The sequence below is a fragment of the Tiliqua scincoides genome, chromosome 3 (assembly GCF_035046505.1).
Source record: "Tiliqua scincoides isolate rTilSci1 chromosome 3, rTilSci1.hap2, whole genome shotgun sequence".
In the NCBI taxonomy this organism is placed as follows: Eukaryota; Metazoa; Chordata; class Lepidosauria; order Squamata; family Scincidae; genus Tiliqua; species Tiliqua scincoides.
Window position 1 is genome coordinate 121,500,755 of NC_089823.1, and position 72,089 is coordinate 121,572,843.

Sequence of the window (72,089 nt, forward strand, 5' to 3'; positions counted from 1 at the left end):
GAGCCACTATAGTAAAAAGGATTAAAACAGAGGCTTGAGCGGCAGGTGAAATGAAACTTTTTTTTTCCGTCTCATGAAGGGTTCTGACAGAGTGTTGTTTTAAAAACTGCATCCTTGTGCTAAATCATTTTGGAACCACTAGTATATGGAACAGATCTCATTCCTGTGTAGTCCAAGGAAGGTAAATTTGTGCTGGGAAGTGCTTGGGGTGGGAGAGGTTGAAGGGAGGGTGTTCCGGGCGTTTGGATAGGGTGTTTCTGGGCAGGGGGAAGGCTGAATGGGGTAGGATCTGGCCTGGGATGAAGGTGGGATCGGCGGTGGCAGCACATGCTGTATCTTAATCCTTTCTCCCGGCCCGGCAGCCTTACATGAGCTGCTTGGATTTGTACCAGCTACATAGCATGCGCAGCTCTGAGTAGCCGCCCTGGGTCGCTTTGGGGAGAAGGGCGGGATAAAAATAAAGTTTATTATTATTATTTAGCCCCATAGGGCAGGCTGGGGCTCAACAAGGGTGAGGGAAAAATATCTCCTTATCCTAAGGAAATCTCCTGCTGCCTGCCTCTCAACTTGCTCTGGATACAGCGCAGGCCATGTGGCCTGGTTGTACTGGAGTAGGTTAAGATTGGGCTGTTTAAGTTTAAAACAATATTTAAAATGTAATTTGTATTGGTGTTTATTTTGTATGCCACCTTGAATGCAGGAGGTCTGGTCTAGAGGGTAGAGCCTCCGTCTGTCTGAAGTTAACATCCACAAGGTCGCCAGTTCGAGGCCACCGGCACCGTGCGACCTTGAAGCAGCTGACAAGCTGAAGCCGAGCTATTCCATCTGCTCGGAGCGTGGGAGGATGGAGGCCAGAATGTGAAGCCAGATCGGAACGAAACACCTTGAATGTAGTGGTTCTTGAAAGAAAGAACCTTCTTTCAAATTGTAAAAATCCCTATTTAATGTAAGGGATTTAAATAAAAGCCTGCCTATGTAAACCCGCCTTGAATAAAGTCTTGAATAAAGACCAAGAAAGGCGGTATATAAATACCTATTATTATTATTATTATTATTATTATTATTATTATATAATACGGGAGAAAGACAGGGTATAAATTCTTCAAGTAAATAAATAAATGCAGATGAAAATAATCAACTGTCACTTTAGGTAATATAAATAATATAAATGTATGTAACTATACATTTTTTTCAGATTTAACCTGTGTATCACTAAAAATCCCTACATGATAGAGAAAAACAAATTTGAATTCAGCATAAAAAGACTGTTAGGATCAGACAGTTTTCTTGTGAGCCAAAAATTGTTTTATTTTGTAGACCAGTGTTGTTAGTGTTATCCAGTGTTATCCCTGAGGCATGCTTGATGTAGCCAAAGAGAGGGAAGAACGTTCCCTCCCTTCCTCCCTCTGCATTTCATATACTTGAAATGAAAGTGCACAGTGAAATTATATTGCTTACGCACACATGCCATTAAAAATACCCACAAACGTGTCATGAGTGAACATTTATGACCACTCATTTTTTTCTCTCTCAATTTTTATCCTAAAATAGATCTTGCCCAGGCTAAAATGTCTGTTAGGTAATTTAAATGAATAACATTTTTAGAATATACCTTAATGGATTAAAAATGGAAATTTCACTTCTTGAACTTCTATGGCAGCCAATTAAATCCCTAATTATTAAACTGTTAGTTCTCAAGGCTTGACAAAAGAATGAGGAAAAAAGATTACAAATTATGCCCAGCTCTGAATTGATTTGCAGATACTGTATGTTCTGTAAAGAGCTGGGAAGAGGGTCTGGGTCAGTGGGGTTCCAATTTATTTGCACAATGGAACAAGTGAAGTTGTATAAAGTAAGTTTAACAAGTTGAAATACTATTGTACTGAAGTCAGGATTACATACCGTGTTTTATTATTGAATTTAACTTCCATGGAATGCTGTTACCTTCCCACCGAGATGGGACCTATTTACCTACTCGCATTTACATGCTTTGGAACTGCTAGGCTGGCCATGTTAGAATAACCTTGATGGGGAGGCTGCATCAACATAAGCTGGTCCAGCTGAGGCATTTCAAGTTCCTATTTGGTATTCAATGTACATTAATCGTCATACCATTGATGCGGCTGTGCGTTTGAGGTGTTTCTCAATCTCACATCCTAATTATCTCTCTCAGTATTTAACAGTTTCTTCACAGATGCCATACAGTGCATTAGGAGCTGCTTATTTATGGACAGCCAATAATGCACAAATACACTCTCTGGAGTGAAATATCATCGTAATTAACAGCTCGCAAGCTGAGCAGGTGAACTATGCACAGTTATAAGTATATGCTTAATATTATTAGCAATGATGAAGAACAGTAGATGAACTGGCAGGAAGGTGAATTATGTTTGTTAGGAGGCAGGCGCCCATTACTTAGCCCCATGGCACTACAAACACTTTAGGGCTGCTGTTCTACATCCTGTGTGTGTGAATAGCAGAATGCAGTTATTTCTCATAGGACTCTAGTATACAATGGACCCTCAGTATCCATACAGGATCATTTCCAAGACTCCCCGTGGATAGCGAAATCTGTGGATATTGAAATTGGGGGGGGAGTGCAGTGCAACAATTACTCACCTGGCGGATGCACCTTCCCCTTTGGAGGTTGCGCTAGCCTCCCAACCTCCCCAGCTCAAGCCTCTGTTTTATTTTTTTATGGGGGGGGGGCTGCCTTCTGGAGCATTTGTTGAGCTCCATGTTCATCAGATCAGGACCATTCTGGTGGCCTCGCATTTCCCTTTGCCTGACCTGACCATCAAGGCACGTTTACTTACTCGCAAGTAAATGTGAGAGTGCGGCATAGTTTCACTTTCCATAAGGCTCAATACATTCGTCAGATTGGAAGGAGGGACTTCCTTTTCGGGTGTTTTTTTTGGGGGGTGGGGGTAGCGTTCATCAAATCTATTTTGAACTTTTTTCAATGTCCAGAAAGTGAAATTATATTAAAGCATGAAATGCAAACTCACAGAAACATAGAAAATACTTCCAGACACACAGCAAATATACTGTTCAATATGTTTCATTCATATCCATTATTATTATTGGGCATGAATGAATCTTAATACAGTCAGTGCTGCTACTTTATCCTGCTACTTTATCCTGTTTCTGAAGCTTTTCCAAAGTAATAAATTTCCATAGTCTTCATAGAAAATTTTGTTTCCCCTAAAAATGCTGTTCAAAAAGCATCTGTTGCACTAACAGACACATTAATTGTTTTACAGCTGTATGACATTTTTAAAGATCTACAAGTCCAATAAACAGCTATAGGCATATAAAGAAAAATAAAGCGTGTTTAAGTAAGAAATTCCAAAAACAAGTGGTAAAGTGGACACAAACTTAATCACAGCTTTACAATCAACACAGTTTTGTCCTTTCTTCCTTATTATTACTGAGACCATTAGAATAAAATTATTCAAAAGCAAATCCTTTTACAAAGAAAACAAATTAACTGGAATTGCTTTTTATTGCATTAATGAAGTGTGCATAAAAGCTATTGTTTTAATTGCTGTATTTAAAAGAAACAGAAGATGTGATCAAATTGAACCTTGAAACAATAATATATTTATGTTTGCCTTCAGGCACAGAACTCTATGCAGAGTTGAAAGCCAGAGTTTATAATCTATAGGTAAAACCTAATTATCTATGGATTTTTCACCTGTGGTTTTATCTCAGTGCAATAAGAAGGGCCCTTTAAATTAAAGGAAAAAAGTTAACAATAGCCTAGTTAATGTGAAAGGGGCAGCTGGCTGACAATCCATCAATCATTCTCTCTCCAGGCACTTAGAACAGCTTCACTTCAAGGCAAGCGACCCTTCCCTTCCCCCTGAGCATGTGAAAGAATGATAATCACTTTGCATTCTTTCCCAGCACTGTGCTCTAGGTGAAGGGAGGGGTACAGAGGGGTCACTGGCTGGGAGTGAAGCCTTTCTAAATGCCTGGAGGGAGACTGATTGATGGATTGTCTGCCCAATGACTCTGTCTTGCATCACAAAGGCTGCATACATAAGAACATAAGAACAGCCCCACTGGGTCATGCCATAGGCCCATCTAATCCAGCTTCCTGTATCTCACAGCGGCCCACCAAATGCCCCAGGGAGCACACCAGATAACAAGAGACCTCATCCTGGTACCCTCCCCTGCATCTAGCATTCTGACATAGCCCATTTCTAAAATCAGGAGGTTGCACATACACATCATGGCTTGTAACCCATAATGGATTTTTCCTCCATAAACTTGTCCAATCCCCTTTTAAAGGGATCCAGGTCAGATGCCATCACCACATCCTGTGGCAAGGAGTTCCACAGACCGACCACACGCTGAGTAAAGAAATATTTTCTTTTGTCTGTTCTAACTCTCCCAACACTCAATTTGAGTGGATGTCCCCTGGTTCTGGTGTTATGCGAGAGTGTAAAGAGCATCTCTCTATCCACTCTGTCCATCCCCTGCATAATTTTGGATGCCTCAATCATGTCACCCCTCAGGCGTCTCTTTTCTAGGCTGAAGAGGCCTAAATGCCGCAGCCTTTCCTCATAAGGAAGGTGCCCCAGCCCAGTAATCATCTTAGTTGCTTTCTTTTGCACCTTTTCCATTTCCACTATGTCTTTTTTGAGATGCGGCGACCAGAACTGGACACAATACTCCAGGTGTGGCCTTACCATTGATTTGTACAATGGCATTATAATATTAGCCGTTTTGTTCTCAATACCTTTTCTAATGATCCCAAGCATAGAATTGGCCTTCTTTACTGCTGCCGCACATTGGGTCAATACTTTCATCGACCTGTCCACCACCACCCCAAGATCTCTCTCCTGATCTGTCAGAACCCATCAGCCTATATGTGAAGTTTTGATTTTTTGCCCCAATGTGCATGACTTTACACTTACTTACATTGAAACGCATCTGCCATTTTGCTACCCATTCTGCCAGTCTGGAGAGATCCTTCTGGAGCTCCTCACAATCACTTCTGGTCTTCACCACTCGGAAAAGTTTAGCAAAGGTGTAGCAAAATACAAAGTTTTGCAAAATACAAAGGTTAGCAAGACTGTTTTTAAATCGCCTAGCAGAGGGACATTGTTTTTTTAAATGGAATTGCTTTAATGAGATTTTTGCCATTCACATGTGTTCTGGGAATGGAACCCTTGCAAATAACAAGACAACCTGTATTTCTAAAGAGCAGTTACATTATTACTGCTGGTATATTTTTAATTTAATTTAATTTAATGTTTTAAAAACATAAATTTTATTTTCAAAATTTATATTTCAGTGATGCGAGCAAGGTCAGAACCCTCATCCATGATTAAATCCCATATCAGGTAGGTTTTATTATTAACCAATCTGGCATTTAATAGCAGCAATTTTTGGCCACAGGGGTTACTACCACCAGGCACACCACAGGCTCCGTTTGGGGAAAGACCCAGAAAGAGGGATGGTCTTTCTATGGCCAACCCTCCTTCTCCTGAAGTGGCCAGCCTAGCCCACACCACCATATCAGCCTTGGCCTGTCATTCTTTTTATAGTAGTAAAGTATATTTTCTCAGCAAGGCCTCCCCCCACAACACAACACAAACACTGACACTGCCTCCTGTGTCTCTAGCAGTTTAGGGGGCAGACAAAAAGCAAAGAATCCAGCCAGATAAGAGGTGCGCTCATCAATTTCCAATCCAGAAGGAGTCCCACTGCACCCTATACTTCCCACCATTCCCCACCCCACTCTCACCAGGGTTACAGAGACAAGAACAGTCAATTTGTGTTCTGGTCACGAAAAGGAGACCAGATTTCTTGACATGCTAAATGACTGTGCCTTAGAGCAGCTAGCCATGGAGCCCACCAGAGGACAGGTGACTCTGGATTTAATATTGTGCGGTACTCAGGACCTGGTTAGAGATGTCAATGTTACTGAGCCATTGGGGAACAATGAATTACTTACATTGAAACCCATCTGATATTTTGTTGCCCATTCTGCCAGTTTCGAGATATCCTTCTGGAGCTCCTCACAGGTCTGCAGTTCTCACCCGCTCTTTCTTTACTTTTCTGTAACTTTGTTAATAAAGTGGTTCATTCTCCCATATCTGTTGTCTCAAGTGTTCATTGGACAGTGCACAAAGAAAGTCAGTCACTCTCTTTTGGATTGAAAGAGCTCCCAAGGCAGTGAAGTTGCAAATAATTTTACAGTTACACTTCCCACAAATCCTGAAACACTGAGTTCATAACAATGTAAGTCATGCACATTGGGGCAAAAAATCATAACTTCACATATAGGCTAGTGGGTTCTGAGCTGTCTGTGACAGATCAGGAGAGAGATCTTGGGGTGGTGGTGGACCGGTCGATGAAAGTGTTGACCCAATGTGCAGCAGCAGTGAAGAAGGCCAATTCTATGCTTGGGATCATTAGAAGAGGTACTGAGAACAAAACAGCTAATATTATAATGCCATTGTACAAATCAATAGTAAGGCCACACCTGGAGTATTGTGTTCAGTTCTGGTCATCACATCTCAAAAAGGACAATAGAAATGGAAAAGGTGCAAAAGAGAGCGACTAAGATGATTACTGGGCTGGGACACCTTCCTTATGAGGAAAGGCTATGGCGTTTGGGCCTCTTCAGCCTAGAAAAGAGATGCCTGAGGGGGGACATGATTGAGACATAGAAAATTATGCAGGGGGAGGATAAAGTGGATAGAGAGATGCTCTTTACACTCTCACATAACACCAGAACCAGGGGACATCCACTAAATCTGAGTGTTGGGAGAGTTAGGACAGACAAAAGAAAATATTTATTTACTCAGCGTGTGGTTGGTCTGTGGAACTCCTTGCCACAGGATGTGGTGATGGCATCTAACCTAGATGCCTTTAAAAGGAGATTAGACAAATTTTTGGAGGAAAAATCCATTATGGGTTACAAGCCATGATGTGTATGTGCAACCTCCTGATTTTAGAAATGGGCTATGTCAGATGCAAGGGAGGGCACCAGGATGCAGGTTTCTTGTTACCTGGTGTGCTCCCTGGGGCATTTGGTGGGCCACTGTGAGATACAGAAAGCTGGACTAGATGGGCCTATGGCCTGATGCATTGTGGCTGTTCTTATGTTCTTAACAGGGCCTTCCCTTGTTACTCATAGGGCAATCCCTTCTGGTTCTGCAGATGTAAAATACTTCAGAGTGTTGACCTCTAAACCCAGAGCATCCAAGTAAGGAGGAAAGTCTCTTCCTTGGGACATAAAGGTGTCTCATGCTGCTGCCAATCCACATCTGCAGGTCTATCGTTGCAAGCACAAGTATACGGCTGAATAATGATTGTGCGTATATGGTATCATCAGCCCAACTTGTTGGTGTCTTTCTGGGATAAGATCCACAAACTAAAAAGCCAAGGGCAAAGAGCCCTTTGGCTCCTACCTTTTGTCTAGTGCCAAAGGCTCCCACCTTTGAGGAGTTGCTAGCTAAACAGAGAGGAGAGACTAATCTAACTGGCTCTTCCAGCTCATTCCAGGCCTCTTGTTTTCCTTCTCTTCCTAGGCGAATTCACTCAACACACTCAGCACACTGCCAGTCTGCACCCCCTCCAACAAAGGAAATTTACACAATTCCCTTTATAACCATCTACTGTGAAATCTCCTCCTCAAATAAGAACACAAAGTTTAAAATGAATATTCAAAATTGGGAAAATGTGATGAATACAGAACCCAAACAACAAAAATTACTAGCAGGGACAAGCCAATCCAATCCTTCTGTCTTTACTCCTGAACAATGTTAGGCATCTTTTTGTTTAAATTAGCAAATTCAGTTCAGTGGGAGGCAGGAATTTAATTGATATACAGCACATTCTTCATTTTCAAATGAGGTCAATAAATCTCCTTCTTCCTGCCTGATGTCTTGGTGTGAAAAGCAGGAAAAAAGCTACCAAACACATTCATGAGATACTGTGAACAGTTTCAGGGAAGACCTGTGGAAGTAAAAATATAGATCAGTAGCTTTCACATGCAAATATGAGAATTGTGGATATTCACAGAATTCACATAAACTGGATGCCACTTATCAGAGTTACAGACTTCTCGTATGAGTGAAGAACACCATATAAGGTCAAGGGAAAAGGGAGATATTTGTGGCAGGGAACTCAGTGTTTCAGGATTTATGGGAAGTGTAACTGTAAAATTATTTGCAACTTCACTGCCTTGGGAGCTCTTTCAGTCCAAAAGAGAGTGACTGACTTTCTTTGCGCACCGTCCAATGAACACTTGAGACAACAGATATGGGAGAATGAGCCACTTTATTAACAAAGTAACAGAAAAGTAAAGGAAGAGCGGGTGAGACCTGCAGCTCACATGACAGTGGAGCACCTGTACTGCAGAGGCTGGATCATCGAGAGGCACCAGAATTGCATCTGCCCCCCCCCCCGAGCCAGGTGTGCACCTGACTCAAGACGTGACCCTATTCAGAGAGAGAAACTAGAGAAATTGACCTCCCAACCAGAAAACCTGCAAAAAAGAATGGAAAGAGGTAATACACCTGCCTGGTGAAGAAGCATGCCCTGCCTGTACAAGTCCTGTATTAGCATTCAAAGTCATTTTCCAGCTTGTAGGGAGGTAACAAGGGAGGAGATACATAATCATCCAAATTATTTAACAGAAGGATAACATGTTGTTCATGTCCAGAGGCAGTTATTGCAATAATAATGCTCCTCCATAATTGCCTCAGTGCTTGAGTCAGAGACAATTATGTTCACTTATCTCCTTTCCCCTGATGTTTGCATGTAATTTTTCAACTATTTCTGTGTCTCCTTAATAACTACTGTTCCTGAATATTTTTGTCCAAATATTTTATTTGTTTCGTTTTCTCAACCTTCTTGGTCTCTCTGCTGGGGTTCTACAACTCGATGCCGTTTGTTAAATTGGCTTTGTTAGGAAGTGTGATGGTTTACATGTGTAAATTCCCTCAGCCTCTCTCAGACAACTAAACGTGTGCAGATTTGCCTAAATAAGCTATCAAATCAGCTTTGAAAAAGGTTATTATAAAATGTGTTTGCCATGAAATAAAAATCAAATAAAACTTGCAGTCAGCAAGCATGGACACACGTTTGGAGCTGCTGCTGAAAATCCCTCTTGGGATGATTTAGGACGTCACAGAGGAATGGAATGCTCACAACCCCACATCGCTTCTCGTGCGTTTTGCTGACTCTGCGCTGAAGGACTCTCCAACACTTTGAGACAAATTTCACATCCCAAATTTTAACTCCTAACTGTAAAACTGTCCAATATTCAGATTTTTCTCGTAATTTCTGGTATTACACACATACTATAGCTACACTTTGGGGCCCAATCCTATCCAATTTTCCAGGGCCAAAGCAGCCACAATTCAGCTCCAAGGTACAAGAACAAACATTCCCTTATATTGAGGATGCCTTTGTGACTGCCCCCCCTCTCCACAAATGCAGGATGAAGTGCATGCCCTGTTGGCACGGCTGTGTGAATGCTAGAAGTTTGGATAGGATTGGGCCTTTGGAGTTTTAACTCAGGGGAAGCGCCTTGATAATCTAACAGAACAATCCTATGCTTCCCAGGACCCCAGGCTACTGCAGTGCCAAAATGGTCACTGCTGTATCCTTCTGGGCCAGGGCAGTCACTGGAGGTCTCCTCAGGTGAAAGAGACATTTTCCACTTACCCCGAGTAAAGGTCCAGCTTCTACAATGGGGCTTCTCAAGCCTGCACCAGCTAATCACTGGCATGGTCTCGAGAAAACCCTGTGTCTTGAGACTTGAAAAGCTTCCAGTGGTCCCACCCCCTCTTGGGCTGGTTCTTCCTCCCATTCCACTTTCCCCCCAACATTTCTCCACCCCAGAACACCTCCCCACACCATCTGGTGCTCACCCTTTTCCAGCTGGCGGCTAGGGCTTCTTCATCAGCACTGACAGAGAGGCGCAGGCCTCCCCGCCGGTGCTGATCGCTCCGAGGGTGCCATGCCACATACATGCATTACGGCATGCTTGTAACACCCAGGTCTGGCTATGAGCATGCCACTGGTGCTGAAGTCCTTAGCACTGGGCTCTTAATGTTCTTATAAATCATCAGAATAAAATGTATGCATCACCAGAATGATACAAAGTGTGGCTTAAATGATAAATACCATTTGTTTATGTGATAAATATCACTCATTCAGTTTTTAAGCTGCTTTGTGCTTCCTTTTCTGGGAGTGGAAATGCAAAGTATTGCATCTTTAAAATAAACAAACCATTACAAGTTTGGATATAAATCAAGGGAAGGGGCAAAAAAGCTGATGCATGTATAATAGAAGAAATTCATACTGTGCATAATAAGGAACAGTTGTTGATTCAAACTACTTAACATCTCTGATTATTCCCATATTTACTGATGTGTAGCAAAGTTAAGTATCACACAGTTATCCTATGTGCAAGTGAAGAACTTATCCTTTAGCTAGCAATGAATATCCTGCACAATTTGAATGAAAAAATAAGAACATCAAATCCGAATATCAAATCAGGACAACATGCACTAGGTAGATGTCCTGTGCAAAACTGCACAAAATGAATGGCCTATGTGCGGAAGAACTTCCTGTCGGACATTTTCCTAAATTTATAGTAGACAGACATAAAACAAAACAACTCCACAGGCCCTCAAAGTTAGTGCCATATGATACACCTTTCCAATAATGGTTGAAAAATTCTGAATTTTAAAAGAAATATGCCAATGGCATTTAAAAGTTATTTACTAGCTACCTCTATACTACCTACTGCATCACCAGACTGAATCAAGTTTAAAAGTAGCAATCGTAGTACACCAGCATAATTCCCAAAACAATGTTCAAGAGTTCAGTGGTGCGTTGAAGGCATTCTGAATGGTACATATGGGAATAATTATGCAGAGTTTGCTGTGCAGAGACAAGCACAGGGACAAAACTGGGGGGGAAAAGGATCAACTTCTTTGCACAGGCAATCAAATTTATCACTGTTTTGTTAAAACTGTTAGCTAGGAATATTGCAGAGCCATTACATGACCGTTTTATGTAATCAAACACCTGCATTCATACATGCCAACAGAATCATTCACTCCACTCCATTTAATTGTATGGTTTGGTCCTCAAAACAGACCAAAGGTTCATCTAAGTTCTGTTTTCATGACATATCCAGTGCGAATACATGTCGAGGGAAATCAATTCATGTTAGGCTGCATGTCTGCATGAAGTCTGTTTGCATACTCAGACCTTGGTGATTGGGACCCTTGCTTTTCCATTATTCTTGATTGCACAGGAAGAACTTGCATATAGTTATACACATGTAGCCTCCAGTGTAGCTAAATACATGTAGACTGACATTGGGCTACTACTCTAACTCCCTGCTCCACATGCACGCATTCACTCAGGTTATGCTATGAAAACAGAGCTATAGCCTAGCATTCTGTTTACAAAAGTGTCCATGTCACCCCAGCACTGTCTTTTCTAGTGGCTGTCTGCTGGTGTTCTTTTGCATCTTTTTAGAATGTGAGTCCTTTTGGGACAGGAAGCCATTAGTTTGATTTTCTCTGTAAACCGCTTTGTGAACTTTCCATTGAAAAGCAGTATATAAATAATAATAATAATAATAATAATAATAATAACTGATGGTAATTGAAATGATGTCCAATGGTACACACAGGACTCCCAGACTCCCACAGCTTAGCACCAAGACCAGCAATGCAATGTGACAAGCAGCAGTAGGAAGCTTGGGTTGACAGCCAGAGCTCCGGCATGCCCTTTTTGTGTGCCTGAAAAAGGCTTCCCATCCACCCTGAACCTCTTACTGCTGTTTGTTGCATTGAGTCTGGCCTCCCAATCCAGACGTAACTGGTGATGACATCATCACCAGTTACTTCCAGTGGTACTTCCAATAGGTAGATCTTGTGAAATGGTACGGGGACGACGACATTGAGAAACACTGATGTAGATGCATCTGGGAAGTCTAAAACCAGAGCATAAAGCAACAGAAACCAATGTAGTCAAAATAACGTGCTAAAATGACCATATATGTAAAATAAATGGCATCTTTGTGCCAGAATCTGTTGAAATCATAATAAACCAAGATAATTTATTTAGGACATTTGTATCTTGCCCTTTGTTAAGTAGTCAGGTGTATTCAGGCTTATGCCATTATATTGTCACAACAGCCCTGAGGCTAAAACACAATGAAAGATGCTTGAAATAACCCACCAAGTTTCATGACTGAACCCCGGCATCCTAGGCGGTGATGACATAATATACTTGGGGAGAAGACAAGGGGAGGAACTGCATTTGACGGCAATTTGAAGACATTAGCCTTTGCAAACAGAAACATTTCTATCTTTCACATTAATGCTCTAAGCCAGGGGTCTCCAAACCCCGACCCGGGGGCCAGATGCAGCCAGCCTTTGATCCCCTGAGAGCCTCTGGCCCAGTTGACCAAACACAATTGAAGTTGTGCTTGTGGGGTGGGAAAATGGGGGTCCATTTACATGTGTGCTTTGAGCTGCATTTGGAGAAATCTTGGACAGTTGAGCCCATTCATTCAATCACCTAAATTCCATCTCTAATGTATTTATTTAAATTTCATATTTAATTTTTTTTCCCGGCCCTTGACACTGTGCCAGATATTTGATGTGGCCCTTCAACTCCAAAATGTTTAGAGACCCCTGCTCTAAGCCAAAAGAATTAACAGCTACACAGCTGGCATAGATCTGAGAAACCAATGTAGGACTGTGTGGCTGGGGATGGGGGTTAGGATGAGGCATGCATCGCCGCCACCAATCTTGCTGCCCTCTTGGGCCTGATCTGCCTCTTAGATCTGCCTCTGCCACTCTGCCCCATCCTGTTCCACCCTCCCGATATCCTCTCCCAGCCCCTGCACTGCCTGGTGCACACTTCTGTGCTGGCCAGTGCAGGAATCAGATCCAGCACTGCCAAGCCAGCATGGGCCTCCACCCCAGACCAGCCAACTCCAGAGTAGGCACATGTTCGTGACATTGGGGGCCAGTGCAGGGATGGCTTTGCCAGCTCACATTGAAGTTTGGATTGTGCTACTGGTAATATAGGTTGCTTATGAGGAAATATTCACTGCATTTATTTTCTGGCCATTATTATTATTCATTGAATGTCATGACTATTACTATCTCTCAGTCTCACCTACTTCACAGGGTTGTTGCAAGGACAAAATAAAGGGAGGAACCATGCACGCTACCCTGAGCTCCTTAGAGGAAGGATGGTATAAAAATGTGAAAAATTAATTAATTATGTTGTATGGGGATGACAAAAATTTATGCGCCCCAGGTGTCTAATGACTTAGCTACGCCACTGAGTGGCTACTCTCAGACAGCAAACCCTCTCCTCCAATTCTCAGTGAAATCAAGACACTCTCTGACCTGTTGTTGCAAACTCGTCCATGCTCCTCTTCTGTTTTGCTCAGACATGTGATAGAAAGTTTATGAGAAAGTGGTTTGGCCCAACAGTGGTGTGTTGGTAAATGCTGAAACGCAGGAAATCTTCCAGATGTCCTCCATAGCCACACTCTGCTAACACTAGACCCCCAAAAAATCAACTTTAAAATGTTTCATCTTCCTCAGGATTAGGGTATGGCTCAGACGGAGTCTCAAATGGGTTTCCAGAGTTGTTAAATGGTGATTGTTTCCTAAGCATGCTTCAAAGTGTTTTTCTTACAGCAATTACTTACCACAATACAGAAAACCTCAGAGATGCTCAGGCTGTCTGCTTATTCAATGGGGAGCAGAAATCTGTGAGGCAGCCTCATTAAAGGTAGATGCAAACAAGCAGGAGGCAGCCTGTTCTATCATTGAAGCATTGAAGAATAAAATTAGAGCTGAAATTCTATGCATACTTAGTTCCACACTTTTCTCTAAACTCAAAAGGAACATCTGAGTTACAGGTGAATTCTATGCATTATAATACAAAAGAGAGGTTGCAAGAGAGATGAGAAACAGAAGGTTAAGAATGGGGGGAAATAATCGTTGTGAAAGCAACTGGAAAGAAGAGAAGAAAGGTGGGTTTACAAAAACAGTAAACAGAGGAAAAGAACAGAGCAGAGAACTCTGAGCCCAGAACCTTCGCTCCCTGCTGCTTTCATTATTCTCCTCTATGGGCACCTCATAGTATGAAAACATAAGATGCACAAAGATGCTGTCACCACCGCCTCAGTCTCTCTCTTTCTTTTCCTTCCTCCACACAGGTGCAAGGAGCTCAGTCTAGCTTTGGGACAATCTGTCAGCACTCCTACCTGTACCAAAGTCCCAGAGCAGTGCTCTTTCCTCCACCCTTCACTCCAGGCAACTACAGCACTGCTGACACACCTTGTATATTCAGCCCGAAACCTGGCAGAGCCTGAAGGCAGCCATTTCAACTGGATGGAACAGAGATGTCTGTTACCATATATAATATAGTCTTTCAGAAGATGAGTCATTTATAGCACATTTATAGCACACAGTTCCCAAGTTTCAGCCAGCAGTCAAGTAAAGGAACTCGGTCAGGTGGGGCAGAGTGTCATCATGGTGGCTATGTGTCCAGCTTTGCTCTCCTGTACTACTGCCTTCTTCTTCATTAAATCCAAAACACTGCCTTCTACATATCACTCATTCTCATGGGGTTTAAAGATTTCAGAAGAAACCTTGCATATAATTAAGTGGTGTTTGTACAAGTAACATCTGAGATAAAGTTAAATACATAACTACTGATTTCAGATCTCCAGACACAGAAATGATTGTGGCTATAGTGAACTGGATTTCTTGTACAATGATTTGCCAATTTTCCCATTCACTCCTGAACATTATAAAGATGTTTCTGAACTTTCCCAGCACCCTATCAAGATTGGAGCATTAGTAGTTCATATTTTGCAAGTTTGGCACTAACTGTAGCAAGTTACGCTTCATTTTACCAACTTAATTATAACTGCAGATACAATAATTTAATAATTTTTTTAAGAAGTAATATCCAAGTCAGTTTCTATGCAATGGTGAATAATCATTTGCTATGCAATGGCATTGTTACTACAGACATGAAAAATAATGCTACAATGTTCTTAGCCTTGTAAATTAGCCATGATCTGTGTCAACTGATGATCTGCACTTTTTCAATTATAATTTTTTTTAAATTTTGTTTTACAATGAAATGATTAATGCACAATATTTTACATCATTGTTTCACTGGAAGCTTTGACATAATTGGGATAATTTCTATTTCCTTTTACCAATTAAATGAGGTATAATTAATTTTCTAACTGTCACTAAAGCATATTTGATCAGAGAGAAAAGAACTATTAATCATTTTTAAAGGCAAGCAAAAAGCATTTTTCATCTGAGGAAGCTTCATAATGACATTTCACAAACCAAAAAATAAGCCTCTAACATTTAACTACATTTCCTATCTCTTTGAATGATAGTGGAAAACAGCAATCAACACGTTCCTTCAGGGTTCAAAATATTAAGCAAAACTCAGGACCCAGAGAAGGAAAAGATAAAGACCCAAATATCCAAGTTCTCATAGGTGCATTTCAGTTCTCCTTTCATTCCCTACCACTATCTTCAAATTCAAACTGCCACATTTATAAAAACTGTTATTTCATGTATTGCAAAATTGACTCCTGGCATTGGAAAAGATCCTGTAGCTTTGCCCTATTAAGGCATGGCTTAAATCAAGGAATGGATTGAGAGGGCCAGAGGCTGTAGAGCCTAGGTCACAATCACATGTAGAAAACAAACAAACAAACAAACAAACAAACAAACAAACCCTTTTCCTGCTTTCTTCAGCATTCTGGGTGGTCAATCACTAGGCTCCAATGAAACTGGCAACTGAACACCTGTATTTCTGCACTCCTGCCTATGAAGCAGACATGACTGTTGGAGTTCCACGCTGTAGCAATACCACTTTATTTATTTTCCCCATTATATTTATTTCTTAATATATGAAAAACAGAAAGGACTAGAACATAACAGATTAAATAGAGAATATAAAGAAAAACAAAAGCTAAGCAAGAAAGAAAAAAAATAAGCCGACCACAAAGAAGCAATTAAAATCTAAATCAATTTATCCCTATTCATCAAATCATTACATTGTAGCAATACCACTTTAGACCAAATGAAAGCAATTTCACTGAGATGAACATATGTCTACATGTCACATAATTCTGACAGGAAATAACATGGAATTGCTTTATTCCATGATTAATGAGAAAATACACAGGAAATCTGCAGGGCTGCATACAAGAGACCACAGTTGCTTGTAAGGAACCATGAAATCCAGATTTTATTTCAATAAAGTTTCTGGCTCTTGAGGTAGTGGGAATACCTGAATATGTCTCAACAAAATCTAGGAGTCAGAGAAGACCTAATTAGAGTTCCTTAATAACAACAACAATAAAGCATTTTGCGTGGAGGTGATTTTAAACAGAAAAATAGGATAAGGTCAGGGACGGGCAAGTCAGGCATGGCTTGCCCTGAATTGAGTCATGAGTCTCCACCTGCCTGCAACTTGACTCTAAAGCGAGACATAATGGGGGTACTTTCTGAGTCACCAAGAGCATTTTTGTAACTCAAAAAAACTTGAGTCACAAAAAAAACTTGAGTTTCAAAAGCAAGCTACAATTCCATGGAAAAAAAGGAGCTGCTGCTGGGGTGTGTGTGTGTGTGTCAGAGTTCTCTTTAACTACTCCTCTGTGAACAAGGTGAGAGGGGGTGGGACAGACCAAATGGGAGCGGGAAAGAAGCGGCAAGAGGGAGGAAGATCACATGCAGCAGCTGGGAAGCTTACCAGAACAACCCAATCCTTTGCAACTATTCTCAGAAGTAATCCCACTACAGCCAGTCACTCAATAGGGTTACCTCCTCCCAAGTAACAAAGGAGCTCACAGCAACCATGTGGTTGGAAAGCATGACTGCTACAAACCTCTCCCCCGCTTCCCTGCTTCCTTTTTCCCTGGGCTTCTCCAACCAATTCCGGGGCAAGAACACCCCTGGGCTCCTCCTCCTGCCTTCTCACATCCAAAGAAAGAAACCAGACTGCCCATTCTTTGTCCAATGATCATCAAATGCTTCAGAGGTGGGCAAGAGAGCCTGCTCTCACCTCCCCCCCCCCAACTCCTGCTCAGATGCAAAAGATATTCATTTAGAAGTGACCCACAGCCAACTCAGAGCCCAATCCTGAGCTCAACACACCAGCTTACCGCCAGCGCACACTGTCACAAACATGCTATAAGGCACATTTGCAAGCTCTGATGCTGGGCGAGCGCTCATGCTAGCCCGGTACTGGTTGGCGCTGGGTTAGCACCAGACGGGCACCCAGCCTCTGCCACTCGGCGGTTGCACGGACCGCCAAGCAGCGGAGAGAAAAGGGGGGGAGGCGGAGAGGAGGTGATCCGGGAAGGGGGGATGTGGGCGGAGGGTGGGGAGAGAGCAGGGGAGGTGTGTTCCAAAACAGGGATCACATGGATGTTCCTGAGAGTCATGGGAAGCAGGGATTCCTGTAAGCTGAAATTGAAGCCCAACCCAACTTCCCTCTTGATGATCCAAAACTCAGTATTGCCAATGATGTTATTGCTGAGCTCTCCAGTGCATTCTGATATTAATAATAACAGCAGCAACATTTTCAACAACAAGTATCTAGTCCATGTGTTGCCACACTGAGAAAAAACACCGTGTTCTGGGTTGCAGTCAAAACCATTTGGGAAACGCTGGGTTAGAGAAACAGAGAGGAGCAATTTCAGGGGAATATGGCTCTACCTCAGTGCTCCAGCACGGCTGAAGGGCCGGCAGCATCAAGCAAGTTCTCCTCCCCAGTGAGAACAGGTTGGGGGATGGGAGAGGAGTGATAGAAGAAAACGGATGGCTTTCTCAGTGTTTCAGTGACACTGAAGGGGAGGGTGCCAAGCAGCCTCCTCTCCCAACTTCCCCACCCATGAATGGGCTTCCACAGAAGCCCTGGTCCCAAATGCAGATGGGGAGGGCAGTGACAATTCAAGTTGCTTGGATGAGCAACATGTGCCATTCTTGCCTGCAAAGGGAGGCTTCAGGGGTTGGCTGGTTATGCCCCATGGGCCTCTGCAGAGCCAGACCTCTAATGCCACCCCTGGTTCTATCCATTTACCGTAACACTGGAAGTACAGTAACTAAAGTCTCTTCCACACTATGGCAGTGCTGAGGCATTGCTGTTCTGTTACCATAGATATTTGGTTATAAGGCGAGAAATTTGTGCCAATAAATCAAGCATAGATAATCTCCTCACCTTATCAGCAGGTTACTCAGTGGTCAGGGCTGTTAAGGCATGTCATATTAAGCACTCAGGAGAAGCACAGAGGAGAACAAAAGGAGAGGGAGGAGAATGCAGAAGTGTCCTTAAGTTCTCTCTTTCCCTCAAGGCTATTCCATTACACCTGCAGTTTTCAAACTCTCAGGGAGACTGAGGACTGCAGGAAGTCCTTGCAGGGGACAGGAGGGAGGCCGTGGGGCAGGGGCAAAGCAGCAATGCGATCCCCAGGATTGCATTGCTGTGGGGGGCTACAGGGACTGGGATGTACTCACCAGTCCCTGCAGCACCGTCAGGGGTGAAGGGAGCCCTGTGCAAACGTCTGCAGGGCTCCCCAGTCTTCCAAAAGTGAAAGCGGAACAATTGCACTCCACTTCTCATTTTGCTGAAGAGGAGCTCAATTGCTCCACTTTCACTTTTGGAACTCTGCAGACCAGGGGTGCTCACACATTTTTGGCCCCAGAGCTACTTTGAAACCCAGCAAAGCCCAGAGATCTACCAGAGTTTTTTTTACAATGTTCCCGCCATCATAACATATAACATTTATGTGTACAATGTATGTTGGTGTACCTTGAGCCCCACTGAGTATAACAGGACTTACTCCTGAGTAGACATGCCTAGGATTAGGCTGTGAGGCTGCAATCCTAGCCACACTTACCTGGGAGTAAGCCCCATTGAGTACAATGGGCCTTACTCCCGGCGTTTCCTCCCAGAGGCACCTGAAGGGGGGGGTCGGCACTCCGCGATCTACTCATTTTGCCTCGCGATCTACTGGTAGATCACGATCCACCTATTGAGCACCCCTGCTGCAGACGCTCACGCAGGGCTCCCTGCACTGCCAACAGGCTGCTGCAGGGACTGGTGAGTACTTCCCAGTCCCTGCAGCCCCCTTTAGCTGCCTTCCTCTTGCCTCTGCCCCTTAAGGGGGCACAGACCAGAGCTGTCAGGCTGGGGCATCACAACACCCCAGTTTGAATAGCTCTGCATTACACAGAAGGGGGAATGGCACACAGTACTGCTAAGCACTTCCTTGATTACTTCAAAAACAGTGGTGAGGCTCAGTTTCTTTCCCCCCTTTCAATAAAGCTATAAGGCAATCAATCTCCATGGCGACCAGCTCCAGGGCAAGCTGCAGTTGAAGATAACATTTCCACTCTTCCTAAGGAAAAAGTAAGCCAGGGTTCAGTGCTTCCTTTTAAATCAAGCATGCCTGCCTCATTGTCTTTGGCAGGATCACACCCAACCCTTCTACACCCTCCTTCCATTTTGCAAATGTTTGGCAGACATCTGGTTTTTTAGTTTTTTAAGCACCAGGATGTAATCCTCATTTCCATCTAAAAAATTCTGAGGCTACAATTCAGTGCACCATTACTTAAGAATAACACCCATGGAAAGCAATGGATCTACTTCTGAGTAAATCAGGTTGCAACTAAAGCAGGTTGAACTGAGGAAGAGCCCAATCCTATCCAACTTCCCATTGCTGGTGCAGCTGCAATGCAGCCTTGAAGAAAAGCAACAAGCATCCCCTTATCTGGAGGAGGCTCCATGGTTGCCCTCCTAGCACAGAATGCAGCATATGCCCCATTGACACAGCTGCACTGGCACGGGAAAGATGGATAGGATTTGGCCCTAAATTGGGTTGAACTCACCCTGCCCTGGGGCCCGCGTCGGCATGGGGAGGCTATCTTTCCCAAGAGTGGCGCAAAAGTGCTTTTTTTGTGACACTCATCAGCAGGTGCAAGGGACTTGCACCAGTGGTGTGGGAGCTTTGGATTGCGCCCTAAATCACTCTTTTCACAAGTGCTGAAATCTTAGGGATAATTAAGAAGAAAACCACAACGAAGAGCAGTTTTGGTTTTTTTTTTCTTTCTTTCTTAACTCACAAGCATTTTCTAGTAGCATTTATGATTCACCTATTCCTTATTCCAGTGCCTGGTTTAATACAAAGGTTTTCAATTGAATATGACACAGGAATGATAAGTTCATATCAACAGCACAGTTCCCATCAAGACTTACAAGCTTGATGTTTTGAAACTGAATGGAGCAGACCTCTCTTCACGAATTCATCCTTAGTTCATGTCAGCTCATTTAAGTACTCTGCTTTGTTAACACTTAATCTTTCACCCTCAAGTGAAGTGGCACCAAAACTGAGAGTTTAATTAAATGCTATGGAAGACAGAGAGCAACTGCTGTGAGTGAGTGAGTGAGTGAGTGAGTGTATGTATGTGTACGCGGCACCGAATGTCTTCCAGGAGAGCACGATCCAGGCCAGTACCATGACTTTGAAATTGGACTGATGGTAAGAGGTCTCAGATCCCACAGGCCTAGAAGAAGCCCACATTTTTAATGGTCAGAATAATCACACACATACACACACACACCCAAGACGAAGAAAGTCTTGTCCAACACCTGCAAAATTCCTCAGGCAGCCTCACTTTGCTTGCACAGCACATTTGACTCTGAACAAAGCCACATCCTGGGAGCTTTCTGACATGAAGTAAACAAAGTTGTTAGCAACATAAAAGAAGGTTTTCTACTCTAGCTGTCCTCACCAACTCCATGGGCAAATTCAATTAAGGAATCCATGCTAATGAAATGGTTGGTCTCCAGAACCCTTGTTCTGGGTTGTAGCACCCTTCACAAGAGGTAAAATAATGGTGACCCACTAAGGACCAGGGATGAGCAATAAAGGTCCATCAAGCCATAAAACGGTCTCTTGATACACTCACGCCACAAAAAGTTCTATAATATCCTATCAGAAGAAAAAATATAAAAGGCCCAATCCTAGCCAACTTTTCAGCACCTGTGCAGCCATAATGCAAACCCGAGATAAGGGAACAAATGTTCCCTTACCTTGAGGAGGCCTCTGTGACTGCCTCCCCAACACAGGAAGCAGTGCATACCCCATTGGCATTGCAGCACCAGCACTGGCAAATTGGCTAGGATTGGGCCCTATCTCCAGTCCCTCATATCTTTTGTCCCTTGCTCGAGTGGTTGTTGTGCTGTCACTGCAACTGTTTGATCATCTGGTGCTGGCGTAAGCAACCTCCATTCCAGTTGCTATTCAAGTACCAATATGCCAAGGCTAGCACCCAGGACTGATACCCACTTGATCCCTTTTCCAATCTTATTTCCCACTCCTCACCTCAAGTACAACCTAAAGCCACTGTGCCAAGCACTAGACAACCATCATTTGTGGGCTGTCTTGCAACATGCCCTCTTCTCCCAGAAAAACAGCTCAGGCTCCCCAGTCCTGCCATCCTCCTCGAGTCCACTACAGCTACAGCCTACCCCATGGGGTTGCTTCAAAGCGTTTTCAGCCTTTTCAGACCTTGCTTTGGAATACAAGTTTCACTCAGTCTTCCAGCCCCATGACGCCTGTAAGGAAGTGCACATGTGTAGTGGAAACACACAAGATCCCTCAAGGAGAGGGTGTGGTGTCAACAGTGGCCTCTTGTTCTGACAGGTCTGGGAAGCAGGGGTTGACACCAGGGCCTTAGATTGCAATTATAGTGCTGCACAGCTACAGCCACAGCCACTTGGAGGCAACAAGGCCCTCAGAGATAAAAGCAACAACTGGGGGGGGGGGGAAGGTGTGGGAGTAGAGGGAAGGAGCTTGAACAGAAGGAATGAACTTGGAGGAAAGAGGACTGTCTAATGAACTGGCTAATTGATGGACTGAATGGAGACTACAGAAGACTGGAGGAGACACCAGAAGACTGGTGTGAGCCTGCCACACCCAAGAGTTGCTGCGAACCAAGGTGCTGTTGTGGTGGCCAGGGAAGCTGCTGGTGAGAGGGGGAAGGAAGGAGGACCTGGCAGGTTGAACAGGTGAGCCACCCTGGTGGTAGGGCCACTATTGGGGAAAGAAAGGAAACTAATTAGCTAAAAGTGGGCATAAGTTCTATAGGAGAAGCTTGAAGAGGAATTTAGCAAAACAACATGAAACAGCAGAACTGCTCAAACCAAGCTCCCCAAACCCCTTTACACAGCTGCTGCACTTGCTAAGAAGGATTATTTGGTGGGAGAAACTAGCTCCCCCACAGCAAGGAAGTGAAGTGACTTCACAGCCTGATGAGGGACTTTAGTTCAGGCCTACAGAAAACTATAATTCTCTTCTGCTGTGGTCTGAAGTTCAGAAACCTTTCTTTTTGTGCCCCCAGCTTTTCTCCTCCCCCTACTGAACCATTGAGCTATGTTACTGGTCACTGTACAGGGTCCAAACACATGAAATACATTTCCCCTGTGTGTGCATGTTAAGGCGAGTCTGAAAAGCACACTTGATAAGTGTTCCATGGATTCTGTTTCCCATGGTGAACACAAGGAAAGTCATGTTATCATCCTACTGTGTATACCCCACTGCCACCATGTATCGCTGTCAGTTGTGAGAGAGGGAAAGTGCACACCAACAATGTCGCATCTGCATTTACATAAATGTTATGAGGATAAATGGGTAAAGAGGGATGGAGTGGCAGGTGTTCCGTGTCTCCCATCATGTCTAGTTAAGTCTTCAGTATGTTCTGTCATCACAGACCCACATTAAATGCAGATATTAGCATAACAGCTGGTAGAAAAAACAGGCAGCAACCGGGACTTGTCCAAATCGTTACTCCATTTCTAGCTCATTATCTAAGTCACACTCTCTTAGGGTGAAGCTAAGATATACAACCCTTCTTGTTTTCTTCATGTAATCATGAGTGTGGGTATATAACCAAATGGAGAGAGATCATGTTCAGCCCAAGACTGCCTGACACCTGAGGCAGTATGCCAAGGCCTGCCTCCCCTTACCCAATGATGTACCAGCCTCTGCTCCTCTCCTAATCACCAATGTTCTAGCTCTGCATTCTCCTCCTCTCCTTTCCTCCTCTATGTCCCCTCTTCTTTTCCACCCAGGGAGTAGAAGTAGGAACAACAACAATGGAGGCATGTAGGCAGACAGGGATGGGCGCCCACCCACCAATCTACTGCCTGAGGTGATTGCTTCAGTTGGCCTCATGGATAGCCTGCCCCTGAGAATCAGAAGTATGAAAATCAAGACAGCAATTTGTGCAGAGTACTCTTAGGCTCATCCATTTACTGTGTACTACTTGGTTCACACTACTGTTTTTTCCAGACAGTCCTAAATGCAATCCACAACTGCATGTAGAAAATAAGCAGCATGTGCATGTGTGAAGCAACCCTTAAGCTAAGGCATGCATGTGTAAAAAAGTTGAATATGCAATATCACACAAAGTTTTTCCAAGGATATGGAAAGATGAAGGTCATGGTCACCATAGCACTTGGTACATCAAAAGTTCTTATACATGCATCAATATCCACAGAAATGCCTAAATTATTCTCAATTCTGATAAGCCCTCTGCCTTTCTGATATCTTGTGAAGATGGCAAGGGGTTTAAAACATACTGTTATGATAATGTACGTTGGATATAGGGTTGCTGATGCTCAGTTGCTTTGCAACTTTGTGTTTTGTTTGTAAAATAGTTAAGTAGGAGATTCTAAATTCAATTCCTTACAGAGTCCCCATCTTGTATGCCCTTGTCATTTCCTTATTAGTACTTCACAGTAGACTGACAATTCAGTGTTTTCTGCCACAGATCTTCACTTTCTTGCCCTGAACACATTCTGTTTCTATTAAATACGCTTTGCACTAATGTGATTTTCAAAATACCAGCAGTGAAATCTTCCGGAAAAACAAGAAAACGAGTAGCTCATTCTTCAAAATATTACGTTGATTGAAACAGATTGGTTTTTTCCCCCTACTGTAATAGTTTTCTACTTCATTTTTAAAGGGTTGAGGGTGATAAATACAAAAAAGAGGATTTGTGCCACATTACACAAGACCTGCCTCTTTTTGGAATTTGAGGTAACTTAAAAATAAGCATTCCATCCTGGTATTGAATCCAGTATTCTCAGCTTCTACCTTGCTCATGTCAGATATTCCCCATAACCCATGATAGGGGTCATAGCAGGTCTTAAAATCTATTCTGGGCTGATTGCCATCTTTAGAATTTATGAGCTGTATGACAATGTATGGGGTCACAATCATTTGGCTATTATGCCACCTCTAACCTGTCCTGGACCTCTAAAAACACAACAAAAGAATCCAGTTGGGCTATGAAGCCTATGAAAAATCTACAAAGAATTTGCAGCACAAGAAAGGTATAGAGCAGTGTTTCTCAAACTGTGGGTCAGGACCCACTAGGTGGGTCACAAGACAATTTCAGGTGGGTCCCCATTCATTTAAATATTTTATTTTTAATGTATTAGACTTGATGCTACCATGATATGTGACTGCATTTGGGGAAATGTTATAGACCTGTACTTTTAACAAACTACTATGTATATTCTTTTGACAATGATAGTAAAGGAAACTTACTCCTGGGTAAATGTGGGTAGGATTGAAGCCTAGGATAGTTAAAAAATTTCCTGCTTGATGATGTCACTTCCGGTCATGACATCACTTCCGGTGGGTCCCGACAGATTCTCATTCTGTCCCGGTGGGTCGTGGTGCTAAATGTGTGAGAACCACTGGTATAGAGCAGGAGGTCCGGCTCAGTTGGTAGAGCCGCCGCCTTGTAAGCCTGAAGATCTGAGGCTGTCAGTTCGGAAGTACCCAAGAACTGACGACACGCTGATATACTGATGAGCTGACCCTCGGTGGCAGAGAGGAGTTGCCATCAAGTGCAGCATGGGAGGCGAAGGGCAGAGAGAGACCAGACTGGGAAGGAATCCAGCTGGAAGGAGGAGTTCTATGAAAGACTAGAACTAGACAATTGTGAAAATCCCTATGGGGGTTTAGAACAACCTGCCTATGTAAACCGCCTTGGATTAAAGCAGGGGTGTCCAAAGTTTTTGGCAGGAGGGCCACATCAGCTCTCTGACACTGTGTCGGGGGCCGGGGGGGAAAAGAATTAATTTACATTTAAAATTTGAATAAATTTACATAAGTTTACATAAATGAATATATTAAAGATGAACTTATATGAATGAATGAAGGTCTTGCAATAGCTCAATGTACAAAGCAAGGCTGGCCTTGCTCAATAGCTCAATGTACAAAGCAATGAATGAAGGTCTTGCAATAGCTCAATGTACAAAGCAAGGCTGGCCTTTCCTTTGCTGCCGCTGCTGCGTCACAGGTGTGAAAGAGCAAGCAGTGAAGGGAGCTCTCATCCCACAGCTCACACAAGAGGTCAAACAGTCGCCCTCACGCTGAGAGAAGTTGCGTTGGGCCAGTGCAGGCTTCAACAAATCTCCGGAGGGCCAGAGACTCATTGGAGACTGGGGGCTCCCTGAGGGCTGCATTGAGAGGCCTTGAGGGCCGCAAGTGGCCCCCGGGCCGGGATTTGTGCACCCCTGGATTAAAGTCTGAGGAGAAATCTGACGACCAAAGAAAGGCAGTATATAAATACCTGTATAAATAAATAAATATAGAGGATACAGGCTAGCATTGATGTACTACTGTTACTACTACTTGTATCCTTAATTGATTTGAAACATTTTGATCAATTAAAATGTGCTCCCCCATTATTTACAGCAGGAGATTTTTTTAAGCATAGGTACCTACCCATTTTTGATAAGGTGTCTTGGAAAAATTTCCCTCTCTTCATTAAAGCTCAACTAGTAACTGTCCACCAGAAACAGCCCAACCAGATCTGCTGCTGCTGTGTTCTTCCCTCCAAAGAAAAAAGTCACTTTCCTCCTTCTCAGACAATCCTTGACACAACAGAAAGTGAGTTGTGCACTTCTTGTTTATTAAAAGGGACTGAAAGGAAGGAGAGAGCTGAGTGGGTAGAGAAGCCAACTGCTTAAAAAAAAAAAGACCCTTAAACAACAAGTATTTAAACAATACTTAAAAGGAACTGCAAGAGGAATGAGCAAGGTGAGGGAGAAGGGGAGCCTGTCCTAACCCAGAAATGCATGTTGCCCCTTTTAAGCCCCCTTTTCCAATATACTGTTTGCAAAGCACAATCCATCCATCCCCATATATTCCATATAATAGCTGGTGTTTTGCTAGTATTACAGAATTCAAAAGGCATGTCACTAAATAAAAAATATTATTGAGGAAATTTGGACTGGGAAACTGTTTGGATCTTTAAAGGGTAAGAACCAGCGTTTTGAATTGTTCCCAGAAGCTAACTGGCAGCCTGTTCAACACTACCTTGTAAATGAATACGGTCATTGTCTACATAGTCAAAACAACAGACAAAACCAAAATTTATATATTAATTGCATTTCCTTGTCATACATCATGTCTGCTGCAGTCTTTGAAATGAAGATCACAAGATAATATTTGTTCAGTTATTTGTTATATGCAAATTTGATATAGTCTTTGAACACCAGGCTTGAAATAAATCTTTCTTTGATAGGATGATTTATATGCCCCATTTTTACTTGGATCCCAAAATAACAGAAGGCAATGATGGAAAAAGAAGCATATACACATTACCCTCACACCCTGGAAATCAGGATGAGATTAACTAATGCCACAACTTCATTAAATAACTGATCTATAACCCAAGTCCCTAATTAGTTGCCAGCACTTCCTCCCCACCACCTGTCTTTGACGCTTACCCCCTACCGCCTTCCCAGGTAAATAGGAGGCTTTTAGGTAGAATTATATGGCAGCAACTCTTCACCATGGAACAACTCAATCTTGTGTTCAACAGACGCATTCGTGTGCTTAAATGTTGCTCCCATGTCAATGGAGGGAGCCCCTTTGCCCAGTTCCATCTTTTACAAGTGGCCTGGGCCATGAGAGGAATGACCAGAAAGTGACTGGCCATGAAGAAGCGGGGAAGGTCTACCTGACCTCCTGAGCAGTGAAGGGCTTCCCAGTGCCTCTCTGGTCCACTTCTGGATGAATCCAACCCACTTGCCCTTTTGACACAGTCTGAGAAGGTCTGGTCACCTGTAGGGGCTAGGCAGGAATTTTTTGCTCTACTTTAGATTGACATGAGAGTGGGCTATTTTTGCCTGCTCCAGACTGTGGTCACGGGTGGAAAATATTTCTGAAGTTCTGGATGTTAGATTTGGGGGGTGGGGGGGTTAGTTGAAGCCTATCTTTGCAAGTAAGTTAGCAGGTCCAAGTGATTTTGTACTGCTTAAAGAAGAAACCGCAATGCTGTCCATACTAAAAAAAATTTCTACCAACAACATACATCTGTCATGGTGGTATTTCAGTGCAGTCTGGGCAAATTCTAATCCTGACTGCAATATAGCAGTGGCTTCCAACATTCTTTTGGGACACTATCCCCTTAAGGAGGGTGGCAACTCAACTGGGGACCCATAGTGCTATTAGAACAGCATTCCAGTTTAGCTGCTGCCACTGCCACCAAATATATGTAAGAAAAAACCCTTTTTTACTTAAATGTGTTTGGCAGTAGTGGCAGCAAAACCTGGAAGTGCCATTCTAATGGCACTACAGGTCCCTGGTCAGGTCACTACCCTCCTTAAGGAGGTAACATCCCAAAGGAAGTTTGGAAATGCCTGCCTTGAGGGGTCGCAACTCCAGGTTGGGAAACACTGCAATATAGTATAAATACTGCATAATACTTTGCTGCTATTTCACTGAAAAAGTTGAAAGTAGTGAAAAGACCATCTTTATTTTTAAAGTGTACAACAACTGAAAAGAGCACTGATAATATTTTTGAGACAGAAGCTGTATAATAAAAGTACAATCCATAAACTGTACATGATGGCACGAGACAAACACATAGAGACAAAAACAGAAATTCAAAAAAAGACTAGTTTCAGTATGTGACAGTAATGCTCACAAAAAAACTTATAAAAGAAGATAGACATTACATACCTGGCCTTCTGATATTCTTTTGCTCATTGCTAAACAAAACAACTGCTCAGCATGGATGCTGGGAAAGACAGACAATGGTAATCAAGGAAATATTTTTTAACTATTCAATCTAATTGTACAACACAAGCCCAGAATTCAGTCCAAAACAAATACTTTGCTTTAAAATGCAAAATGTATAACCAATTCAGGATAAATTGCTAAACATCATGAAAATAATAATTTTGGAATCAATGGCACATGAAGTTAAGTAAACCGATTTCTTTGCTTTGATGATATGAAGGATGCACATGGTGGAAATAAAGTTCAGTGATTATCTGTTATCACTATAATGGTAATATATATGAACATTGTATTGGCTTCCATTCATCCCATTCATTGGATGCGGCTTCAAACAGAGAATTCTATAAAGCATATCATAATATGATTTGGTACGATACAAATGCTGCATAGCACAGCCATATGGTGGTGCCAGAGCGAAGACCAGTAAGGAGCCTCTCTCGCCATTTGTGAAAGAGTTCTCACAAGTCATGTATTATCCTTGTTTCAGTCACAGGGTTGATTGTTTATGTCTATCAAAGGATCAATAATATGTGTCTGGCTCTTATGTGCATTCCCTTTTCACTGATTTGTAAAACAGGGGCCACATTACTGAACTGAGAAAAAGAAAAGTCAATACAATTGCTGGGTGTCAGATTGCATTGTGTCTCATTACTTAATCAGCACTTCCTATAATTTTATCACTCCTAAATATAATCAGTAATATAATACTGAAGGAAGTATAGAAGCTTATGCCATTCTAAACTAGACGAACCTTGTCTAATATTTTGCATTCAACTTTTCAGTGACGTGCTTCTTGAACTTGAAATGGTATTAAGTTACTTACAGAAGTCTGATTCTGATGCAACGCATGCTTGATAGTTTGTTCTCCCGATCTTTCAGATTTGCAATTTATGGGAGCATTGGAGGTTTGTCGCTTGGTGATTGTGTGGACTGCCTGGCAGTGGAGAGGTAGGTGGGGGCATGAGGGGAGACATTCCAGGGCCGGAGGAGGTGGAAGGAGGGCGGGGAGAAGGTGGGGAGGAGGTGTGCCGAGGGGAGAGAGGGGGGCATGAAGGAGGCAGTACCAGTGGAGCAGTGGTCGTGCCAGTGTGGCATGACACACACTTTGGAAACACAGTGCAGTGCAGCCAGTGATGCAGGGAGTATGTATCCGTGACTTAGAAGTGACTTTCAGGTCTGTGGGTCCCAGATCCACCATAGATGATGCAGTGGGTTGCCAAGGTAAAGAGTTTGGGAACTCCTGCTCTAAGGTAAGGGCAATGTGTCAGCAACCCCAGTGAGAAAATAAGCCTGTGTAGCATACTGGGGAAAACTGTCATTTTCTTTCTTTTTTATGGTTTGTCACTGATGTTTGCAATTTGCAACCTAATTATGTTTGAGTCAAAGAGGGCAGGTTTCTTCCATCATACTTTGTTCAGATTTGCTCTCAGCTCTCATGCTATTAATGAACACCACTGCCTGGACAGAACTTCAACACATGTACTGTATCCATTTTTTAGTATTAGCAATGCTATGTGTTGACTTATAATTATCAGTACATTATGATCAACACAATGAGGAAATATTAAGAAGTTTGAAAAACAGAAAATGGATCCTCATTTTCTCCATTTTTATCTTTTGAATTTCCAAAACTGCCTTGGTTGTTCAGGTGTATTTTGTTTCTTTCCCTGAACACAGTCCAAAAGAGGACAGGCTGTGATTCATATACATTTCTTTATCTTTTTGTGTTGCTAAACACATTTAAAAAATTATACCTTGTAGGTCTATTCTCTCTCTCCCCCCCCCCACTCCTGTCTTTTATTTCAGTACCTTTAAATAACATTTTATTGTCCCTGTTTCATGCAGCCTCTGTAGAGATGGCTCACAGAAGTGACATTTTAAATCACAGGGATACTTTGGAGATATAATATGCAAGGGCACAGTCTGCTTCTTTTGCTGTAAGTTATGCTCCTGTCTCTTGCACATGCAGCTAATTCTTTGCTAATGTGTAAACTTGGTTTTGGATAGGGCTCAAGTTTTCCATGGGGAAAAAGTTGAACATGTAAGTACCATACAAAAAATCTTATTTGAACAGGCCTAAACTGGGTTTGTAATGAATCAGTAAGGCTTTCCAGTGTAGCAGATGGACAGAATGCAGATACTTGACTCTTAAGAGGGCAGTCGTGAAATGGAAAACAAGGAATTGAAGAATCTTAGAAGAGACTAGAGCAGGGGTGTCCAAAGTTTTTGGCAGGAGGGTCAAATCATCTCTCTGACACTGTGTCGAGGGGAAAAAAGAATTAATTTGCATTTAAAATTTGAATAAGTTTACATAAGCTTACATAAATGAATATATTAAAGATGAACATATGAATGAATGAAGGTCTTGCAATAGCTCAAGGCCTATAAAAGGCCTTGCAAAAAGCAAGGCCAGTCTTTCCTTTGCTGCCGCTGCTGCATCACAGACATGAAACAGCAAGCAATGGAGGGAGCCCTCATCCCACAGCTCACGTAAGAGGTCAAACAGTTGCCCTCACACTGAGAGCAATTGCATCAGGCCAGTGCAGGCTTCAGCAAGACTCCAGAGGGCCAGAGGCTCATTGGAGACTGGGGGCTCCCTGAGGACCACATTGGGAGTCCTTGAGGGCCGCAAGTGGCCCCAGGGCCGGGGTTTGGGCACCCCTGGTCTAGAGTATGTCAAGAGTCCATGGACTATTACATGACTGGGAGGGCCCAGACAAGCTTCAGATAACTCTTGGCCATTCACAAATGGAACTCTTGGTTAATTAAATGAATATATTTACTAGTACTTGAGCACAAAAGAAATGGACACTCACTGAGTTTGCCTTGTATTTGCAAGCTGAGAACCTCCTGATGTGGGTAGGATTGACACTATAGCCGTTTTCCGATGTCTTTCTTTCACTATTTTGGAAAGTTCACTGGTGACTCATTCATATGTTTAAATGTGTGATCTCCCAGGTCATACACTATGTTATTCATATGGTGCTAAATATACATATTTGGTCCCAGACCTGCCTTATGAAGGATGTTATTGAAATGTTATTGCCAATTTATGAACTACCTATTCGACTCTGTGACTCCAGCTAGCTGCCTAAAATTTTAACATACACAAAACCAGCACAACCCACAAAGAATGCTTCAGCATAGAGAAGAGTCACAAAGCTCATACTCTTAGGGCACAGTCCTAACCAACTTTCCAGCCCTGGCATAGTTGTGCCAGTGGGGCATGTGCTGCATCCTGCAATTGGGGGGCAGTCATGGAGGCCTTCTCAAGGTAGAGCAATGTTTGTTCCCTTACCTCAGAGCTGCATTGCACTCACCTCGGTGCTGGAAAGTTGGTTAGGAGTGCAGCCTTGCTGTCTCTTGACAAAGTCAAGACAAAGACAAAGACAAATTGACAAAGTCAATTCTTGACAGTGAGAATGATCCTCTACACTTGATCCTAAATGTTTAAGTCTATATTTTAATTTTTTTTAAATCAAAAGTCAAATGGCATTAGAGGGCAATTAGGTAGTGGGGTAAGGGAGCTTTAGTACTTTGTACCCCCACTGCAGTTCTGATTGTCATAGCAGCATGTTAATTTTAATGGGAAAAAGCTTCTCTCTCTCTCTCTTTAAAAATAGCTGCAATTGGTATCCAAACACAGTAGGGGCAAAATAATAATTAAAAAACCCTTATCACCCATCCTGATTTTAACCTGTTTTGTCACACACACACCACTACTTTTATTTTAAAAACCCATAAGGTTTACGTATGTGTCACATCCAGTTTGACCCTGTATCCTCTTTACCGCAGGATGCTATCCATAAAATTTTAAGGCAGTGCCCCTACAGCAACCCTCTTTTCCTGTGTTTTGTGAAGTCCTGTGAGAAAGTTGTGACAGCTTGAGAAGCAGTTAGGGATCTCCAACTGCACTAACAAATGGAATGTAGGATAACATTCAACATGACAACAAATGCCCGAGAGAGGGGAGGGAAATACAATATTAAGGATTTAGTTTTATGCTTTTAGTGCCTTAAAGGTTTGTTATAACTGCTTCCAGCCAATGGTAGTTGTTCATCCCAAAAGACAGAAATACGTAACCTAAGTGTCTTCATGGATTTCATTTTGTGTTTTGAGAAGTTATTCTTACATCTGAAAAAACTGTCTGGGTAACTTAAAAATGAGTTGTATGTGCCACCCTTGCTTACATGATGACACATCAGTATTATTCAATGAGTTTGTCCACACATATGGTATTTACTACAATTGCCATGACAGTCTTATATGATATTTTTTACTACTAAAGTAGTAAGAATGAAGTAAACGAAGATGAATGAAGGAAACATGTGAATGAATAGTGAGCTTCCTTAACCCATTTCTGTCCAGTCCACAGGTATACACATTTGATCCCTGTTTCGTATATGCAATGTTGGGCAGAATTGGCTGGATGTAGTTGCTGTAAGTAGGGCAGCCCAATCTACTGCAACGCCCCATGCAACAGTGCAATATTTGTAGCATCAGGAGACTTCTTTAGGGTAAGGGAATATTTATTCCCTTGCCCCAGGGAAAGCTGCTGTGGCCTGTGGGTCAATCTGGACTTGTGCCAGCGATATTGCTGGCACAAGTCTGCATTGACCCATGAATGAGGATGAAGCCTTGGAAGGGGGTTCGGATTTAATCCACCCTCCTCCCTGCTCCTATTACCATCTCATTCTGCCCACTCCCTGCCCCATTCTGCCCCATATCCCATCCTAGTCCCTGTGCAGCCTTACGTGAGGTGATAGGCATCCAGCACCCATCACATTGTGGGCCCGGCTGCTTGCCGGATAGCAACCAGGCTTCACTCTCTGGCAATGTCTTGTTTGTGACAACTGTAAGGCATGTTATGCCAGCTGAAGGCACATTCCACCAGCATAACATGCCCTTGGAATTGGGCTATAAGAGATGGAATTCTCAGGTCAAACATGACCTCATCTACAAACTGACTAGCAGCCCAATCCTATCCAAATCTGGTGCAGTGGGGCTGCCAGGCCCAACCTGTATCCAGCATTGGATCTGAGCAGGTGAGAGACTGGGGCTTTAGTGTCTTAGGGCGCAATCCTAACCCCTAATGTCAGTGCTTTCCAGCACTGGCATAGCTATGCCAATGGGACATGTGCTGCATCCTGCAGTTGGATGTCACTCACAGAGGCCTCCTCAAAGTAAGGGAATGTTTGTTCCCTTCCCTCAGACCTGCATTGCCCTTATGTCAGTGCTAGAAAGCACTGACATAAGGGGTTAGGATTGCACCCTTAGCCTGCTTACTGGGGGCAACTTAGCTGGTGCAGAACCAAGTAGCCCTGTGTAATGCCAGCAGGCCCAGGACGGGAGTTAGGATATGATGGAGGCCTGCTCTGATGACTCTGTCCCCGTCCTGGGCCTGAACCGCCCCCTCTCCACCTCTGGAACCCCCCCATGCCATCTTCTCCTGCCCCTCTGCTGCCCAACACAAGACCTACCTGCTCCAGTGACTGTCGAGTGGCATGTGGAGCCCACTGGACAGTGCTGGCCTGGCCTTCCCTTGGGTGCCACTTACCCACTGAGTATTGTAAAGCGCTTACAGTGCTTTTACAACCTGCAGTGCTGGCAGGGCCCAACCATAGGATCAGGCTCTAGATCATCTTACGCAAGCCAGTATGCTTAACAGCAGTATCCATTTGCAATATGAGAGTGATAATTGTCTACCTTATAGGGTAGTTGTACACAGTGCTTTGAACATTTGAAACATGTTATATAAATGCTAAGCATTATTCTTGTCTCCTATGTTTAAAATTTCAAACTCTTATTTTTGTAGTAGCAAAAAGGGATCATAAGACTGGAAACTGAAAACAGTTCCAACAAGGAATGCATAGGTAACTGAACTTTGATCATTTGCTGAAATAAAAAAAGCTAACTGCTACTGTTCAGATGCAATCTCAGACAATTGATCTAACAAATTTCAAAAATAATTGGATTCAAGTAATGAATATATTGGAACATGAATTATGGAGTCATACTGATTCAGCTACATGTTCTAGATAATTTGAAAGGTTTTACATAATGTAAGGGAACGTGTTTCACATATAGCATTACTGGAAAATTGTATAAAATCATATTTTGTTTCTATAGTTATGCACATTTTAAAAGATAATCACATCCTCTCCTAGTCACTTTCACATTTTCTATACAGACTAGCTCTTTTTCTCTGTAACATCACTAGAAAAAATATATTTTTGCAGGAGAGGGTACAGGAGAGGCAAACTGCATTTCTTATAAGGATGTTTGTAAATATTGTCCCACATGTTCAGTTTCTCAAAGAGAAATCATGGGAAACTGTACATTAATGTTCCCATCCAAAACATATGTTCTTTGAAGTCCTATTGATTTTGAGGGAATTAACTCTCAACTAAGCATGTTTAAAATTGAAGCCTTCTTTTAAACAGATTGTGATTTAGTTATAACTTCCAGGTGCTGGCAAAAACACACTTTTTATGACAAGTGGTTAATAATGGAAAACCTGTTTAATTTCTGCTGCAGAACAATGCACATGAATAGGCTTGTTGCCTCCTTCCCCCATTTCCTTTAGCTGTTATGTAATAAAGGCCAAAAAGGCCTTTTCAGCCGCACTAGACGTTTTTCCAGAACCACCATTCAGAGCGCAATACCATAGTCTTTCGAGACTGAAGGTTGCCAACAACAACATGTAATAAATAGACCCCCAGTGTTTTTTACAGTTGCATGAAAGACATGTTGGACTCAATGTGGTTAGTCAGAGCTCATGGGTAGAGGTCTTGCACCTACAGAGAAGAGAAAAGAAAGCCAGGTAGGAACACATCCCCACAAGTTAAAGAGGTCAACATCTTTAAAGCAGTAAACATCTGCAACAGGTAGTCTCGGACAGCCCAGTCCTGAGCTACCTGGCGCACGGGACTCCAGCAATGCCAAAAATAACTGCTGCTGCATCCAGTACACCCCAAGCTGCCACCACCGCCTCCTTGGAAGAAGGGGACTTTTTTCCCGTTTTCTTGGGTAAACAGTAGCCCCACAATGGGGCTACTTGTTTTTACAACAACCTGATAGTCAGCGTAGAATTCAAAGCCTCCATGTCAGGCGGGCGGCAAACACCAAATCCTAGAAAATACAGTTTGGAGAGATGCTGAGAATTTGTCTCTCCAAACAGCCATTTTTCAAGAGTTCCCTGAAAAGAGAGTATGACTAATAGCCTAATTTAAGACTGCAGTGTAAATATATATCCCAAGTTTCTTTAAACCACTTATTAGATAGGTTCTCATTCTCCTTGTACAGTGTACTCCTTGCTGTCTGTGTATATATGTGGCATATTCCTAAGACAGAGGTTTTAAAATTTACATCTTAGTAGTCACATCTTCTGCCGTAGTAAACAAGAGATGCAATTGAACCATTGGGATTCACACTGAGGAAACTGCTCTTTAGATTTGTTTTTTCTTCAACCTGAAAAAGTACAAATGATACACTTTCCCTCTTTTGCAATAATTTAGTCCTTTATATCTTTCTAAAGCACATTATATGATCCTTATGGAGCCACAGCGTGCTTCTTTCCAGACAAACTACACTGGCTTACATATTAAAACATTGCAAACATTATGTTTTCAGGAGTGTTTCCAGTAGTCTTCGATACACAAGAAGAGCAAGTTGCAGTTATTTCTAATTAAATCTACAGTTATATTAATCAAACTGCAACCACAGGTTGCCACATAAAAGCACTAATCAAGGTTGCCTGCAAATAATTGAGGCCAAAAAGAAATGGCACTTGATCTGCCAGCCCCACTGGGAAACCAATGATGCCAGACAGACCTTCAGGTACATATTATTAGCCTGGCTATGCATATTCTGTTGCATAGAAGCAGCTTGCATATATTGCAGCCTTAATAAATGGAATCTCTATTTCTTAGAATACACCCTTTTTGGTAGGAAAAATCCTTTAAGGCCCACAAGGTAACTGATTAAACATGGCGGCATATGTTGAACATACCATTTTGTACAGCCAGATGGGTTTGGTGGGATGGGGTGGACAGGTGAGCATTATGTCACACCTGTGGACCACTCGTGGCATACCAATGTGCCATGGCACAGTGGTTCAAAATGGCTGTTCTAATACATCCCACAAGGCGAGATGTTCCAGGAACAGGCACCTCAGCTGCATTACAACCTGCAAGGAGGTAAAACACGGCTGTGTTCTTGCACCCCTCTTGATTAACATCTATATAAATAGTTTTGTGGACTTTTTGAGCATTCCTGACTTCCACTAGCTAATCATAAGATAGCTGCCTACTGCATGCTGATGATAAGGTCATTCTATCAAGAATCCCAGTGGGACTAAAAGGCCCTAAATAAATTTAGCCATTTCTGTGATGAAAAGCAGCTGGTACTCAACTATCAGAAAACTAACATTCTATCCCTCAGCAAGAGACTCAACAAGGTCCTCAACACAACTTGGACTATTAACAACAATAGATCAGGTCTCTACTTACAAATATCTGGGGGTAATGCTGCACTCAACCAGATCCAGGACCACTAACCAGCAGTATGCATCTGAGGCAGGCCAGAAGTCTGCTCGAGCAATAATCAAGTTTCTATGTATTAAAGGTGGACACTATACACCAGCAGCAATTAGAATATACCAAGTAAAAACCTTATCCCAACTTTTATATGGGACGATTCTAGGCCCTCCCCCCTTTAGCTTTGCCCCCGGAGCATGTTCAGTTTAAGTTTTTAAAATTGCTATTCCAAGTGTCTCACTATGTTTCCAACACAAGTTTGAGTCTGGATTTTGGCCTGCTAAAAGCTGAAGCCAGGGTTTCATTAGATTCTATTAATCTCTGGCCCAACTTAAATTTCAATGTTCAGGGTTTACCATTTTTACTTTTATGTCACAACTTTCAAGTGACCTGGCTCAAAGCAGTCCACATGAAGCTGAGAGACCTGGGATTTTCTCCAGACGCTGTATTGGCAGTAGATCTGGATCAGGCAAGAGCAACCATACAGCAGAAGTTGTTGGACATCGAATGGCAAGGGAATATCAGCAGAACCCCAATTTTTTTTAAATTTTTTTAAATTATTTTCCAAAATAAAAAAACAAAACAAATATAAACAGACACATAACACAAACTCAATACACAACACATAAACACACCGTTGGATGGTGCAGGCAATCATATATCAATATATTTAATCAAGCAGTAGATATCTCCTAATCGTGTTTCTCTTCTTGTTTAGCCTCTTAATATCATTTGTCTATCATATCATATGTAATATAGCATGTGTACAATACATTCATCAAAATGCCCTATCTTATACATCTACAACTTCATTTTCAACCCAGCATAGAATGGTCTCCATTGCTCTGTATCAGTTTGCGCTGTTGATCCAAATCTCTATAAGTCTATCCATTTCCGCCACATTCATTATTTTCTCTGTTAATTCATCTTTTGTTGAAATTTTAATCTCCTTCCAGTATCTAGCATATAAAATCCTTGCAGCAGTTAATATCATAATAACTAAATACACATCATTTTCTTTATCTATAATATCCAAGGTGATATTAAGCAAAAATAACTTTGTTGGATTTACGATACTGCTGAAACCAATCTCTTGTATTAGAATCCTTACCATTTTCCAATATACTTACATTTTTTTACATGTCCACCACATATTATAGAACATCCCTTTCTCAGAACCCCAAATTTTTTAACTACGGAGTTCACCAGATATACAGTTTCCCCAGCCACCTATCTCTCGCTGCTTGAGCTTCCAGAGCATAGGAGAGCCTTCTTTTTAGCTAGATGGAGAGGCCTTCCCTCAGCGTTTGTTGAGGGTTGTTACAGTACAATCCCCATCCCTGAAAGGGTTTGTCCCTGTGGCTCAGGCAAAGTGGAAACAATTGCAAATGTTTTTTGCTAATGTAATTGTTTTACATTAAATTTAAATGTAAATTTAAATAAAATTATTCCTCTGATTAGGAAGTTAATTATTCCTCCGACAGGAAATTCTCAGGCCTGCCCGATGTGGAGATGGCCAAGAAACTCCTTATGGAAACTAAGGAGTAAACTAATTTTCAGACTACAATGTGGAGCGCAAGTTTCTTGGCAGTTGCTTGCAAAACCCGTAAGGGTATTGTTAGATATGAGAAAAAATTTTAATGGTTACCTCTTCTCCGTCCTCCTGTATTTGGTACGATGTGTATTTAACTGTTCAATTTTTTAAATTTTGCTCAATACCCTGCAATCTGTGTTCTGTGTTCAATGCTTTAACCACACTAAAAAAGTGATCTGAAACTGATCTGTGTTTAAGCATAATAAGGATGTCAAAGGGGTGACTGGAAAATAGGGCTGGAACCATGAGGAACTACCTGAGGAACCATGTTTGTAAGACGGCCACGTGGCCAGGCTTACCCGTGAACCCTCAGCAGCAATGTCAGTGGTATCTCCCAATGTGCCAGCAGGAGAGAGAGGAGGTACCTTGGAGGTCCAATGCAGGGCTTTGCCCCAGGGCCCCCAGCAACATGGTGCTAGTACTGCTGGATATGAATCTGTTTAATCAGCAGTTCTCCTGTAGAGAACTGTGCAGTGTGGTGATGTCCTGATATGGGAAAAATGGTTCTACACATTATGAGAAGGGGGAGACTGACACTAGGATCACATTTTTGGCACCTGTACTTCATGTCTCCCACAGTGTGGAGAAACAAATCTAATGGAGTCTCTATAAACAGTGTTTGCGGTTTGAAAACCTGGAGGTCCTTCAATCTCATTCAGGTTTGGAAAATAATCACAAATACAAGTAGGTACGAAAATCTTTGCACATTTTCCCCCTCAAACCCCATAGATACCACATTATTACAAGAAAATGCCCATTGGGCCAAAAGAAACGCAGGCCTGAGCATAGGTAAGAGTAATCATTAAAATAGCTGACACCTATCATTAGTATTGCATGCACAAGCTTGGTAAAGAGCATGCAAAAACATCAGATATGCTAGCCCATACTGGAGCTACTATATTCAGAGTGTGCCTAAGTATCACTGAACAAAGAAGGTGCTTTTAACATCCATGAAAATAAATGCAAACTAGATAGATCAATTTCACTTTAATAGCAACATTTAGCACTTGTCATTTTGCTACTTGTACCTTTGCCTGCTGCAGGCTTTCAGAAAAGTGAAAGATTATACAGGTGAGTCTCAGAATGAAGACTGTGGTACTTGACTGTAGTCTTTGGTCTATTACTCAAACTCGGTTCTGGCCCTAGGTGGCAGAGAGGAGTTGCCATCAAGTGCAGCGTGGGAGGCGAAGGGCAGAGAGATGCCAGACCGGGAAGGAATCCAGCTGGAAGGAGGAGTTCTAGGAAAGACTAGAACTATTCAATTGTAAAAATCCCTACAGGGGTTTAGAACAGCCCGCCTATGTAAACCGCCTTGGATTAAAGTCTGAGGAGAAATCTGACAACCAAAGAAAAGCGGTATATAAATACCTGTACAAATAAAAAAATAAAATCATCATGTGAACTGAAGATAACTTATTACTATGGAATCACAAAGGTAGCCCAGACACAGGCAAGCTGTTATACATAATCTTGAAGCAATGTGTGTAGATCAATCAGCACAAAATCCAGGGTATTCCCAGGAGTTATTATACTTTGTTCTCCATCTTGACCCTACCAGCAAACAATACAATATTTACAAAATGGTGGGCCAGTTCAGACAACATGCAGACAACAAGGATTATACAGAAGAGAAAAGACAAAAAGAAGAGCAAGTTACATTATATGCAAACAATGTATACACCTTCACAGATATCCAGGAATATGAGTGTGGAAACCCAGTTGAAAGTATCTGAGAAAGGAAAGAATGAGAATAAAAGCAGTATCTTGGTACTCATGGGAAGGGGCAGTGCTTTCATTAGGCCAACTAGACAGCCTTCTAGGGTGCAGAGGGAAGGATGGTTTCTCAAGAATGGTCAGCTCAAGAATGGTCAGCCATTCTGGTCTTAATCCTTACCACAGGGGGAAAATGGGTCCATGCCACCCCCTCCTCTCTCTGCTGCCCAATTATCTTCTGCCCACCTCTGCAAACTGCAGCAGCCACATATCTCACTGGGCCCAACTACAGCAAATGTGACATTAAAGTGTCAGTAAATCAGATGGGCCTAGTTTTCTTATAATCAAAAGTAACCTCACTGGAGCCCTTCCATGGCTTGAGGTAATTCCAGACATTGTCACAGTCCCATAGAAGCCTTGATCCAGATGCTATATGTTCTTGGAATATTTCAATTGACACCATCCCCCCCCCCCCACACACACACATTAACAACATACCCAGGCCCCTGTGGAACTGTAGGGGGGGCCAAGATTAAAACCCATAGCAATTGAAATCCATAGAAGGGACCCAATCCAGCTGCTACTAAGAAATTAATCAAGGACAAGTTTTGAGCTAAAAATCATGAAATTTTCTATGACCCTTGGATAATTTGGGGGAGGTTAAACTTAGGGGGGGTGTCCAACTATAATTTTGTCTGATTTTACCTGAGGCCAGATCCCAAAAAATAACCTACCAGTAATTGTTACCTAAGAACTGTACAGTCTCTAACTTATTAAAAATATAGTAAAATATCCTAAGATACAATTTTATTCATTAACTTTTCAAATTCCTGTCTTCACAACCTTTTTGTAAATACTATCAAAGTAAGTGCACTGTAAACAACATACCAGTCGAACCATCAATCAAATCCTTCTTTAAGGTGCCTGATGTGTAAAACCAGAGGCTGTACATATAACATATAACACATAACTGGGAGTGTGCAATTCAATTCACAGCAGAGAGATAAGCAAGCAAGTGCAGCTATACATAGTTGCAACTCTATTTACTCAGAAGTAAATGCATTGCTTCTCATGGGTGTTATTCTTAAGTAATGGTGCACTGAATTGTAGCCTGGGACTTTGTTTCAGATGGAATCAAGAATTACATCCTGCTGATTAAAAAACCAGGTCTGCCAAACATTTGCAAAATGGAATGAGGCTGCAGAAGGGTCTGCTAAAGAGAACAAGGTTTGCTTGATTTCAATGGAAGCCTTCAGTTCTGGCTTGTTTTTTCTCAAGAGGAGAATAAAATATTAACTTTGGCTGCAGCTTCTAGCTTCACTGTCTTGGAGACAAATAGCCCTCTAATTATCTCTGTATTGTTGAGTATCTATGGTAAATCTGTCAGGGCTAATAACACTTTGAACATACTTGGGCCCCTACAACAGAGGTACTCAAAGCCCTGGACAAGTTGCAACCTTGCTAGTTTGTTTCCATATTCCTAGGATATACAGGTCCAGCCTATTTATACAGGGATTTGACTCAACAAGAAGGGCCCCTGCAAATGAGAAGGAATGTGCTGATCCCTGGAGAAGGGGGAAAATGCATCCCTTTAAAATCAGTATAAAAAAAAGTCCTTTAACAGTAGCCTCCTTAATAAGAGAGAGGGGGGCAGCTGGCTGACAATCCATCAATCCTTCTCTCTCCAGCAGACCCCTCCCTTCCCCCTGAGCATGTGAAAGAACATGACTTTTAAAAAAACTTTTTTGCCTAAAGAAATAAAATCACAAACTGTGTTTCATGCACAAACCTTATTTCATGCACATAATTATTTAAAATACTGTATAAAATTACATTCAGGCTATGTGAATAAGGGGTATATAAAACAAATGAATTTTGTGTTTAGACTTAGACCCCATCCCCAAAATCTCTCATTATGTATATTGTGACAGGCTTCACGATCTCCCCCAGAGTGTCATGCAGTCCGTTTACTGCCCCTAGAGGTAATTAAATGGCCATAAACCCATCCAGCCACATAATAATAATAACTTTATTTTTACCCCACCTTTCTCCCCGAAGGGACTCAAGTTGGCTTACAACAGGTTAAAACAGATTAAAAACATAATTTAAAACAAATAAAAACATATTAACACATATCATAAAAACAGCAGTCAGATAAAAAATAGTCCAGTAAAAACAGCATACAGCAGCAGCAAATCATAAAAGAATCAGGCCTGTAAAAAATATAAAAGATGTTAAAAAGATGTTTAAAAGGCTGAGAACTCAGAAGGTTTGTTTAAACAGAAGGGTTTTTAGGCCTTGCCAAAAATTCTCAAGAGAGGGAGCCATTCTTAAGTCAAGGGGAAGGGAGTTCCATAGCGTTGGTGCCACTACTGAGAAGGCCCTATTTCTAGCCGCCACCCCACATACCTCCCTAGGCGGCAGCACTTGTAAAAAGGCCTTCTCTGATGACCTAAGAGGACGAGGCAGATTATACGGGAGTAGGCGATCTCTAAGATACCCTGGCCCAGAGCACTTAACACCTCTCAGGCTTATCCTGTTTCAGTTGCCAATTGCTTTACAATTATAAGAGCTGCCAAACCTGATAGTCAGGTCAGTTTAGCAAACCCCTTTAAACTGTGCCTGAGCCTCCCTGGCTCTGCCTGAACCCAGGAGCAGGTCTCTGTTTCCAGGGTCTCCAGTTCACATACCTACCAACCATGAATTAGCTCCCACAACCAAGTTCCTTTGTTCCATCAGTCCAATAATCCAGTCAGCTATAATAGATAGGATTTATTGAAGAGAGAATTAAAGAAATAGTTACACAGACAGGCACTGCATCAGTCATAGATTTCAGAATTTAGATTAGAGCATATCATTACAATAAAACACTCAGCACTAACAAAACAATGAAGAGCTAACTCCTAATTCTAACCATCACTCACCAAAGTCTTACACTTTCAGAGTTCTAGTCCAACCCATTCTTGCTGCAGTCAAGGTGGGTCCCTCTTATCAGAATGGTCAAAGCTCAGGCCCCCCTTGGCCAGAGATAAATTAAGAAAAAGGAATGCTTCTTTCCACCTTTATAGGTCTTCTGACTCATCCACCAATTAGAACTCAGATCCAGCTGAACATTCTAGGTGTGGACATGCCACAGGCCTCATGGTCCCCCTCCACCCAACCTGAAAAGTTCACAGCTGCACCTTGTTGTTAATCAAGCAGCCCTGGAGCCAATTTAGCAGCTTGCAGCCCAATCCTATCCACACTTTCCTGGGAGTAAGCCCCTTTGACTCTAATGGAACTTACTTCTAAGTAGACATGCATAGGATTGGGCTGTGAGTACCTTATCTGAGGGCCCTGTAAAGCGGCCACCTCCACAGACCTGGTATGTGCTATTGAGCACTCTTGGTTGCAGCTGGGCCTTGTAGCTAGGGCCTAGCAACATGGCCAAAGGCAGAGACTTTCCTTGCTCTGATTTTTACCTTGTCAACCCAATGTTAACTTTTCCATCACATATATGAAATATGGCAAAATCCAATATCCAAAATGCTTCTGATGCCAAGCACTTTGGATAAGGGATGCCCAACATGTACCACCTGCCTGAAAGCAGCTGCACTGGGTCCCGACCTATTTGTGAACACAAATCAAAACAGTTATTTTAATCCTGACTGTCCTATATGACTTGAAACTTGGATACCTTAAGGGCCACCTGTGTGGTCTTTCAATCAACCTCAGACCCTGCTCTTTGTTCTCTCATCATAAGAAGTGAGACAGCAACAGTACCAGGACCCTGAAACTCTGGTGAAAGCCATTTTAACTGTCCAGGACTTTTAGATTGCTGTTTTATCACTGGAAGTTCTATGCATGTTGTTTGGCAGGTTCTTGAGATGCTTCCTTTTGTTGTGTGTAGTATTGTATGCTGCTCTGGGAGTCCTTGGACTGAAAAGCAAAATGAGAAATGTTCTAAATAAATAACACACACCACAACCTGCCACTCCTCTTGGTTCTCACTGGCCTCAAAATTCCTCTATCTTCTGCACAATCCACAATGCCTTGTCTACTCAGAAGTAAGTCCCACTGAATTCAATGGTACTTACTCCTAAGTATAGGTGCATAGTATTGCAGCCGAATGACCCAATCCTGTATTTACTGCTGCTGCGCCAGTCTAGGATGTCACAAACATGCTGTGAAGCACATTTTTGGCACCCTGGGAGTAAGGAGTGCTGGCAAAAAGACCTGTGCTGTCCCACTGGTGCTGGATTCAGAGCTGCACCCAACAGAACAGGTAGGAGCTGCTCCAAGAGGTGCAGGGGTGAAGGCATGTAGGGCATGTAACAGGTTGGGAAGGGCAGATCAGGCCTAGGAGGGTGGTAGAATCAGTGGAGGAGCTCACCACCATATCCTACTCCCCCTCCTGAGCCTCCCCCCCCCCCCCCAGAATGAGGCTTCTCAGACTTGCACCAATGATTTCTCTGGTACAGATCTGAGTAGCACCATTGGGTGGGCTGAGGTTTGACACAGGGTAAGGGAATAAATGTTCCCTTACTTCAAGAAGACCTCCAGCCTGCTTATTCCCAGTGCTGGATACAGCATGGACCACGTGGTCCTGCTGCACCAGTCCTGGATAGGATTGGGCTACATGTTGTGAAAGAATGAAACACATTCCACAAAACTCCAAGTGAAAGTTCAGACTGTGAAGCCACTGGTGTTTCAGGCAATTATTCTAAGTAGATGAAACAGTTGAGTTATGCCACTGGTTCCAAGGATATATTATTGACTTGGATGGGGCAGAATATGAGTTCAGGACAGCAAATTTTGTCTGCAGTTCCTCTTGCTGCAGCTGATGAGGTATGGACTAGTTCATCTTTATTATGAAGTTTAACTGAATATCTACTTTTATTGCTTCTCCTCAATTACATTAGAGGAATGTTTATTTTCCCAGGCTTCTTTAAAAAAAAAATTCTCTTTTCTGTTTTCACATGATACACTGTTTTTGAAGATAATAAAACCTTCCTTTAGCTTCCTATGATGCTGAAGATTTCCATTTCCACTACCAAGATGTATTTAGGGCCTGATCCTATGCCAGGGCAGCGCAGGTGGCCGTCACACTGCCTCAGCAACTGTGGTCATTTGAATGCCATAAGGCAAGTCTCCAGCAGCATTAAGCCCACAGCACTGCCACAGTGGCCTGGCCCTCAGTGCCAGAAAGACATACCATGGGAGTTTTGGCTGTTAAGTGTTCCAACTGGCTAGCAGTGAAGGTTTTCGGGATGAGGGGAAGCAGGGGGAAGGTAGGGGAGGGCATAAGTGGGCAAAAGGAGGGTAGACAAAGGGGAGGATTGGGCCTGGGAGAGGGGTGGGGAAGGTGGCAGAGTCTGCTGCTGAATCCTATGATCCCTCCCAAGTCTAAAAAGGTCAACATGGGCCTCCTCAGTTCTGCACAAACTAAACAGTAGGCGCAGCTCTGAGAAGTCTGACTGCTGACCAGGGTGCTTGACACAGTGACAGTGGCCATTTTGGTGCTGCTATATAACTGGGTACCATAGGATTGGGCTGCCCAGTACCTTGGGGTACAGCAGCTTGTGGCTTCCTCTGTAACAGTGTGGGAATATTTGTAATATTGAATAAAAAAATTATGAATAATAAATTTCATAAATATACTAACAGCTTATGGATTAATATACATTTGATCAAAGATGCTGTTTAACTACATAATGTTGTTTCAATGGGATATGCATTTGCACACAAATTTCTATCCACATTCTGGTGCATATGATCATGTAAAGGTACAAGATCCAGTCTGTGGAGACCATATTCCACATTCAAAAAGTAATTTGACTAGAAAGTATTTCTATATTTTAATCATTTCCTAAATGTCTTTAGGAAAAAAAAATCCTTCACAATATCTGCAAGCTCTACATGTTTATTGCAGGGGCAACTGGGGGGGACACGGACTACAGATGTACAAATTGGCCCAAAGATCGAAATCACTCCTTTCTACTGTCTTTATTTCCCCTCCCAGTTGGAGTCTTTTTAGCCTATTCCTCAAAGAGAGCATTTTACTTCAGAGTCTTGGGTGATGTCTTCATCTTCTTGGTCAACAGAAATATCTATTTATAACCTGTACCCACAAGACTCTCTCGTAAATAGAACTCTTGAAGATAAAAACAACCCAGCTGCAAACAAAGCACTTGCTTTTAATCCTTTGATTGCCCTAAACTTCCTTGGATTTTTTTGATGCTCTATCAAAAAGGTGCTCTTGTCATATGCTCAGCAGACTGCAACTGCTGGAAGGCTACATCAAGCATTCTTAATCACACTTTCCTTGTCTTTTGTTTTATTAGTATGAATTCAGCTATTGATTGTTTAATACAACAGAAGACTAAATTACTAAAAGGAGAAGCTTGCATCATTTTGTCAAAGCTGTCTAGATTTACCACTGACCCAAGAACGGTCTTGAGTATCTCTTTGTGGGCACAGCCTATATTTACTACAGTTTTATAAAATAAAAATGTGACAGTGGAGTTGAAATGAAGCCGCAAACTTGGAAGCACAGAATAGCTTTTCACTGAATCAGAATAGTTTTTCATGGAACTTAGCTTGTGGCTCACAGACTGGGTACATGAGACAGCCTTATTCTTTAACTTCAATAATTATTTTATGCTGCATCAACTAATTAAGGGCTGGTGTAGATAGATGCAAAATAGCAGAAATGCAACATCCTATTCTTTCATTATTACTGGAGCATGATCCAACTAAACAGTTCTTATAGTTCAAGGCTATGCATGTTTCCTTGGTAGTAAAGTTCCACTGTGTTCTCAGGAAAGTATACAGAGGACTACAGCTTTGATTTCAGTGGGAGAATACAGAGGTCTGCCTTCAAAATCAATGATACATCACAATACTTAACTTTTGAGTAGCACTGGTCCCCAATTTAAAGAGTTGCTATTCAAAAGCATTTAAATATATATTTTAGCCAAGAAGAATGAAGCCATATATACAGATCCATTACTACTTATTTTTACAATACAATATTTTATAATGCATATAATATGTCAAAGGAAAGGATTGTCTAAACTGTATGAGTTGATTCTACAATAATTACTGCAGTCAGTACAGATCTAGCATCACAGATTATGTGATATTGCAGATACCACCTCAACAACACCTGAAAACCAACATTTTTCAATGCCAGATCACATTCATCAAGCATTGGGTAAGTAACTCATGAGAAATCAAGTTACACATATAGTGTGTGCACCTGTTCTACAGCTGTTACCTTGTTAGTTACACTGGAAAAGTAACTACAACACTTACAGCCCAATCCTAAACAGTGCATGCCGACTTACCGGTGATGCGCACTGTTGCAAATGTGCTGTGAAGCATGTTTGCGAGCCCTTAGTGCTGGTGGAACACAGTGCTCTGCCACTGAGCGGGTGCCCAAACTGCCGGGCAACAGAGAGGTAGGTGGGGGTATGGGGGGAGGCAGAGAAGAGGTGTTCCAGGGTGGGGGAAAGGGGCGGTGGGGAGGAGGTGTGCTGGGGGAGGGAGTGGGGCAGGAGCGAGGCAGGATCAGTGGAACTCAGCTCAATCAGATCCTGAGCTCTATCTCGGGCTGTGTGGCCCAACACTGAGGCTCTTCTTTCTAATGCCTCAGAATTGAGTAGCCTCATTGCAGGGCTATTTCCCTTCCCTGGGGGAAGGAGACGAAAGTCCCCTTCCCCCAAGGAGCCACCGCCGGCTGCCCTGTGCGCCCTGGCGCACAGGATACCACAGCAACCATTTTGGCACTGTGGCAGTCCTGGGGGAACAGGCAGCTCAGGACTGGGCTGCCGGATCTTAAAAATTGCTGAGGCACAAGGTTTTTGTTTCTTTTAAATTAAAATCAGAGTCAAATACAGTCTTACAGGCAAAAATGTACATATATGTTTTTTCACCCTACCCTTTGCCCAAGGTGTTCTGCTACTGGAGCAAGGGGGAATATTTTCAGAATTCTCACAGACTTGTCATCTGTAACATGGGATGCATACCTGGGAATCATCGTGCATCCTTACTTTCTCCCTCAGGTTTGATGTTATTGCCCATATATCAGCTGCGGGGGGTGATGGGGGACACCCCTACCTGAGAAGCACAGAGTGGTGGATGCATTTAGCATGACAACTTCATTTTCTAGCTGCACTTTTGAGAACCAATGAATGATGCAGTATACCTACAGTTAATGCTATGGAAAATACCACAGTATGTTATTTCTTTAATTCCAGAATTGCAGTCCCTCCATTTTCCTTTTCCCTTTCCCTCCCATTTGCTCTCCCAACATTCCCAATAGTTGTCTGGACTATTACTAATTTTTAATCAGACAAACAAGGAAAATAAAATTGGCACAGCTGTGAGATTTGAGAGAGTTAGGGTAAGAATGAGAAAGTGCAAACAGAGACCATCAGAACTCATTTCAAGGATCAAAATTGATTTTTTCCAGTTTCTCAACAGAAAGTTATTAAAGTGGGTTCCACTGCTTTTCCCAAGATCTCAGTCATCAAACCTAATTGCCTTCTTATTACCATTGGAGCATAACAGTATCTTCAGATAAGAACTGAATATACAGAACATTATCAAGCAACTCCCATAAATGGACTTAAAAGCAAACAATGGCTAATATTAAAGATAATGCCATTTCCATTTTTAGAATAGTATTTGTATGCTTACTGATTTAAGGATTTTCTTAAGGTTAAGTATGGAGAAGAAGAGAGCGATAGTTTTGAAGCACTTGAAATTACTCTTGGTTGAAAGTGAATTTAATGGATGTCATTGCTTCAGATATATTGGATAGTCTGGCCAATAGTCTGAGGCAAAGAGGCAAAGAAGGAAGGCCCATAGCCAGGGAGACAGACCAGGGACAGACTGCACTTGCTCCCGGTGTGGAAGGGATTGTCACTCCTGTTTTGGCCTTTTCAGCCACACTAGACGCTGTTCCAGAACCACCATTCAGAGCGCGATACCATAGTCTTTCGAGACTGAAGGTTGCCAACAACAGCAGCTTGAGACCTGCTCTACACATTTTGCAGAATAATGCTGAGATGCAGAGCACCTTCTCATGCTGATTTGGTAGCACGGGGGCCACTCATCTGCTCAACGGATGAAGCCACTTCATGCTATTGGCCAATCTAGTCCAGTCAGTACTGTCTGCGCCAAATGGCAATAGCTTATTATGGTTTAAAGCAAATCATTTTCCCAGTTGCCCTACTGGAAATCCTTTTAACAGCAGATGCCAGAAATAGAACCTGGGACTTCGTACATTTAGCACTGAATTATAGCTCCATGCTGAATTGTGGGTTTGGTTCCTTCTTACACCATTGTGATATCAGAAGCCATGAGCAACTTGAAAAAAGCCTATGCGCTACTTCAAAATGCCAGAAGCAAAGGAGTGGCAACAGGATGCAGAGCTCTTGTCTTACGTGATCCCTGAGGCATCTGGTAGGCCACTGTGAGATACAGGAAGCTGGACTAGATGGGCCTTTGACCTGATTCAGCGGGACTCTTCTTATCTTGCACTGCAGTTCCACTCCATTCCATTGTTACTCCAATTTCTAGGAAAGACATTATTTCCAAGGGGAGAGACAAAATGAAGGGTGAACTGAAGAAATCTCACATCAGAAAAAAAAAAAAAATTGGCTCATTTTCCAATCCAAATCCAGCTTCAGAAAAAGCCAGTCCTCCCACCCCCACACCGTTGCAAACAAGTTCTTTCACTTTACTTAAAAGTTCCCAGTGTCAACACAAAGGAGCAGAAACAAGCAAGAGTAGGGAAAGGGGAAAAAAAATGCAGGTGGCATTATAAGAGGGGAAAACTGGTCCTCCAGGTTGCTGCAAAGGCAGGAGACCACAAGCCTCAGCAGCAACTGAGTTTTTCCCTTTAATGTTGCTGCCAAAAGTGGTCTGAAGTTAGTCTGCCGTTTAATTTTGGGAAAAGTGAAAAAGTTTGGGGGAGTTAAAGAGCTTTCCTCTCCTTTGAAGAAAGCTGTTTCTAAACCCCAAATTTCCAAAGCCAAACTTGGAGAAGTGTTTACCTTCTGTGCCACGGACTTCCAACATTAACTGTTGGGTCATGCTGCAGCTGCTCCCATGACTCTATGGCAGCAGTTCTTATACTTCTCAGTCTTTGGAGCCCTTCACACCAGTAGCATAGCTAGAAGGGTGCAGGGGGTAGCAGCTGCACCAGGCTACAGCTGCTGTTCTGGCAACACCAGGGGCAACAATGCCCACGCACAACTTTCATTGGGGGCAACATTCGTCCACCACCATTGCTGTATGGTGTGCCAGGCACACTGGACTATAAGGGGAACAGTTGCCTGTTGCTATCGCCACATGTGAGACTTATATTCGGCTACAGGCACTGCCAGCAGCCAAATGTAACTCATGCACAGCAATAAGCTACACTGTTGCCCCCTCCCACAACTAGCAGCATACAACAAGCAGTCCGGTTGTGTCGCACCACTTATAAAAGTGATGCAAATGAACCATTTGTTGTGTGCTGCTGGGGGCAACAGTCTAGTGTGTCGCTGCATGTGTGTGCAAGATTTACATTTGGCTTCTGGCAGGACCTGCAGCCAAACGTAAGTCACACATGGCATGGCATGTTATGTGTGCATGGCAATACCAGTGGGTGACCTGCTCCCCCTATAGTCCAGTGTGCCTGATGGGGCTGCAGCAGCCCAATGTAAGTAGAATGTGGGCATTTTTGCCCCCCCCCCAGTCGCAAACAAGTGGTCTGGTTGTCCCACAAAGGCAACCTCTGAGCCAGAGAAACCAGGACAGTGGCAGCAGGAAAAGAGAGATGAGGAGGAATCCACTTCAGAGGGAACGGAGGTGGGGAGCAACCTCTTCCTTTGGAGAAGTGGCAGCAGCTTGAAATGAAGTTTTATTATATAACCATAGGTCATTACAATAGATAAGAGCACATATCCCAATATGTACATATAAAAGCACAAAATAACATTTCAGCCTACATAACGAAAAGAATAAGGCAAGGGATTTTAATACTTAACATGGATCAGAACCATAGAATAAAGATATTTTAAAAAGGTTCAATAATAAACAAACCTTAGCCAATTATCAGAATCTTGCAAGCTAATAAAGTGGACAATGAAAGTTAAGTTTGAGACAGCAAAAATTTGGCTCGTATTTTCTTTGCCGACAGGGCAAAGATAGCCACTTTATAGGTGACCTCAGGATCCGAGTCAGCAAGTAGCCAGCAAATCAAGGCTAAAGTGGATCTCACTTGAAACAAAGCAATAATATTTAATAAGTATTTTGCTCTAGGAAGCTCATAAAGAGGACATTTTAACAGATAGTGGGAAATGTCCTCTATTTCACCTGAGTTACAAATACAAGTCCTAAGATGGTAAGGAATGTTTTTATATCTGCCTTCAAGGACCGTAGTCTGCATACACTGAAAGCGCAGAGCAGTAAAGTCTTTGCGCAATGCTGGAGCTGTAAGATAGGTTAAATAATTTTCTGATACAAATGACAACTTATACAATGGAAGCCAGGATGAATAAGATGAGCTGGAAATATCACACAAATCACGTCTCATATGATAAAGTCGAATTTTATCTTTTACCATAATCTTAACGCTTTTAGATATATAAGAAGGCAGTGTATCCGTGACTATTTCATATTTCTCCAAGGTCTATTTTACTAAAGTTGCCCAGGATAGCCGAGCAGGGTTGTTAAGTTGATCTCTAAAGCAGATCTTGGGGAGACGAGAGTCATCCATTGCTGCTAATTTACACCAATACAGGGCAAGCGCAGTATGACAGTGGGCTTCCATCGAAATTAAACCCACTTCAGCTCTAAGGAGAGGGGACAAAGTTTGCCGAGGAACATTTAATAATAGACATATAAAAGCATTTTGGGCTGATTCTAATGTAGAAATTTTTGAATAGCCCCAGATTTCTGCACCAAAAATCATTTGGGGAATTATTTTCTTAGCAAAAACCTCTACTGCGGGAGTCACAAGGTTACTTCCTTTAGTTCTCAAAAAATGTAACAAAGATTGGGTTGTATGAGCTACTTTAAGCTTAGCCGCATTTAAATGAGGAGACGAGGCAAGCTGAGCGTTAAAGGTGACACCTAAATATTTAAAAGCTCTGAGTTGTTCTATAGGTTTACCATCAATCCTCCATTTGTGCATCTTTTTTTGTTTACCAAAAAGAACCACTTTGGTCTTGTTGTGGTTTATAGATAATTTTTCCTGTATACAAAAGGAACTTAATTTAGATAGTAACCTGCGCAGCCCAATAGATGTAGTTGAGAAAAGTGCAATGTCATCGGCATACAGGAGGGTTGAAAGTTTAGTGTCCCCTATCACAGGAGAGAAAAACTCCGGTCCTTGGAGAGCATATACAATATCATTTATATAAAAATTAAAAAGAAAAGGAGCCAATAGGCAGCCTTGTCGAACTCCCTTGTCGGTAAAAATTTTCTCAGAGAGCATGCCAGATGTCCCAAGTCTGACTCTTAAATTTGTGTTCATATGAACCCTCTGCACTAAAGGAAGAAGTCTCTTGTCGATGTTAGTTGCAGACAGCTTCATGACAGCAGCTTGTTGCCCCTTGCTCCAGGAGCTTGGGGATGAGTAGGAGGGAGCTGGTGCTGGGGGGGGGGTAGTGAGCAGCTGGGGGAGGTAGCAGATATTTCACTTTTTAAAATAGCAGGTGTGAAATCAAAACCTGGAAGTGACATCACTTCCGGGTGTGACATCACTTCCAGGGCATCATTTTGCATTCCAAACCAGGCAGCAGGATCTTTAGCTACAGCCACTGCTTCTCACTCCTAAACAGAGTTTCAGGGAGCCCCACTGGGGCATGCATGCAGTCTTGAGGAGTCCCAGAGCACCAGCACATGCACAGAGTGACACAGCTCTGAGTAGATGGTGGCCTCTTATGATGGGCTTGTGGAGCCTCTGAAGAGATCACACCTTGAGAAATGCCGATCTGAGGTTACATGAGAAGGAACCCTGAAGTGAAGGATATATGGACTGTACCCTTTCTGATTGTAGATAGGGGATCATATTTTCTCACCTACATAGTAAAGCGACCACCTGCAGACCATTCTAAGATTGGCCAAATTTGGGGTGGGGGAGCCACTGAGGGTAGGGAGCAAGGGAGGAGTGTGAACTTCAGATTTGTGCATTCCACTCACCATTCTCATCACACCATATACAACATGACAAAACCTGAAATACGAACACGCCTATTTTAAAGAAATTCTTCTTTTGAATGCCCTTATTGTTTAATATTTTACCTATCTGTGGTTTGAAGCTGTCTATAGCACACTAGGGTCTTTCCTACTATCTTAAAACTAGGCATAGATCATCACGTCTCTAAAGCCAAACATCTGTCAGCTTGACAGGCAAATTTACAGATTCTCCCTTCTCAAGGCTCATTTTGTTAAGGAAGTAACATGACACATGAAACAAGGTATCTTTCAACATATGGCTCAAGGGCTCTGTAGATGACTCATGATCACTTCCTTTAACTTGCACTGCAGTAATAAAGTAGGTGCACTACCAGGCAAACAGTAGTCAAAGCAGTTGCTGTGATTGCCTTTTACAGTCACAGATCTGCAGATTTGTTAGCAAAGCAAGCAAAAGCACTCATAAAATTTGATGACCAGCATACAAGGCCTGTCCCAGTGAGCGCAACCTGCAGGTCCTCCGAGGTGCTCGCAGCAAAGTCCAGCAGACTGCCAGGAGATGTGTTAACGACTACTGGCTCCAGCTCTGTTCCGAGATACAGATAGCAGCTGACACGGGCAACATCAAGGGGATGTATGATGGTATCAAGCAGGCCCTAGGTCCAACGCTGAAGAAAATTGCCCCTCTGAAGTCTGCCACAGGCGAGGTCATCCAGGATCGGGCGCAGCAGATGGAACGCTGGGTGCAGCACTACTCTGAGCTATATTCCAGAGAAAATGTAGTCACCGAAGAAGCGCTGAACAACATTGAGTGTCTGCCTGTGCTGGAGGAGCTTGACAGTGAACCAACCCTAGAAGAACTTCACGTGGCCCTGGACTCCCTTGCCTTTGGCAAGGCACCTGGAAAAGACAGCATCCCTGCTGAAGTCCTAAAGTGCTGCAAAGAGATCATCGTCACTGAGCTGCATGAAATCCTTTGTCTCTGCTGGAGAGAAGGTGGAGTACCTCAAGACATGAGGGATGCAAACATCATCACGCTGTACAAGAACAAAGGCGACAGGGGTGACTGCAACAACTACCGTGGCATCTCTATTCTCACATTACAACTTGGAATCAAGTGGATGATTCATACACATGAATATGCCTTCCATCTCAATTTATATAACTGTTGAATTCCCTTAAATACCACAGGCATGTGTCTATAAGTCAATCTCACAGATAAGTCGAGGGCAGGTTCTGAGCCAAAAGTCATGGAATTTTCTATGACCCTCAGATAAGTCGGGGAGGGAGTGTTTAAAGTTGGGGGGGGGGGTTTCTGACTTTAGTTTTATCTTATTTTAACTGAGGCCATATCCTGAAAAATAACCTACCAGTAATTGTTACCTAAAAACTATATAGTCTCTACTAAAAATATAGTTACACATCATAAGATACATTTTTATTCATTAAGTCAGGGCTTCTCAAACTAGGGCGTCACAATGCCCCAGCCAGAGGGCCCTGGCCTCTGCCCCCTTATGGGCCCAGGGCAGGGGGAGGCAGCGACACGATTCCCAGGTTCATGTCACTAAGGGGGCTGCAGGGACTGGCATTTACTTACCAGTCCCTGAAGCAGCTTCCCGGGGGTGCGGGAAGCCCTGCACAACCCACCACAGGGCTCCCCAGCCTTCAAAAATGTCTTGCCCTACAGGCAAGTATCTATGGTAATCCTTAAGTGCTCAAGCAACTCCTTCTGAAAAGGCAAATACACCAAAAGCAACCATAAGAAAGCTCTTTTTTAAAGTTATCGGAATGTGTAATCGGACATGACGACAGACATTGAGCTAACATAGTTCCCATGCTCTGCGTTAGCAATCTTGTGAGCCACTTTGGATTTCCAATTGAAAACTGGAAAACAGATCTGCTCAACAAACAAAAAAATTACATAATGTATCTTCACCTTCCTCTTCATAACATGCAGTTCAGCATGTGACATATTACACTGAACACTGCCCCATATCTTGCTTAATTCAGTGAGAGTAGACAAGTGGTCCCCTATCTACAATTAGAGCAAGGTACAGTTCATATATCTGACCAACCCAGGGCCCTTTCTCATGTTATCTGGCATGGGAGATGGCATGTTATGCCTCATGTTAGAGGCATGGGAGCATGGCTCCTTCCCACGACCAAAACAACATTTGAAACAACATTTGTGGCCACTGAGAAAGACTAGGGGGATGAAGGCTAGAATTAGGGCCTTCTTGGTATCAGCATTTATCTTATGGAATTTCTTCTCCTTTGGCTTAAGAACTGCTCGCTCACTCTCTTGAAAGTTACTGGTGAGGCCTGAAGAATCCTCTTTCAAAAAGCCTTTTGAACCCAGCAAGGTATTTTTAGGGGTATGCCTGCTGATGCTATGATTTTATTAATTATTGACCGCTGGTGTTTATTATTATTAACAGTATTTATATACCACTTTTCAATGAAAATTTCACAAAGCCGTTTAAGAGAAAAATCAAATAATTTATAGTTGCTGATTGCCACTGGTTGGTTTTTAATATTATATTTTTATATTTTTATATTTTATAGTTCCTGAAAGTGAGCAGGAAGTGCCATTTACCTTGCTTCTCTAGAAAGAAGTGGGAGAAGGGAATGTGGCAGCTGCTGCCTCTCTATCACCCTGGCTGCTTAAGGAAGTGGCCAAGTGGACAGAGAAGTGGATCCATTGCTGCAAATTAAAGTAATTCAAGGTTTTCTGCAGCAAAAGTAGACTTTCAAAGGAGCGATCAACTCTTGATACAACCTTTCCAAACATTTCAAGTACAACAATAAAATTTTGAAGGACTTAACAAAGGAGTTAGTTAAGACTGAATATAGAAACCTTGAAAATTTGGCCAATGCTACTGTCAAAACACTATTTGGCAGTTGGTTGTACTGTATGCATAATAGCTCTTAATGGAATACTGTGCTACTATTTAGATAATTCTAATGTTTGAGACTCAGTGCATTTTGACTCTGTTTCATATTGCCCATGCTATATTAAACTGGATTTTTAAAATTGCATGTATTTATTAAAAGTTATAGGCTAGTTACTACTTTAGCCAGTCCCAAAGCAATACACAGATCTATAAATAGTCTCCAAGCTTCTGAACCCTGAACAAAGCAGTAAAATGGACTTTGTCCTTCCCTCAATGAAACGTTTCTAAAAATGTGGAAGACTGGTTGACATGAGAAATAATTGAGTGATTGGGGCTGCAATCCTAACCACACTTTCCTGAGAGTAAGCCCCATTGAACAAAATAGGACTTACCTCTGAGTAGACCTGGTTAGGATTGTGCTCTATGATGAGTCTGTTTAACTGCCACTTGGAGTTGGTATTTGAGATTTTTAACTAATTTGGAAAGTTGTTTTACTTTTAACACAGTTTTAAAAACAGAAGCTGCCAAGCAAGAGGCTAACAAATGTCAACATTCAAATAGGTTTTTCAAAGGTTTGCAAAACAAAAAAATAAAAGAACTCTAGACTGAAATTTAATCCGGTATAACAAAATTGGTACCAGAACACAGATGCTCTTCTCTATCCCATTGGCCATTTCCCAGTGATGTGTGTGTAAATTAAAAATAAATCAATAAACCTATAAAGATGCCATTTGGAATTTGACAGAAGTCAAGAAATTGGCTGAAGTTTGCTCATTGTAAAGAGTTACCTTTTCCCCCCATTGTGTTTTTTCTAAGCTGTGATAAACACATCAAGACTATGTGGAGAACATAATGTAAAACTTTGTAGGAAATATTGACTGTGATCCTTGGCACAATTCGCTGCTTAAAATCTCATGGAAACCAATGGAAAGTAATCAGAATATGCACCAGATAGTAACCATTTGCAACTACAAGAGCTTGTGGGAAAAAGAATTAAGAATCAAGCTGCTCAGTTAACTTTATGTATCACTTATTTGAAAAAAACAGGTAATTTAATCAGTCAGTACCCAAGACTGTATGGCTGTGAGTCACTGATGCATACAACACATGGGAGAGTGGTCACCAATCCACTGTGAGGATCTGCCTGAGACTGCATCTTCACAGAGTGTACAAACTTTCCTCTCCTGCCAAGCCATTCTCTTCAGCGTAACCTGGAAGGTCAGAAGACAGAGCCCACAAAAACACTATGTTCATCTAATGTGTGCAGCTAAAATGTGTAAGAGCTCAAAAGTCCAACACTGCCAAGAAATACCACCTACGTGTACAGTAGTATCAAGTCCCCACCCCACATCAAGATAATTAAGACTGCAAACTGTAGCACAATCAGAATGCAGGTGGAGTTTAAGAAATTCAGTCAAGCCACAAATATGCATTATATGATTAAGGACTTGAACATATGAGAGCTCAGGAACAAACCTCAAAGTCAGAAAAGTAATAAGACAAACAACTAAAGGAGGAACTCCAAAAGATCATGTGGGAGAAGTGTGTGGGAGAATATTACCCAACCCCCAAAGGGATTGCTGTGATTGGTGTTTTGCCTCTTGTCCTTTCATGAGGCTATATGCAGCACATTGGAGTTGTCAGGGCCACGTGGTAGGAACATGACCAGCCATTTAGGCATTCAAGAGCCCAGTCCTATCCAAATTTCCAGTATCAATGTAGCTGCAATGCAGCCCCAAGGTAAGGGAACAAATATTCCTTAACCTTGAGCAGTGGCGGAGCTAGGGGTACAAGGGTGGCAAATGCTCTGGGTACCACATCTCTGGGAGTGGCACCACCAGCCTTGCCCCCCAACACCTTTTTTTTTTTTTTAAGAGAAAAGCTGGCAGTGCTGCCGACTTCTTTCCCTTAAAAAAATGAAACGCCCTCCTGATAAAAGAGGGGACAGCCCAGAATCAGCACTTCTCCTGCTACACCTGACTTTGTATAAGTTTGGACTTACAGGGCAAAAGTGGTTTTCCTTCTGTAAAATCAATATACTAATGACACTGTTCTACTTTTCTTCTACAACAGAGTCAGGTGTAGCAGCAGAAGTGCTGATTTGGTGAATGGATTCAGTAACGGGCTGGATAAGGGCCAATAAAGTGAAGTGGATATTTTGCAAGTTGATGGTTCCTATGTTAAAGGAGAGGGTGCTCAATCTGTTCTAGTTGACGTCTCTTTCTCACATGGACAAACAGGATCTCAGTCTCGGAATACTGCTAGTTCTAACACTGTCACTTTGTTTTTGTTTTTGTTTTTTTGGGGAGAGGTGGTTGTATGTATGTAAGCAGCTGGTTACACAGGCTGCTACAGCGGGCAGTGGAAGGTAAAATGAGGGGGAGAGCCTAACTCTGTAAGCAGTCACACTCTCACCCTCAAAGGCCAAAGTAAGAGTCCAAAATTGCCTCCAAAGTGAGGCGGGCAGAGATATTTTACTAGGATGCAGGTCTCTTGTTATCTGGGGTGCTCCCTGAGGCATTTGGTAGGTCGCTGTGAAATACAGGAAGCTGGACTAGAAGGGCCTATGGCTGATCCAGCTGGGCTGTTCTCATGTTCTTACAGGTGGGGCCTCTTTATCTGTGGATCCAGCATCTGTGGATTTGTCTTACCACGAGTGCTGGACCCCTCCCCAGATTGCCCCCCCCCGGCAGACCTCCCAGATGCAACCATAACTTCGTTCCAGCCACATCTGGGAGATTTTCTGAGCCTTGGAGAGACCGCGCACCACTGCTCATGCCCTCTGAGGCTCAAAATGCTGCCCGGAGCAATTTTATTGCAACTTCTGGTTTTCAGTGAAACTGGAAGAAATGTTGAAATAGCTCCAGGCAGCATTCTGAGTCTTGGAGACGCTGGGCTCAGTGGAGCCCAGGCAGACTGAAAATCACATACGTATTTAATTAAACGTGATTTTCAGTATCCGGGGGGGGGGGGGGGGAGTCCAGGAACGGATCTCTGGATACAGAGGCACCACCTGTATGCCTTTGATCCATTTAGCTCAGCTTTTCTAATTTCCCATTAATTTTTAATTAATTTCTCCTTCTTTGCCACACCCGCACGGAAAAAATACTTCCCAACCTGGCAATCAGCATACAACTCTCTCCAATAAGGATGAAGAATAAAGCTGACAAACCCATCAGTGAGAGAAAGAGAACCTAAACTTGATGACATAGGAGGTTTCTGTGGCTATAGGAGGTAATTGATATGATACAAATATAAACATATCCCATCTGCTCAGAAAATAAATTAAAAAGATTGGTCCCTGATCAAGTTTTATTGAATCCAATACTTTTGGCAGGCCTGCCTTCTTAGAGGGAGTTTATTCCATATGTTCAGATGGTAAGCATCTGAAAGAGTAAACCATCAGAAATGCCAAGTGCAATTATTTCCAAAAACTACTTTCTGTGCAATATTTGTGATGTAATTATTTAGTGGGGGCACACTTAGAACACATTTCTTTTGAAGGAAAAAAAAATTTGACTTGATTTTTTTTTATGGGGAAAGAAAATATTGTCTTACAACAGTGGTTTTCAAAAGTAACCCTAAAGTTACTTAGCCAGTAATGATGGGAAAGCTTTTCTGAAAGACAGTTTCATTAAGTCCCACTATTCCCACAACATGCTGTTGAGGAGAGCAGCAGGTGTACTGCAGGAGTACTTTGCATTCAGGAGGAGGAATGGTGAACCCAAAGATGCCTGGCCATGTAAACTCTGGGTGAACTAACTGTCTGGCTACAGATCTGCATCCTGGATTTGCAGCCCAATGACTAGATGCTTTCTATCTTCACCACACTGGTAGGATTCCTTTCTTGAAGAAAGAAAACCTTCAACTTTCTTACATTTTCTAGCCAGCATCAGTGTTCGGTTCAGTTTGCTTTTTACTGCTTTGGTGCTTTGTTCTTCTTCTGCTTCACAATACAGGCAAGCAAAATGGGATGTGGGCACAGGATGAAGGAACTGCACAACTATTCCATAGTACTGATAAGCTCAGTCCAAATAAGCTTGACAGACTGGCAGCCAGTGACAGCCTTGTGAATTTGGCCACAGTTGCTGAAGGCTACATGACATTCCAACAACACTCCAAAGTAAGGGGTATTGCTGGTGTGGTCGTTGATTTTTACAATAAGAGGGAGAAAAGGCACTGAAGGATCAGAATTAGTGAATGAAAAATTTGGATTCTTCAGTATAGACTCTTCTTAGCATTACGAAGCAGAATTCACCTCCTGACTGATTTTCACTAGTCATGGAATATAAAACCATACAACACGCCCTACCCATGCAAGTGGAAGATGCACCCTGCTGGTAGCAACATATATATTTTATACAATGGGAAAACACAAAAACATTCTCTCTCAAGTATCCTACATACTTGAAACCCATTTCTGTGTCACACAAGGACAGAAGAACTTTAAAAGCTTAGAAACTCTGGATGTCTCTCAGTGGGATCCTGTCGTCTGCTAGTTTAATTCAGAAACAAAATTACAAGACTGTCTGGAGGATTATACATTCTGGCACTTTAGCATGCCAGACTCTTCAGTAGAAGAGGCAGCATGCCACAAAAAGCATGAAACACAATGCAATCACATGGTTTCAACCAAAGCAGAAAGAGCCAAGAGAGTGTTTTGTTCTCCCTTTGGCACACGTAGGTGCAGGGTTATACACACTTCACTTGGAAGGTTCATTTTTTGCTGCCATAAGATGGAGGCACACAGGACCAACTTCTCTCCCAAATTTCATTTCATGCAATTGTACTGAGGGGAGAATTCACTCCATAATTATCTTCGGAATAGAAATTTTGAAGCTGAAATGGTACTTAGTAGATGATGCATTATAATCAAATTCCCCACTAACATCTCCCCTAGTATAGCCTACCTTGCCATCATTTTGCCTTTGTTAGACTTTTTACCTCACTGCCTCTGAAAAAAATATATCCTTGGACTCACTCCCCCTCTTTACATTTTGTACTCCAAAAATCTAAAGTATTCATCCTAGAGTTGCCAATTCAAGGTGAATTTTGGGGTTCTTGCTTAAGCTAAATATTCAAAGAACAACAAGGATAGCCAAAGAATTTGCAAAAATTAGCAACGTTTTCAGGTTGCATCCCCAACCTGCCACCAAGCCCTTCCTAAATTTGAGGAGAAAGACCCAGTGCGGACATAAAGATGGCTCCTGGAAAACCATCATTTTCAAACTAAGAGTCAACCTCAGAAATACACGTTCCTTGCTAGCAAATCCATCCCAAATTCCAGGGATGGGAAGGTTCATCATTCAGAAGGTATGTGCAAACATCAACTAAAAAAAACCAATGAAGAATATTCCTCTTGTTTTAATTACTTTCCAAGGATGGGAAAGTTCAGCACGGTTTGACTAGAGTCGAGTTTACAGTCACCGCCCCCTGCAACTTGACTCAAAAACGAGTCATAATAGGGGCACTTTCTGAGTCACAGAATCACCCTTTCACAACTCAATAGGACATGAGTCACCCCGCCATCTTTAAAAAGCCCACGATGGAAAAACAGGACTGCTGCCAGGGTGTGTGTGTTAGAGGTCTCCTCCAATATTCCCCTGCTTATCTGTAAACAGGGCGGGAGGGGATGGGACAGACTGCATAAGAGCAGGGACAGAAGCAGCAAGAGGGAGGAGGGTCACGAGCAGCAACTGCTAGGCTTACCAGGATGACCCAATCCATTGCAGCTCTATTCAGAAGTAGTCCCACCAACCGCCATGAAGTTGGAAAGCATGATTGCTATGAACCACCTCATCCCTGCTTTCCCACCTCCTTTTTCCCCTACTAGCCAATCCTAAGGTAAGAACCCCCTTGGGCTCCTCCTCCTGCCCTCCCTCAGCCAAAGAAAGTATCAAACCTCTTATCCTGCCTGCAATGATCATGGGTTTCTTCCTTCCTATCAGAGATGGAGAAAAAAGCTCTCTCTCACCTCCCTCCCTCTCCCTGGGCTTCTCCCAGGGCATTGTAAGGCAAGGACCCCCTTCGGTTCCTCCTTAGCCATACCTCAGCCAAAGAAAATATCAGATGCCCATCATTTGTTGAATGATCATTTGTTCCTTCCTTCTTATCAGAGACAGGCAAAAGAGCCCACTCCCACCTCCGCCTCCTGCTCAGATGCATTAATCTTTTCCTGCCTCCCAGCTAGAATTTCCCTGCTACTTGCCCAATGTGAATGATGGCCCCACAAGGTTTCTCATGCCGCAAAAATAGCAAGTAAGCACATTCAGACACAGGCAGACTCAAGTTTGCATGCATGGGGACAAGGGTCAAGTCATGGGGTCCTGACTCAAGTGTTTCTTCCAGTCATGTGACTCATGAGTCCACAAGTTAGCAAAAAAACATGCATTTTCATGACTCAAGTCTGAGTCATTCGAATCAATTCTAAATTCTGCTAAATTCTCATCATCTTTCTCTCAACAGCTTTAAGCATGCTTTACCATGATTTGCGAAGCACCATCAGCAACACTAACCATGGTTAATACCAGTCAAGTTTCCTTTTACCAAAGTTTGCAAACCCATTTTTCAAATCCTGATTGAGATGGGAACCTCAGATGGAATTAGCCACAGTTCATATTGCAGCAATGTGACACAAAACCATGGTTAAAGCTGACAGCAAATGGGAGAGGAAGTTTGCAAAGGAGAAAAGGATGGAATGCCGAGGTTGGCTTCCAATTTGCAGGGTGCCAGCATTACATCTGTACTTGTTAAACGGGAAAGTTTTCTGCTAGGATAAAATGTCTGAATAATTTTGAGCAAGCCGAGATGTAATTGGATAAGAGCAGAATTTCTTGGTGGAGGTATCGCACTCACCATCTGTGGTTTCATGTGAAAGGCTTATGTCCTTTTAAATACTCAGGCCTGGTTCTTTAAGTGTTTTAGTTTTAGAATAGTTTAAAGGAACATACACCTATGCATACGCAAGTGCAAAGCAGAAACAGCCCTTTCTTTCATTGACTTGTTAAAGAGGCAAGCTGCCTATAGGAACAGAAATGACAATCTTCCTGCTGAACCATGAGGAATACAGCTAGATGGGCTTCAGTTTACATCTTCAGTTATCACAGCAGTAGGTAGCAGTTTCTGCTACAAGCATAAGACAAGCTGGCCAGAGGAGTAATTTGTACCCAAAACAAAAACAAAACAAAAATTTGTCCCCAAAACAAAACTTGAACCAGCACACTGTGTCCTTTAGAGCAGAGAAACCTTGGAGATTTATGAATGCCAACAGACACAGAGTGCTTTTTGTGCCTTATTAAAGCGAATACAATTGTAATCTTTAAGAACAACCCCATCAGCACTCTTTTTTCTCAACAGTTAATTATTATATTTTTCTCCCAATTCTAACTATCACTTGGCAGGTGGCTTATACAATTCCTTCCTCAGGATGGTGAGCTGTTGGCTTGCATCCATTTCTGGACCACTAGTTTCTCAGGAGGTGGGGAAAAAATCGTTTGTCTGCTAATGCAGGATAAATCAACCTCAGGACTACAGTAATTTACTCAGCAATAAAGGGTCATGATGAAGTGCTCCTGAAGCTGAGGATTGCTGGTAGCTGACATAGTAGAGCCAGAGAGCTACCATATGTATCTACATGAGCAAAGACACAGAGATGCACAAAGGTGTCTTTTTAAAAAGCCAACTCTGTAAGTGCAACTGACAATTCTATGCACTAGCATCAGGAACCTGAACAACAAGAAATTGCTCCATATTCTTTAATTGTTCAAAAACGTTAATAACTATCAGACCAGAGGAATTCATTTGTTTAGTCCACTCACTTTCAAATTGTCTACATATAGGGAACCCTTTCAAGTTCAGACTAACCAGAAAAGAACACCCGTGCATTTGTACAGAATTTCTTAAACACATTCAAGAGCATTCGCAGATTTTGTGTGGATCATTAGTTAGGCTAATTGAACTTGCCATCACTCCATGCAAACTCAAGGTATGCCCAAGGAAACACTCCTCTGTGACTGTGTCACAGAAGATAAGCATTGATGTGGAAGAAGTCTTTCAGAGTAACTTGTGTCCCTTGAGAAATTGCCAATAAGATTCCAGGGAACCTCCAGGTTTTCCAGAATAAAGTTGAAAAATGGATTCTCACTATTCATTTTCTCTGGAGCAATCGTTACGATTACAGGCAGGGCCAATCCTACAAGTGGGCAGGGTAAGACAGAGGACTTCATGCAACAGGATTTTGGATATCATGAAAGAGCATTAAATTATCAGAACTTTCGTTTATTTTATTTTTACCAGCATGATGGTGCAGGAAGGGGGCACCATTTTGATTTTCTGCTATAGGCACAAAAGTGTCTTAGGCTAACACTGATCATAGGAATCATCAAGAACTCTTCTTCTGATGGATAACCCAATCCTAAAGGCCTGTTGCACTGGCATAGGTGCCCTGCGCCAGCTCCCAAGTTTTGGTGCAAATGTACTGTCAAGCTCAAATCAAGAGTTTGCTATGCCAGCACGACAACATACCCTGGCCTGCCAGTGCTAGATTCTGTCCCTGCACCAGTCAGAACAAGTAAGATTGTGCCAAGCAGCACAGGGACCAGAATGGGTGGCAGGAGGGCATTCTAGGGGTAGGGAGGGGTGTTTCTAGGTGAGGGGAGGGGAGGGAGAATAAGGGGAAAATCCTTACACCCTTACACCCAAGATGACTTGTTCCTAAACTGCATAGGCTATGGCACAGACCACTGTGGCCTGGCTGTACTGGTGCAGGTTCGGATTGTGCTGTCAGAAAACTAAGTTCTAATTCACACAAATAAGCCTGTATATATAATCCAGACCAAGATCACTGCAAAAGTGATTTCAGTGGAGCTTTTAACTACATGTTCAAACCAATTCCATTGAAATAAGCTGCTAGAATATGGGGTCAGGAGGAACCAGCTAGCCTTCTGAAGCCTGTGGTACAAAGATGCTTCCTTTCTGGTATACCTGGTTCCCTTGCAATGTTGGTCTTTTGGTCAGAGATAGCTGTTCGTGCAACACTGAATCCTGACCTCCTCCAGGTCAACACTAGAATTTAAAGTTGCTAAATATGTTAGCTTTCTACCTGCTCTTTCTACACAGATTGGCTGTGAAGGAGACTGATATCTATAGAGGACATTCTTTGATTCATTCCAAGTGTGTCATGAGTAACACAATATCTTTATAGTAGCTGAATATTATTTCTTTTAAAGGGCAGTCATGAAATAGAGGCCACATTTATAAAGAAAACTGCTGGGGAATTAAACTCTGAAATATATATCCCTTCAAGCAGGTATCAGTGGGCACATGATTTACTGAAGCTGTCTTATGTGACTGGTGACCTTATTGCATTCATTTAAAGTAATCAGAAGAATGATAAACCAATGCACGCTTAAGCAGGCAAATATTCAACAGACAAGATTAAAAAACTGGGATATGAAGCAGGCAAGAGTGACATATGGAAAAGCAGATGAGGGGAAAACACAGAACTGTTCAATATCGGGGAATCAACGAACTCTAAAGGGGAATTAGATAATTTTCAAACAAAGCAAGCATTGAGAGGTAAGAAAATCACATGCTAATTGAAAATGTGGGGGGGGGGGAGAGAGAGGAGTTCTCCATCAGCTGTATTCTCTCAAACATGTTCACAGTATTTAGTTTCAGTATCACCCTGTTTACAGCAGATGTGGTGATTCTGGCTGAATTCACAGCATGTTATTTTCATCCTTGAAAGGGAGTTCATGTTTATGAATGTCCTCAGATGTCCCACTGAATCCTTTATAGTGGCTATGGAAACACTCCAAAGAAACTGTCATTAAGATTCTTGCATAGAGATTCAGAAGAGCACTGAGATCACAGCACACAAAGGACAATGGGGACTCCACAAAATAGCATCAACACATGCAATACTCATGACTTTTGGCATCAATTACTAGGATCTCAATCATTCTTAAGATAGCAAGACCACAGAGTTACCTCAGCTCTCTGATATATCTGGATACAGGCTGGACAAAGAGCAATTTTTTCCTAGTGTTAGTGGTGTATGTTTCTACACATGAGCAGCTTCAAGCAAAACACCACAACCTCCCCATCTTTTCCTCTGAAAGGAAACTTTATGCTAGTGAGATGGAAAGATCTCTGTCTGTGCAAGTATCTCACTTCAGTGTGAAAGCACATTTCCAACCTGAAGAGATGATAAATACTTTTGACAACTATTTCCATTCAACAACAGAGTGATGTTCTAGTAGGACCAACTAGTCACCTTGTAGTAGGACATTCCCACTAAAGTAGCTGATGCAGTTATCAGTTCCAGCTTGAGAGAAATAGAGCAGGAAGCTCAAAGGGAGCAAAACGTTTTGTTAAAGTAATGACACTGTGGCACAAGGAATGGATCTTTTAGAGAAAACTACATCTTACCTAAAGTGAGAACTTAAGACAAATTTAGAGGAAGCCAAAAGATATCAAGGAGGACTAGCGCATTTTCTCAGGCAGCTTTTGCAAATTGTATCTTCTCACTAGTCTCTCATCTGGGCTCAGTTCAGCATTCCTCAGGGAAGCATAATAACCTTCACATTTTAATCCTTTCTCCAGATCTTTCCTAGTTGCTCTTATCATGATCCTCAGTACAATGGACACGAACCAGAGAAAAATAAATGTGTTATAATAATCCATTTTAAACAATTGTATTGAAGCAGAGAAGTGACAAATAAATTTAAGTACACAGAACTGAACTGCATGCATATTCTTTCCTTGTTTATTCTTTCTCCACTCCCACTATTGCCTCCTTGTGCTGAATCTTACTGTCAGCTTCTCAAGGAAGGAAGAAACTTTTTTGTTGTTTTAGCCAACACAGGCCCATCACAGTATTGCACAGGCCCAATTATCTGATCTAAGCGGAACTGATGACTAGATCATTGAAAATGTTGGATAGTGTAGAAATGGTGGGTGGGACAAAACAAATTGAAATTTAATTTCAATCAATTAAACTGAAAGGTGTTACCTTTCTGAAGGAAGTGGCTGCAAGACAAAGAAGATCCAGCAAAATAGCTGTGCTCTGGGTTGCCCAGCAATCCTATACGGCAGTGTTTCTCAAACTGTGGGTTGGGATCCACTAGGTGAGTTGTGAGCCAATTTCAAGTGGGCCCCCATTCATTTCAATATTTTATTTTTAATATATTAGACTTGATGCTACCATGGTATGTGACTGCATTTGGGAAAATGTGACAGACTTGTACTTTTAACAACCTACCATGTATATTCCTTTAACAATGATAGTATATGGGACTTACTCCTGGGAAGTGTGGGTAGGATTGCAGCCTAGGATTATTAAAAATTTTCCTGCTTGATGATGTCACTTCTGGTCATGACATCACTTCCCGTGGGCCGTGACAGATTCTCATTCTAAAAAGTGGGTCCCGGTGCTAAATGTGCGAGAACCACTGCTATAAGGCATCTTTATGATCTTCCAGTCGTGGAAGCCCAAGCAAGGAAGATCTCCTGCTAATTGCAATGGCCCAGGAGTTTCATCAGGAGTCCTCCTCTTTTCCCTCTCTCCCCTTTCCAGCCAGAACACTCTGGATTTCTATCAAAAAACCTCAACCCTTTTCCATCAGGAGGGGAGAAAGAGATGGAGTGGTGAGGGGAGTGAGTGAGCTAAGGGCCCGGCAGTCCCACTCAGCGCCGATGTCAGCTAATCTAGTCAGAGTTAACAGACCATTTATTGACACACAACAACCCATGGGAAATAAGATAGTGTGCCATATGGCTATGTCAGATAAAGCAGAATGTTGGATAACCAAAGATCAGATAATTGGGACTCTACTGTATATTGATGGTTCAGTCAGTGTATGAACATACCAGTTTTTACCTCAAACTACAATCTGTCAATGCTGCAAGCTTGCCAAACACCTCAGATTTTTTTTTTAATGTATTATTACTGGCCCATGAGTAATGGGAAGACTCCCACAAAAGTTGGCCCCAGGTCATCCTACACTAGGAAACATCTTAATGTATGATTAATACTCTTGAATAGCTGCCTGTAAAGTGCAATCTGTGCACTAGTCATGAATATTACTCATCCACACAAGTCAGTTGACCATGCCTGGGGGCGTGGAGGCTTCTCGTAAGAGCAATCTCACATTTGAAAGGCACGAAGTAAAAATAAGACTCAAAAAATCAGAATCTTCGTTTTCATCAGCCCCCAGGGATAGGGTCTTACCAGTGTTGCAAGCTCAGGCAAGAGTCCTGTGTACATCCAGGCAAAAGCACAGCTACACATTCACTTCCACAATTCTTCATTCCCCTTCCACGCTGGCATCTCAAGCACTGAGAGATCAGTGAGGAAAAATTATGCTAGACCTGAGTGGGCCTTTCCAACATTCATGAGGCCTTTGCAGCTGCCCAGCTTTTCCAGCTCTAGGCGCTGACCTGAATCAGAAACATATATTACATCTGTATTTTCTGCTGGCCAGATCAACAAAAATGAAACCTGTCAGAATTCTCAACCACAGTGCACACTTTCTCTAATTTAGACTTGTCCTATACATGTTTTATAAATTAGTAAAATATTACCCCAGCTTTGTTGTGCTTAAGCAAGCTCAGTAGCATAATCCATACAAACCTATCAGGTATATGTAAAAGGTTGATGCATCAACTATACTCTTGTCACAGAAAAAAGAAATTTAGCACAGAAAATTTCAGCCATGGGTTGTGAATTAACTCTGAAACTTGGAGTGGTTATACAAGTGATAAAACTATGCTGCCTTTGTGAGGCAACCTGTCAGTCCTGTCTAATGGGATGGTTTTCACATGACTGAAACCTCAGGAACTTTGTCAAACTACTTCAAAACCCCTAAGTAACAAATTCAGCAAAAGTCACGCAAAAACTCTTCATAGACACTTTACAGACAATACAGACAAAACTTAACAAAACCAATAGAAAGTATCTGCAAAAGGCATTAAATTAATCCTTCCTTTCGAAACGAACGTCTTCATGGGTTAGTATGGGACAAATGAGACTTACTGTTTTCAATAAAAGATAGCAGGATCCTAAAGGAAGAGGACTAATTGGCAAGCGACAGTTTCCCAAGGTTTCTTTATGATTTCCATCTTTTTATATAAACCACCTATGGGCACATCCAAATCTGAAGAAATTAGGCACTAATGAAAAGCATCTAAAGTGTATCTCAGGGAGCTTAAAAAAGAATACATTTTTGACAACTGTGCAGGAGTTCCATCAAGTTCAATTATATCACATCTACCTTTTAATGCTGATTTATATTATGCAAAATACTGAAATTAAAACAATGAGGGAGGCCTAACAATGATGCAAAGGTATGCTGAAGGACTGTTAAGATATTTTTTCTAAAATTGTTTTCTAAAATTCCGTTTTTTCAGTGGTAGAAACACAGAATATAATTAATTTCCTCTCCCAATCATAAACTATAAATGTTGCAAGGCAGATAAGCAACTCAGAACGACTCAGTACACAGGGATGAAGGTTCACAGGCTTTTATTGAATTGTATACAATTGGTCCACAGGACTCATGTCCAAAGCATGGGCCCGGGTTTGACTGTGTCCAGAATTCTTATACGACTCTTGGCCCTTTGTCTGAAAATCTAGACTTCCCATTTGCTGAAAGTTTGACATCATAGATGGGACTAACTCTTGACAGGATATAGATATACAATTTACATAAAAGATAGAAAATAGGTGGGCAGTAAGTGGGCAAAACCATTGATTGGCTCTGATTTACATACAGGTGGTGTTTCACCTTAAAACTTAGCCAAAATTACACAATTTCCAAAAGTTTTCAAAAAACCAGTAGGGTTCGCTGTAACATCCTCATTAAAGAGAACACGCATTTCTTCTTCTGGTTTTAATAAAACACTGTGGGGCCCTCTGCAAACCTCTGCGAAGCAAAGTCCTTTAAACTTCCTTTAACCATTTCACTAAAATTCTATATCTTAATTCCATCCATAAACCTTTATTGGCATTAAACTTCTATATAACTATTGTGACCAGTTACCTTGAGTACATTGGTATTGAGGGATATAGTGGTGTATATCCTTGCTAAGAAGTGACCTCTTCCCTTTTCAGTGTTTGCCTAACACCTGCTAAAGTGTAATCTCTTTGAGTTAAGGCTTCAGCCAGTTTCTTTGCTCTCTCAAGTTTTTCAAGTAACTTTTGGTCCCTTATGGTTTGCCTTCATTTCAGTTGCAATTCAAACAAAGAGACTCCAAAAGCAGAAGTTTCCTGATTCTCAAGGATGCTCTTGCTTATCTAATTAAAATGTATACTGTCTTCTCTTGCAGGTGTCTGTGGTTAGCTAGCTAGATGCTTTGTTAGTTTGCCAAGAAACATTGCCAACTGATGCCAACTGCAAGCCTTCCTGCAATGTTAAAGCTTTTGTCTAATTTTAAGGCTTTTCTAAAATCAAGCAGTTAAAACTTGCTTCTAATGACTACAATGTTTCCATATATGTGTCTTCTCAGCATTGTAATGTCCTTGGCAAGATGTGTACTTCTGACAAGATGAAGCCTATCTTCTTCATTGCCTTAGTTGCACTCTCTTTTCCAAATTCCAAAGTATATTAACACAGCCTTTGAAGCCCAAGGTCCCAGCTTCTGTGAAACTTATGTGAAACTAGCAAACAGCTTCTAAAATAATTCTTGTTAACACAGCCTCTCTGTGAGACTACCAAGCCTTTACTATTCTGTATGCCTTCATGCATTAGTCAGTCTTTTAAAATGATTCTCTCTTTGCTTATACTTTACTGGACTATCTAGTGACTTTACAGTCTAGGGTCAAACGTCACTATGCCTCATAAATAGTCCCTCAGTATAAAATCAATGCACTTATTGATTGCTGATATTGAAATAGGCAATTCTTAGACAGTATTTGGGTTTTTTAAATTCAGTTGGAGAGTAAAAACAATCAATTTACCAAAGCCTAGATAATCTGACCCCACTCAGCCCTGCCCCACTAATCAAAACAAAGCCAACTCACAATAAGACAAAAAAGGCCATGCAAACTAACACAGATAAACTACTGCCACCTTCCCATATGATTCTCTGAGATTCTATTCCCAGATTTCCATTCATAGATTGATTGATTCATAGATTGTTTTCAGTTAAAACATTTGTCAAGACTATAGGTTATAATAATATGTTAACTGAACATGGAAAAAATAAAATAAACCATCAAAAAAAACTAGAAAATCCATTGTTATAGAAATCAACCAACCACATGCAAAGCTACACATTTTTGGAATGCTTTTGCTACTTCAAAGCCATAAGCATCAATCTTTTCAATGGCATGTTTTTCTATCTCCAGTGGCAAGTAGGAATTCAATCTTTTGCTGAATTGACCAGCAATTCTTTCTAAACAGACAATGATCTAACTATCCAGTGACCCAATTACTTCTGGTTTGCGCCATCGACTTTCCGTCATATCCAGAGATGTTCTGAAGTGCAGAGGGCAGGCCTGACCTCCAGAGAGCCAGGCACAGCCTCCAGCTAAGTGAGGTACCACACCACCCCCTGGATTTCATTATCTGCAGATTTTGGTATCTGCAGGGGAATCCTGGGATGGATCTGCCACGGATACCCACTGCATATGGAAGTAGTAAGTCTCTCACAACCCAATCCTATGAATGTCTACTCAGAAGTAAACCCCACTGAGTTCAATGGGGCTTATTCCCAAGAAAGTGTGCACAGGATTGCAGTCTCAGTACCCACATTACTTAAATGAAAGTTGATCATGTTCAAAATGGACACCTTCTTTAAATCTAAATTCTATAGCACAGTAGCAACGTTATGATTATCAACATGACTAAAAGAAAGAATTAAAGATTCTACAGACCAATTACACATCTGTGCAGATTGATCAGCTACAATTTGTGAAGACTCAGTAGGTATAATTTTCCTATCTTGTACATCACTAAACTGCCTGTAAGACCAAATTTGAAAGTCCTTAATTGCAACAAACTACAAGA